Below are 72089 nucleotides of genomic sequence, written 5' to 3'. Positions count from 1 at the left end.
TTTCCTTTTCCTTTTCTTGTCTGTCTGCCCTGGTTATAATTTCCAGTACAATGTTGAATAGAAGTGGTGACCACAGATGTCCTTGTGTTGTTCCTGGTCTTAGAGGGGAAGCTTTCACTCTCTTATTGGTAAGTGTGACAGTAGCTGTGACTTTGTCATGGGTGCCCTCTCTTAGGTTGAAGGAATTCATTTCACTTGTCAGGTTGTTGAGAATTTTTATAATGAATGGGTGTTTGATTTTGTCAAATACCTCTTCTGTATCAACTGCGATCATCATGGACTTTTTTTGTCCTTATTCTGTAAATAAAATGTGTTACATTATTTGATTTTTATTGTGAAACCACCCTTGCATTCTTGGGATGAATCCACTTGGTCACGGCATATAATCCTGTTAATATGCTGCTGGATTAGTTGCTGAGGTCTGTTTATATTTGGATTTTTAAAATAGTTTTGCTCTTACATGCAGAGCTGTAATTTCCTTTATATTTATCTTCCTTTGGTTGGTTATATAATAAATATATATAAAATGGCTTGAAGTCTTTCATCACTTCTGGAAAATTCCTAGCTCTTGTCTCTTCTGTATTCCTTCTTCATCTTCCTGTCTTCCCCTTCCCTTTTGGTTTCTAATTGCACATATATTAAACCTATTTCCCATGCCTCATAGTTCTCTTACACTCTTGATGTAGTTTTCATCCTTTATAATCTCCACGTTTCATCCCAGATTGTTTTAGCTAACTTCTGGTTTCTTCCAGTTACCTTCTTCCTCTGTGTCTAAACTGTTGGTAAACTCATTTCCTGAGTTCTTAATTTCAGCAACTGTATTGTTCACTTTTACCATTTCCATTGTATTCTTTATAAAATATTTTGTTCTCCTGTGAAAGTTTCTATCTGTCATGGTGATCTTGAAAAATTGGCAACTTCGGGGTGCCTGGGTGGCTCGGTCGGTTGGGTGTCCAACTCTTGATTTCTACTCAGGTAATGATCTCACAGTTCCTGAGATCGAATGTCGCATTGGGCTCTGTGCTTACAGCATGGAGCCTGCTTGGGATTCTCTCTCTCTCTCTCTCTCTCTCTCTGTCCCTACCCCACTCGTGTTCTTTCTTGCTATCTCAAAAATACATAAACATTTTTTGAAAATCTGACAACTTCAGTGTTTACTTCATCTTTATTCTGTTACTTTTGCTCATTTTTTCCACTCATTTTTTTGGTCCTATCTCTTGTTAGCTCTCATAATTTCTTTTTCGAGCACTAGACATAGACATTGTGTCTGAAAAATTATAGGAGGTCTAGATGAGCCTTCAGCTTCTGGTAGCCAGTTAGAGTAGGACCGAACTGTTCCAAGCCTAGGATTCAGCCTGGGAAAGATCTGGTCTGTTTCCTCTTTGCACTATATAGAGAGTATAGTTTCCTCAGAGTCCTGACCGAGAGTCTGGTGGTAAGTTACCTGTGTTCAGCCTCTCTGTTGGAAACTGAACTCCAAATTTCATCTCCCCAGGACCACAAAATACCTGAAATCTCTGTGAGTCTCTTTAGCTGACTGCCTGCTATTTCTTGGCCTCTCTAGTTTAGGAATTGGTAAATGCCTCCTGGAGAGTCAGAGCTCAGACCTTTAGGCTTTTCCTCTCCGCCTCCTCTTGCAAGATTCTGGCCCCTCAAGTGCTGGCTACCTTAGAAGCCTAATCTTCACTTTCTCTCTCGCTCACACCATAAGACTGTCAAAAACCCTGTTCAGTTTTTTTGCTCCTTAGAATCTGTCACTACTTGGCTTCTCACTCTGTCTGTCCAGGATTGTTACAAATTGGTAAACGCCCCAAAGGAACATGGGGTATAGAGTGCTAGCTTCAGTGAGTTTTTCTTTTCTCAGATTTTGGCCCCTGTTGTTTTAGCTCCCTTGATAGCTCTTTAATGGTATTTAGGTTTTCTAGTCGTTCTTGGGGAGAGGTTTGGTTACTGTGGGTTACTCTGTCCTCACCACGAGCAGAGCCCCCTCGCCCCCCCAGGGCTACTCTGGATTATGTGCCATAAACGTGAGAGGACTAACCAGGTAAAATGAAAGATCCCTTCGCCATAGTGAGTGTTTAGGGAACGTTCCTTCATTTCTGCTTCAGAGGAGACCCCATCCTCAGGTCCTTATCATGGCCTACTATTTATTAGTCCCTCCACCCCAAGCCTGTTTTCTAAAAGAGAGTCTCAAGCTTTGGTCTAGAGTATCAGTGTGACGCTGGAAGTATGTAGTTATGTTTGGAAATATATATATAAATATATATATATATAAATATATAAATATATACATTTATATATTTATAATAGTATACTATTATATATATATTCATCCTGAAACATTTACAATTGTGACGAATACCTATTCATCACAAGGAAAACACTTCTTTTTTTTTAATTGTATCTATGTGGAAAGGATGGATATTGTGCTAATCATGGCACAATATGTAGAAGTGAATCATTGTGCTGCATGCCCTAAACTTCTGTCTGTCGATTATTTCTCAGCAAAACTGGGAAAAATGATGAGTCCCTAAAATTTGCTTTAAAATAACCCAGCAAAGAGTTCCAATGGGAAGAGGAGATTTGCCATGTGTGGATATTTGTTAAAGATGGATTATGGCTACATGGTGGTTCATTATACTATTCTATGTCAGAGTGTTTTGATATTTCAATAATAATAATAATAATAAAACTAGACATGGAAAGAGATTCACAACCATGGAAAAAATATGCCCAACCCCTACAGAATAAAAATCAGAATTTCTAGACTATTGCATTAAGGCCCATATACTGTTTGCACCTCCAGTCGTGCCGTGTTCTGAATTCCTTACAGACGCTAATGCATTTTCGTATTTTATTTCTTGCCTAATATTATTTTTAAATAATTTACAAATTAACTGTCTTTATTATATTGTTAAGGGAGTGAATTTCCAAAGAGTTTGAAGGAGAATTTACAAGCTGTTGGAGGCACCCAGAGCCCTCCCGCCAAGAAGCTTTACAAACTGCAGCAAACATAAAGTTACAAATAAGCATCCCTCCCGCTCTCCAAGCAGACTGCGTATTCTAAAACCATATTCTAAAACCTTGGCTCTCTGTATCCCTCTCTCTCTCTCTCTCTCTGCCCCTCTCCTCTGTTTGCACTCTCTCTCTCTCTCTCTCTCTCATAAATAAACAAACAAACAAACAAATAAAATGAAAATCAGCACTAATTTTTACTGCCTGCCGTACATAAAGCATCATCCTAGATGCCGTACCTGGGTTACTGCGGTTAATCCCCAGGAACTCTGAGATGATTGTTATGTATTATTCCTTGGTAGGGGTGTAGAAACTGAGGCTCAGAAAGTCTAAATAGCTAGCAGCAGGGTACCAGGTACTAAGTGGCAACCTCCGGTGGTGACCCAGGGCCCCTTCCCTAATTAATGGAACAGTGGTTCTCAAACTTGAGCCTGTATCAAAATCATCTGGAGCCATGTTAAAATGCATACTGCTGGGCCTCACCCCTCAAGTTCCTGACTCAGTAGGCCTGGGGTAGGGCCCCAGAATTTGCATTTTAATAAATTCCCAGGTGACACTGATGCTGTGTATTTGGGGATCACACTTGGAGGAATGTTGTTGTAGAGTGCGTTATTTTCGGGAAGCAATGATATGATTTGTTCCCCTTAGATATGCAGAATAATCTTAGTGGTTCCTTCTAGGTGTTGGGGAGACAGGGACTTTGCTGTCCAGAAAATAGAAAAAATGCCCTACGGCTTTGATTTCTTTTACTAGCGGAGCGGCTCTCCTCTGGGAATTTCCACGGCCAGGAGACTGGACCTGCATGCTGGGCCTGGAATGCACTCAGGGTCCTTCCTGTCACTTTGCTGCGGGTGGACAGCCTCACCTCGTAGCAGCACGGAGACGGTGTCTGTTTATGAGCCACTTCGAAATCCTTAGTACCTCTCAAGGCCCCAGTCCCCAGTGTTGGGTCCATTAGGCCTTTCCCTGGAAAGGCGCCAAGTATAGTCACAGTAAACTTGGGAATCTTTGCTCCTTTCTGGTCCCTCCTGCCACTCCAGCCTAGTTCTCCACTCGTATTTCCCTGCCACTCAACCTCTTCTTCCTACGGCATTGCCTGCAAGGCTCTTCCAATGCAGTTAGGGGATGCTTACATTCTGCAAAGCTGTCTTCTAGTCAAGAGGGCGAATCAGGATAATGGTGATAGAGAGGCTTAGTGGCCATGGGACCCTAGTGGTTAGCAGTTAAGAAACTGCCTGCCTTCTAATACAGTTATTGTGCTTTGCAGCTGGATGGTCTTGTAGAACTTAAGTACTCAGTGCTTCGGTTTCCTCATTTACAAAATAAGTATTCTGTATTTCAGAGTTGTTGAGGATTCTAAATGACCTGTTGCACACAAAGGTCTTAATAAGTTGTCTGGCACAGAATAGGAGCTAAATGGGCTACCGTGGAGAAGTGTACCTTCTCATATGCACAAAGGTCAAGAATACTGGGGAGAGACTGGAGGTATGGAATCTGGACTGGAATTTGCAATGACCAATGCTAGGATGAGTTGTTTGGACCGTTCCACTGAGAACAGCCTCAGTGTAAAGGATAGGATAAACAAAGGCACAAATATAGCCAAGGGGTACAGGGATGGGTCTCTGGCCAAGAGAAGATCCACTCCTTGCCTATTCTTTGAGCCTCTTCTCCCTTTCTGCCTACTACTCGTGATGGGCCAGAAATTCAGAGAACAGCTTACGTTCCTTAGAATCCTGGTCCTCTCCAGCCCATGAACACATCACACCTGGCCAGGCTTACCTGGACTTCCTCCTGCCATGCTTTGGGGTGCTTTCCTTCATTCTCTGGTAGAGTCACCGCTTCTTTTGTGTGCCATGCTACAGAACAACGTTCTTCTGTTTTAGACCTGATGTTCAATTATGTTTGTGTGTGTGTGTGTCTGTGTGTGTGTGTGGGGGGGGGTGGATTTCATCTCGGTCGAACTGATTTTCTCTGTTTGCCATGGAGACATGCCCATTTTTATATTCTCTGTGCTTCAGTGGGTGTTGGCTGAATGTACAGATGCACAATGAATGGATAAACAAGTGAAGGGATGAGTGAAGACAATATTTTCCGACTGAAGACCAGCCCAGGGCGTAATGAAAATATAATATAGAGCCTCAGTACTCAAAATAGGGCCCAGGGACCGGTAGTACCTGCCTCACCTGGAAGCTTGTTGGGAACGCAGAGTCTCAGGCCCCACCCCAACCCTGCTGAATCAGAGTCTTGGTTTTAACAAGAGCCCCGGGGTAACTCACGTGCACGTTACAGGGTAAGGAGACTGGTCTAGTGGTTAAGAGAGAAAGCTCTGGAGACTGGACTCAAATTCTAGATCTGCCTCTTACCCAACAGTGTGGGCTTGAGCAAATCCCTTTTCGCTGCTGGGCCTTAGTTTCCACATTTGTCACATGGGCACGATGGTAATCGTTACCTCGCGGTCTTGTTGTGAGGGTTAGCTGTGTTAACAGATGTGAAGTGCCCTGTGCAATCCTGGCCCGGCACGTGGTAAGTGCCCAACAACCACGAGCGTATTATCACCAGCCATGGCCCTCTGATTGCACATGAGGCCACAAGGGAAGACAGAGCTCACTAAAGATCTGAACGGACACGGTGCCCCATGTTTCCTCTCCACACCGGTACCCTGGGTGGTGGAGGCCGGCTGGCCAGGGGCTGTCCCTTCCTGTGTGGGGCTCCCTCGGAGGGGCGCTGCTGACGTGGGTAGCATGGCCTTCCTCTCAGCTGCCGCGCCACAAGCCCGAAGCTTCCTGGAGCTGGGGACGGCAGCCGGTCGTGGAGAACCACCCTTCCCCGGCGCTGAGTCATGCTGTCTCTATTCAGACAGGGATCAAGACAGGTGGGAAGCTCCACAGGCCTGGCGGAGGTGCCCCAGGCGCGGGTTTGGGTGACTCATACAGTCCCGTGAGTCATACTTATTACATAAGGGCGGATCAAGAGCATTCAGAGGCCACACAAGCCCAAATCTGCCCCCACGGCCTGGGGAGGGGGATGTCAGTGGGAGACCCGCCTAGAGATACGTCCTGGAATCTCCAGAAATTCGGCCCCACTGCTCAGAGGTCTCTTCTCACTGTCACCATCGTCACTGAGGTGGTTATGACTTGAAACCGAGGGGTAAGTTAACTTTTTGAAATAAGAGAAAAGCTGTAGGTAAAGAGAGATTAATTAGCACCCCCCAGACTGGGGCTATGAAAAAGCAATAGCTCCTTCTTAAGAGCTGTGTAAAAAATAAGTGCAGAGTCAAATTAAAAGGCAGCCCAATAAAGGAAACACATTTATCTAGCGAAGGAATAAAGCTTTTACCCCAGTGAAGTTAGCAAAGCTCTTTCTTAAAAATATGAGTATTCAGGGATGGTGAAGGAGGAGAAGGACTAACACCCGGGCTCCTGTCTCAAGGCAGAAAATCAAGAGATTTCTGATCCCAAGTAGACCTTAGGAAGACTTGTGACCTTTGACTCTCTAGGTTTGAGCTAAAGACACGGGATGAAACTACAAAAATATTTATGAGGAGAAAAATTATTATATATAATAAAGGAATGCTAAAAGCACCCTTTCAGTCCAAGTTTGTGGTTTGGTTTTGTTTATAAATATTAGACTTTCTGGTTACTGCAGGTGTCAGAAAGGCTTTTGGAAAGTCCTCAATACCATGGAACATGCTACTGTTAAAATATGAGGTAAAACAATAAAGCAGAAGACAAGATTTCTTTTTTAAACTTTCAGGTGGAAGGTACGTTAATAACAACAGAAGCTTGCCCCAGTCTTAAATTAAAAAAAAAACAAAATTGGAGGGGCACCTGGGTGGCTCGGTTAATAAGTGTCTGACTTTGGCTTGTGTCATGATCTCACGGTTTGTGAGTTCAGGCCCCACATCGAGCTCGTTGCTGTCCTCACAGAACCTGCTGTAGATCCTCTCTCTCTCTCTCTCTCTCTCTCTCTCTCTCTCTCTCTCTCTCTTCTCTCTTCTCTCTTCTCTCTTCCCCTCTCTCTCCCTACCCCTACCCCGCTCACACTCTCCCTCTCTCTCTCAAAAATAAATGAACATTAAAAAAATCGAAATTTGAAAGACTCAAACACGAAAAAATTGCTGGTAGTTATCAGGATTCAGGGAACATTTTTCCCTCTTAACATAAATTTTCAAAACTTTCTGTAATTGACTTTTTTTTTTTCTTGATAGAAAGGTGTGCATATATACAAATTAGTGAATATATGTTTGCGTAGACCATATATGAATATATCATGTAAAAGCAGTGTATAGTATATATATAACGAATATAATGTGTGATGTAATAGAATATAATACACAGTAAACTGTAAAATTAAACCCAAAGGACAAGTCTGTATCTGGAGCATTAGAGTTATTCAGGTCTTCTTCTTTATCATATTCTCCTTTATATTTATGTGCAAATGGTGCCCAACAAACGAAAATTAGCCAGTTTGCAACTTTAGTCCAGTGGGCTTTAGATCTGTTTTTTAACGTTGATTTATTTTGAGAGAGAGAACACGTACGCACACGCGCGCACACATGTGGGGAGGTGAGGGGGAAAGAGAAAGAGAATCCCAAGGAGACTCCACACTGTCAGCGTGGAGCCTGATGCGGGGGCTCAGTCTCAGGAACCATAAGATCGTGACCTGAGTTGAGATCAAGAGTCACATGCTGAACCGACTTACCCCCCAGGTGCCCCTGGTCCAGTGGACTTTAGAAGAAAGCTGTATGGGTGTGGATTACATGCTATATTAATCCTGATGGATGAGATATTTTTGTACGGAGAGCTCTGGTTGAATTCCCGACTGCTGGCCGAGCCAGGGACCGGCTTTTAGTTGTGGTGGTAACAGGTCTTTTAGCTTCATGGTAGATAGACCAGGTGGCAACTGGGTTCTTCCCTCTCATCCTTTCTTTCCCTCACCGCTTTAATAACTGTCGGTGGTTTTCCTGGGCCACAGAATGAGTCTGTCAGGGCCAGGGGGCAAGTTCGCAGGCATCTCCAACGCAAACGCAATTGTGGAACTCTAAATCTATCTGCGTGTCAGTAGGACTGTGGTCCTGTGCCTGAAACGGCAAAGAGAGAGTCTCTCATGCAATCTCCAGACCCTTTTTATGAAGAGAAGAAAATGAGCTAAACCAGTGATCCTGACCCATCACTCCAGGTCATCCTCTGATCGGGCCGGGCAGCAGGGACTTCGGAAACACACTCGGCGCTCCCCGAGAGGCGTGAAGTTCTTCCCAAGCCCTGACAAACCCCAGCCCGTGCACTCTCCAGCCAGCTGCCTGGTTTCTTTATGACCCTTGAGCTAAGGGTGACTTTTATTTATTTATTTTAACCCAATGGATTTAAATGCTTACATCAATATGCATCTATTACTCTCAAGCCTGTCCTTTGGCCTCGATTTCGCCTAAACGATTAACTCTGAGTCTTCAAGGAAGCCCTTCCTGAGTGTTTCCGTCCTCGTCCATCCAGCCCCAGCTCTTCTTTCCTGTTGGAAGTACTACCGTGTTTCCCACTGGCACCCCTGTTCCTCTCTGCCCTCCCCCCGCATTTCTTTCTGCTCACAGCGGCCAGGAGGCAAATCACAGCAGATTCTTCCTTGCTTATTGCCTTCCAACAGCTTGTCACTGCTCTTAAATAATATCCACACTCCCTACCCCGCTCCTGGAGCCTGCAGCCCCTGCCGGCCCGCGCTCTCCCGCTCCCCCCACACATTCACTGGGTTCCAGCCACCCAGCCTTTCTGGTCTTTCTCACACTGAGCTTGAACATCCCTATTATATACGCCTCACAGAGGCATGGACTTGGTCTTGGTGACGTCATGCTCCCCAGAATGATGTCTGGCACATAATAAGCGCTTGATAAATATGTATTGAACAAATGACCTTGAATCTTCAAAGCAACCCTGTGGGCAGGATTTTTTTTTTTTAATCATCATTTTACAGATGAATAAGAAGAAGTTCAGAAAGGAGGGGAAATCCAGTAAGCAGTAGAACCGGAATTAGAATTCAGGACTTTCTGACGTCCCACCACATCACATTCCCTTAGTTCAAACATTATGGCTTTCTTCCGCTAAACTACATAGGACACATTGCTGTATGTGTGGACACATGACCTTCTCCTGGAGGGAACACCTTTCTCCTGTGTGAGTTCTGTGCTCCATTTTGCTCAGAATGCCCTGATCCTGGCTGCTTTGTGTTACTGAGCGACTCAAATTAAAGTTTACCTGTAATCCTCTAAAACCAGTGTCTGGCTTTGGGCTGAAGAGCCTTGTTTTCATGCTGGAACATTCCTTCATAACTACTGCCTAGTGGAGGCCTTAAAACACTACCTGTCCATCCTCTTCCCTCCCAACTGGGAGCGATGAGGCCACCCCTTCAGAACAGGAGTCTGGCCTCCTCCTGCTTTTTTGCTGATACTCAGAACTCCTCGAGCTGCATGTTCTTGGATTGTGGTTGGAGTAGGGGTAGGAGTGAGGATTTCTTACATCATTGTGCCCTTGCCGCCCTTTATTGGGTCTCCATCATCAGCCATCGTCTTTCCCAAACTGTGGTCATGTTATTGCTATCTTCACGATGTTTGCTTTATGTACGTAATAGGCTCACTTTTTTCTTTTACTTGTTGCTTTGAAACAGGTACAAAAACTTACAGGATTTCTTATATACGCTTCATATAGATTCTCTGAATGTCAGAATTTTACTGCATTTGCTTTATTATTTGCTTGTATAGAATTTCTCAACTATTTATACTTGTGCGTGTGTGCGTGCATGTGTACATATGTGTAGGCATATACTTTCTGAGCTACTGAGAATACATTGTAGACGTGGGTATGTGTTTCTTAACATTAAGGGCATTCTCACATAACCACAATGCAAATATCAAAACTAGGAATTTAATATCATTGATGTTACCTTATACTTTTACCTTATTCAAATTTTGCTAATTTCACTGAAGATCTCCTTTACACAAAAAGATTATATGTATCCAAATATGTGTGTGTGTGTGTGTGCACGCACGCATATTTCCTGCTTTGCGATCGGTCCAGGATAAAATATTGCATTTTATTGTCATGTCTCTTTAAGCTTCAATCTGCAACAATTCCTTGGTCTGTGTCATTCATGCCCTTGAAATATTTAAGAGTCCAGGCCAGTGATTTTGCAGAATGCCCCTCAATTTGGGTTGATTCAGTCAATGCATTTTGGGCAGAACATGATATCGGGAGGCAGACAATGTCAGTTTGTCCCATTACCACCACTTAAGGTGGGGTCCACTGGGTTTCTCCACTGTAAAATCATCCTGTACTCTTTCATTAATAAATATCCTGTGGGAGGTACTTGGTGATTCCGTAAATATCCTGTTTCTTGCCAAACCTTGATCCACTTCTGTAAGCCTGATTGTTGCATCTTGCCTGAATCGATGATTACTGTGCTGATTGCCCAGTGGTGATTTTCTAATTCCTTTATTTTTTTCTCCGTTTGTTAGCTCACCTTCTATCACAAGGAATTGTAAGTCCTCCCTTTCCATCCACTCTATTATTCATTCCCATGTATTATTCATGTATTTATGTATTTACTTCTATCAGTATGTATTTGCGGGTTCCTGTATCATTCCCTGAGTTATGATCTGTGGCTAGCTCTATTTATTCTAATACTCAAGTCGTCCCCACTTTGGCCGGGGAGAGCCCCTTCAATCTGCACCCTCTGTCCTTTTGATATGTTTCTATATTTCTTCAGGCACGTCCTTACTTTGTGACTCGATGAGCTCTTCCAAGCTCATCTTAGGCTTTTCTAGTTCCATCTCTGGAATCAGCCATTTTTCCAAGGGTTTCTGGATTCTTTGGGAGGATAATGATCATCTGGATAACAAGTCTCTCCTTGTTATGGGGACGTCATTGCCTCTCAGTGAACAGAGCTACAAAACAGAAGTATGATACGTGTGTTTATGTATGCCCACAGAAACAGACCATAAACCTACACATCTATATCTCGTTTTCTACCTATATTTATATCTATTTATCCATCTATATTATAAATTATGATTCCACATCCATACCTCGAACTCCAGTCTAACACACAGGGTTCATGTTGATTTGGCCCCTTTCTACATTTCTTTCTCTCTTCTTTCACCATGAGAAACTGTGATCCCATTATCCACAATATATTTACTTATTTCATCAACCTTAGAATGCACAAAGAGTGGTTTCAGAATTGCTAATCCATATTACTGTGAAGAACAAACTGTGTTTAAGTAATACTGTATTTAAGTTATTTGGGCTTATTCTTTGTTCCTCTTTCGGTATGGGCATGTTATTCATTCAATATAGAGTTAGTTCATCTGCTACTGTTTGTATTCCATTTTAGGGTTTTTTTCATTATCCCTGTTGATTTTTTTTATGTGAAACGCTAACATGCTTACAAATGTCCCTATTCTACAAAAAGATGCCCTCAGAGATATACACCTCCCCCATTCCTGACCCCTCCCCTCCAACCTTTCTTCTCTTCCTGACCCTGTTCACGTACCCCTACACATAACCAAGGTCATTGGGTTATGATTTATCCTTCCGGTATTTAGGAGAATACGTGTATACTTTCTCATTTTCTTTTCCTTCTTACACAGAAGGTGGCATATTATAGATATTCTTTCTACTTTGAGTTTTTTTCACTTAAAAATAATTCCTGGAAATCACCCCCTCTCAGTTAGTGGAAATCATCCTCGTTATTTTTCACCGAGACATTGTACTCAGTTCTGTATGGATGTGCCAGACTTGATTGAACCATCTTGTATGTATGGACATTTAAAGTTATTTCCAATGTTTGCAGTCGCAGACCACTGCAGTGAATAAACTTGTGTGCTTATGTTCTCTTATTGTTGGAGTTCTAGCTTCAGGGTAGATTCCTAGGACTGAACTTGCTGGGTCAAAAGCTAAAGGCACATGTTCATGTTATTTTGCTAAATATTGTCAAATTACTCTCTACAAGAGCTGTACCAATTCATATTTCCACCCCCAATTCATGAGAGTGCCTAAGACAGTTCACTTTTTAAAAACTTACAAAGACTTCTTTTAAAATTAATATGTCTATAGCTAACATGGTTGAAAAAAAAGATATCACTGTCCAGTAAAAGAAGGTAATCTGGAAAATAAGTGCCATGTCAACAAAAGGTAAAGTTGTACTATAGCCAGTGATGATTGGCCGTGTAGGTCCTGCACCTGGTTGTGTTAAAAAGAGAAATTAGCAAATGCTCAAGAAATGTTGATGATCCGCCAGTATCGAAGTGACTTTCTTCGTAGCATAAGCAGAAGTTATGAAGTGGGGTTTGAAAGGGCAAGAACATTGTCTCTGTGGTCCAGGGTTCATTAGTGCTTCGTCAACATTCCAGGTCGAATTGGACTCATTCTGCCTGTTTCACATTTGGGATATGCCAGTCTGTGGACATCAGACCAAACTCCTTGGTGGGGCCTAGACGCTCCCTCCCTCTCTGCCTGACTTGCACCGTAGCCCCCTCTCTTGCACTCTACTCCCATATCTCATGAGAAGTTTCTGGTGACCGAAATCTCATCCCGGTGCCGACTGTGCACTGCCCGAGAGCTTACCTGTCCCTGGGCTTTCGTGCGCCTTATTTCTGTTAATCCTCCCCACCAGCCAACACCTTGCCAAGGCCTCACAAAGACGGAGCAGTTCAGAGCAGGTTGAAATCCTGGTGGTGTTCCTGTACTTACTTTTTCCAGGACCCTTGCCCATCTCCCCACCCCGAAACGACTTCACTCTCCAGGTCAAGATCTTTTAGCTGTAAGCCCAGGAACAAGCATGGGTTTGATGCTCTTGCTTTTTTTCCTAAAAGTACTCTCAGTGACTGGCTGGTGACTGGAGGGGACCATATCAAAGCTTGTCACCTGTGCCCTGGAGTCTGGCATCTCAAGCTTTATTGTGGCGGCCAGAGGAGGGGAAAAACATTTAAAAAGATTTTTTCATGAAGGGATGAAGAAGAGGAGACGTATGCCGGTCTCCTTCCGAATCAGCAACAAATAAAGGGTCCTGTTTATTTATTTTTTTAACCCGGTGCAAACTCTTATTTATCCAGACAACGCATTTGCTTTGCTACTTTTATTTCCCCCTTGAGGCTGCTCCCAAGGCCACAGAATGAAAAGGGCTGCGAGGAGTAAGCCATCAGTAAGCCAGCCTGCCATTCAGTACCTTTTCTTATACAACAGTTATTTGTAAACTAATCAATAAACTTTTCTTATTTTGTTTGCTCCTTTAGAACTCTTAGGCAGCCGCCTGCTGAACCATGAAGAAACTTAAAATAGCGATGATCTCCCTTCCGTGCTGCCTCTTTCCCCCCATAGAACCCGCAAGCCAATCTGTGGTGTTTATACTCGAGGCCATATGAAGCTAATCTGTATGGAAATAAAGGATAGAAATATTCAGATTGAGTTTTACTAAGTGAACCTGAGGTTTTTCTGTTCAGCAAAATAGGCCAGGTAAATGCGTTTCTGATACAGAATAAATCACTTGTTTGAAGACCTATATTTCCCTTTTGCCATTTTGCTTAGAAGTGAAGAATTCATAGTCCTCTGCATAGACTGTGAAAAGCGCCAAGTCTCTCCTCCCCACCCCTCCAGGTGGTTCCCTGAGCTGAACTCATCTTTCCATTAGGGTTTGAGAGCCCCACTCTCCCAGCCTAGGGCTGCAGGTGCCAAGGCTATTCTCAAAGAGCCAAGGAAGAGAGAGGAAGGGAACTGGGCCCGAGATACATTTACAGAGCGCCTTATTAGCCACATCCCAAGTCTTCACTCGGGGAATCTCTAACGTGAAAAAGGCGGTCTCTGGCCTTGTACAATAGAGTGTCGCCACACATTTAGTGTTGTGAGAGCAGAGATGAAGACACCTACAGAGGTGCCTCGGGAGGACATGGGGGGGGATCCTCACCAGCGAGACGTGTGTCCGGGCCAAGTTTTCTGAAGCTCTTGATGCTAGAGTAGGCCTTTGCACTTATTCATTTATTCAGTCATTAATTCAACCAGTATCTGTTGAATGTAGGTGCCATTTTAGGAGTATAAGCAATGGACAAGACAGACAGGATCCCTTCTCTCATAAAGCATGTAGTCTTAGTGTATGATAAAGCATGGTTTGAGGTGTGGGAAAGAGGGGAACAGAGGAGAAGAAAGGCATTCCAGGTAGAGGGAATCGCAGGAGCAAACACGTGGAGGCTGGAAATAGCCCATTGCCTTCTGCAGCCACCCTGAGTTCATTAATACTTCCTGGTAACCTGAGGCTGGGAGTGGGGAGAAGTAAGCAGAGGGCTATGCTGCTGACTTGTCCAGTAGGCAGGCCGACGACTTCGAATCCCCTCTCTTTTATAAAAAGAATCTCCCACGTGCTGCTTCTACATCCCAGGCAGGGAAGACGATAAATCTTAGGATTCTTGGGCTAAATTTTTCAGAGACAGCTCTTTGGTTCTATATAGCCAACCTGTTCTAGTGCCTCGGGGCAGAGCTAATGGAAGCAAAGCCAGGGGCAGGTACTGATGATTTGGTCTTGGGAGAAGACCATTGGCCAAGGCCAGCCACCTGTGGCCACGTGGCTTACATACTCAGTGACAGAGCTTGCCTAATGGTCGTCTAGTACATGTAGTCCATTTACAGAGTCTGGGAAACATCTGGACATTCTCTGGTTTGCGAATCCTGAGGAAGAACATATGACAGACACGAGTAGCCCTTACTGAATTATCGGAATTTTTTCAGAAGTGAAACCAGCTCCTCTTAACTGACAATTTTTTTCAGTTTATTTATTTATTTATTTTTGAGAGCATGGTGGGGGGGAGAGGGGCGGAGACAGAATCCCAAGCAGGCTCCACGCTGGCAGCGCAGAGTCTGACATGGGGCTCCGTCTCGTGAGCTGTGAGGTCGTGACCTGAACTGAAACCAAGAGTCGGACGCTTAACCAGCTGAGCCACCCAGGTGCCCCTTACCTGACACTTCTAAGTCAAACCATATGAAACTGCCAGAAGTTGACCATTTTTTCTTTGTAAAAATGGCATTTTCGTATGATTTAACTACTATGTTTTAGGGACAGTATGGAGCTCTCGATATTTTATTATCTCACGAAGTCTCCCCACCCCCAGCTGAGGTATATATTATTAAGTTCCTCGTTCCATAGCCGAAGAAATTAAGACTCAGTAAACTGCCCCAAGGCACACAGCTAGAGGAACTAGGATGCAGATTTGTGTGGTTTTGTCAAAATCTTGCTGTGATTGACCTGCAGGAGTTCTGTTCTCTCTGCATGGGAGCCTGTGGGGCCACTGAAGGCCCTGTGGCCTGGGTGGGTCCAGCCGGGCCTTTTTACTCTGTGAATCAACCTCTGTGCTCTGAAGCCAACCTGACTGCCGCTGTCTTGGTCCCCTGCTCGGCTGGAACCACAAGGGGCTGGAGGACAAGGTGCAGACATTCCGCTGGGGACTTGGCTTCCGATGAAGGTGGAGGCCAGACAAGATTCTGGAAGTGTTTTGGAGATGACTCAGTCTCTCCAGGGGTTTTTCAGAATGACTGTCTCAGCACCTGTTTGCTCCCCTGTACCACAGACCCTGTTTTGTCAAGAAGTCTCCCATGACTGAATTATTAACATCCAAGCCTGCAGGACTACCAACCCTTGCCCACATCCTGAGGCTTCAGAAGGGAATGGCAGTCAGGATGGGCCAGGTCATGCTGGGGAAGACAAACACTCCACGGATCCCCGTGGATTAACATCATCAGTTCCTCTCTGAGTCCGTCTGTCCATCTGCCCTGCCTGCACGTCGGTCTGTCTCTCCTTCTCCCTCAAGCCACATCTCTAGCAAAGTGATGTCAGGAGGGTCTGCTCATCAGAGGACCGCAAGGCCCCTGGCTGAAGGAGGTGCCCTCTTGGCACGTGCTTCTATGATCACCTCAGGGAGAAAACAGGTCAAATTGTGCCCTGGTTTTTAAAGCTTCCGCCAAGAAGTAGCACACATCACCTCTGTTTCTATTCCCTTGGGCAAGCCGAGTCACATGGCCATAGCTGTCTTAGAAGAGGGTGGCGAAATACAACATTATCACGTGCCAGGAAGACACAGCACAGAAGTGTTTGGTGACAGCACCCAGGACTTTCACAGCTGCTCCAGGCAGCATAGAGGAGTGCGTGCTCACCCCTGGACCCCTGGACCACTAGACGTGGCTCTGCCGAGCACGTAACCTCACGGAGGGCCGGTTCGATAGGACAAGAGGCTGATCCGAGCAAACTCTAACAACCAAAGAAGTCATTAGGATACACCTTAGTGCAGTTCTATCCCTGAGTGTTGCTATTGTGGCAAGAGGCTAGAATCCAGCGAGCCAGGGGACTTCTGTTTCCAGCATCTCTCAGTACTGCCAAAGCATCTCTTTTCCCTTGGTCTTCTGTCCCAAGTAGGCCTGGGCCCAGAGAGCAGTCCTACTTGAATAATTGATAGTAAACTTAGGTATTACATCTAAAGAATCCTTCTGTATGAAAGCCAATGGTAATTCTATGGGAGAACCTGTCAAAATACCACTCCACAATCCCCTTCTGAGTTATGAAAGCCAAATAAACATTTTGAAATCTTGCTTTGGATAGGTGTCAGTTGCTGGGATGAGTTGCATACTATAAACTGATGACATTTAATGTTCATGTCAAATCAATTAAATATGCTTATAGTTTACATGTCTTCATGTAATGGGTAATGTTGATGGGTTCTTACAAATTGTGATGTGTCTGATGCGAATAAAGAGAGTTTATAAGCAATATATTTTTTAAAAAAAGTTTTAATGTTTATTTATTACTGAGAGACAGAGGGGGACAGAGTGTGAGCAGGGGAGGGGCAAAGAGAGAGAGAGAAACACAGAATCTGAAGCAGGCTCCAGGCTCTGAGCTGTCCGCACAGACCCTGATGTGGGGCTCGAACTCACGAACAGCGAGATCATGACCTGAGCCGAAGTCGGACGCTTAACCAACTGAGCCAACCAGGTGCCCCAGTTTATAGGCAATATTAGGAGAAAAGAAGAAAAGAAAGCTATTTAGTATGTAACTATTTAGGCATTAAATAATTCCACCTCTCCATTTTCTTAAACTCCATCTGGATCTGGAGGAGATACAGGTAGTGGGTAAGGAATTTAAATGAAATTCATATGCCAACACAAGCTTATGTCTTCCTTGCTTCCTTTCTTATTTAAGCCAAATGATCATGTCTAATATGAATGCAGGAAGTGAAAGTTCTGAGAACATTTCACAATTATTATTTCTGCCAATAATATCAATCATTTATCCAACTAATGTTTATTTAGTGTCTACAATGTGCTGTGCACCGAACAGTGAATGAGATGGAGAAGGCCCTTGATCTGTTGGAAATTACGTTTTAGTGGAGGCACGGACCGTGAGTGAGGAATAAAATACATGTATAATGGAGTTTTGGGTAATAAGACTCTTCTAAAGAAAAAACAAAGAGTGAGGATGATGAATGACAGGTTGTTTGAGGGAAAGTAGTCAGAGATGCTTCTCTGAAGAGGTAATATTTGGGTTGAGAAATGAACAAAGTGAGTGGGTGAGTCATCGAAAGGTTTGTGGGGAGAGAGTTGCAGGCAGAGGGAACCATGAAAACAGGGATTCTGATGTGGGAATGAATCTGGTGTGTCTGTAAGAACTCAGGCCAACCAACACGGTGGAGCTGAGTGAGTGAGGCAGAGTATGGGAGGTGAGTGCAGAGGGGTAGGTAGCGGTAAGAGCATGACAGCCAAGGTGCAGAATGTGGATTATAGTCCATATGTGATATAAAATCACTGGAGTTTTATGAAAAGAGCAATGACATGGTCCAATTATGTGTGTCTGGAACAAGCTCGCTCTGGCTGCTATGTGGGGAGAACTAAGTAAGGATGCAAGACTGGAAACAGGGAGAGCAGGTAGAATATTTCACAAGTCCAACTTAGAAACCACGGTGGCTATCCAGCTGGTCAGGAGAGTCAAATTCTGATATATCCTGACGATAGAGCCAAGAGGACTTGCTGATGGATCGGATGGAAAGATGATGGAAAGAAAGCAAACAAGGACAGCCTCTTAGTTTCTGGATTGATTAACTGAGTACAAGGTGGTGCCTTTTCCTGAAAGGGGAAGGAAGGAACTCAAGGAGTGAAATCACAAACTTCTCTTCTGTATTTCTAATGTTTGACATGCTTAGTAGGCATCCAAGTGGACATAGCAAGTGTGCAGATGAATCTATGAGTCTGGCATTCCAGGGAGACATCAGAGCTAGATATATCAAGGTATAAATTTGGAAGTCATCAGCAAAGAGATCATATTTAAAGCCAAGAGTCCAAGTGAGGTCACCTTGAGAATGAGTTGTAGATATGGAAGAGAAGAGGGTGAAGTCCATAATCCTTGGGTGAACCAACACTGAAGACTGGGAAAAGACAAAAGTTGGATTAGCCAGTGATGGGGGGAGGAAAGCCAGGGAGGTGTGGTGACTGGGGAAAGCTAAGGCAATGGAGGGTTCCAAGAGGAGTGACCCGGGTCAACTATGGTGAATGACACTGAGACTCAAAGACATTGCCGTCTAAGACATGGGATTTGGACTGAAGGAGATGAAGACCGCCGAGGAATTTAACAAGAGACTTCTTAGTGGAATCATAGGGGAGGCAGCTTTGAAGTATTCTGAAAGGGTAGATAAGAAATATAACGAGATACCAGAAAGAGTTGCAAGGTCTTTATTTGTAGATGCTCCATGTTTGGGCATGTCCAAATGCCGATGGGAGTAATTGATTGGTTGCTGATGTGGGGGTTGGAGGAGCACCTTTAAGAGAAAATTCCCAAAGATGAGATGGAAGAGGGTGGGTTCAGAAAGCAGTAGAGACGTTTGATCATCCTGAACAGGAATAGAGAAGGCCGAGTCTACATGCAGAGATGCAGGTGGAAAAGAAAACACACTCTTCTGAATGCTCCTATTTCCTCAGTAAAATAAGAATCAGGCTCATCTATTGGCAGTGAGTGTTGGCTGCTGCCTGAAGAGTGAGAAGGTGTGAGTAGTCACCTGGATAAGTGGGAGGAGGTGCTGAAGGCCCACTTAAGATATGCGGCCAGAAATCTCACATGAGGCCAGTAAGCATGGTCGTGAGTTTCTCTCTTGCCACATTCTGCTCAGGTCCAGGCATGGAGCAAGAAGAGAGGTGAGTTTAAGCGGGGATGAGATTTACCACAGCATAGACAGGGGGGACCAGGAGCCGAGGTCAGGGGGTTGTTGTAGGGGTGGACCATGGAATCCAAACTGGAGAAAGGTAGGTGACAGCGTGGGAAGCCAAGCCTAGAGTCTCTGATGGGTGTGAACACTGTTGAAGTGTGTAGATTAGAAGTGATCTTGTTTGTGGCCAGAAAGTCTGATGTTTTAAACCTACCTATAGGAAGTGGTGCAGCTAATGATAACATACAGACTTAAAGTATATCTTTGAAAAGGTTGGTGGTATGTGCTGGAGAAAAATCACCATAAAGTCACGATCCAGAGGGAAGAAAATGTAACGAGAAAAAGACTAACGTTACTTTTAGACTGTGGCTACTGAAAACTGGGTGAGAATGAATTCCTAAATTGAATAAGTTACATGGACTAATGAATCATGCCCAAATCAATTTCGAGATCTACTAATACAATTTGTTATTAATATTGTAGTGTTAACATTTGATATAAATGGCATGTTTTATCAAGGAGAAGAGACTTAAGGTTAATCTTTGTAATAATCTCACGGTGTATGTGTCACGTTGACCATTTTTTCTTGAATGTAAGAGAAGCAACATTTAGAACAGAGTGGGAAATACTACGGATTCCATAGGCTCTCTTGGCAATAATGTAAACTACAGTGGGAGACCTTGGAAAGATGTGCCATTATTAATTGTGGTGATTCTGAGTCTTTGTGATATACTGTACTTCCCATGTGATTTGAGGGGGCTTTGTGAACAGCTGGACACCCACAGAGGTGCATGTTAGTCACGTGAATGGCATCCAGTGTGTTCTTATGGGAAAATAGGAGAGAGGATGTGCACTACAGCTCTTGGCAGACCGCGTGGCAGCTTTTTACAGAAAGGGTCCCAGTGAATGGCACTCCCTGCAAGGTGACTGCTCTCCTCCTTCTGTCGGAAGTGGAGTTTGTTTCCCCATGCTTTGATGTGAGATGACCTTGTGGCCTGTCTTGAGTACTGAAATGTGGTAGAAGGAATGTGGTGTGACTTCTGAGTCTAGGCCTCAAGAGGCCTTGTAGCTTCTTCTCACTTTTCTGGGACACATCTGCCTCCAGACAGAGGTCAAGGCTAGCCTTGTGGAGGTTGAGAGCGATAGCAGCAGGAGGCCCTACAGACAGACATGCGAATGAGGCCATCTTGGTTCATCCAGCTGCCATGTGAGTGGCCCTAATTAAGATCGGCAGAAGAACCACCCTGCTGAGCTCATCCCAAATTGCCAACCCATGGAATCGTGAGCTAATGAGGGATGTAGTTTTATACCACTAAGTTTTGGCGTTGTTACACAGCAGATGGCTGATGCAACCAGTAAGAGTTACTAATGATAAGGACAGGGAGGGCAAGAAGTAACATTTATTGAGTACCTACGTTGTGTTGAGCAACTCCTGAGAACATTGTCTCGATTTTGCCTTACGACACCTCTCCGAGAGTGCACCATTTTCCTCCCAGTGAGAAAACCGGAGGTCACCGAAGCTCAGTAGCTGGTCCAAAGTTGCATATCTAATGAGTGATAGAGCTCGGATTAAAACACACCCAAATCCCCCTCTTTAAATACATTAGTTTCACCACTTTAACTTACTTACAAGACATCTCCATAAACCTGACATATCTTTATGCCATCTGAAATATTGTTTATTTAGTATTTTCTTCAAATTGGATTCCTTGAATAAGTTACCAGACAAATAAAAATATTTAAAGCAGAAACATTTTGTTACTAGGACAAATAACCATGGCTGATATTTATTGAATGCTTTTCCCAGGTGGGCTGTCTTCCGATTGCTTTGCATGAATGAACTGATTTACTCCTCACAGCAATTCAGTCAGGTTAGGGCTACTGTCATCATCATACCCGTTGGAAAGAGGAGAAAGGTGAGGGAGGGGAGATTAAATAGTTGCTCGATATCATGGGAGAAGTAAGTGATAGAGGCATGGTTTGTGCTACCAGCATCCAGTGGGCAGAGACCAGGGATGTCACAAAACATCCTAGAGTTCACAGCCTCCCACCTCCAGCACATCTGTCTGTAGTGCCAAGGTGAAGAAACCCTGTTTCTGCCTTTCTAAATGGTAAACAGAAACAAGCATTACTTGCCATAAATAGAAACTCAGAACAAAAAGGAACAATAGTTGAAGAATCTCTAGAAGCTGTTCCTTGCCAATATTGAGTCTTGGGAGCTCTCTTTTTGTTGAAAAAGAGGTTAACAAAATGTTGGAGAGATAGTAAAGGCTAGCACCCTATAGAGACTCTCTGCTTGGTGTAATCATTGCAAGAGGCTTATAGTTGGCGTTAAATCTCCTTGTGTGATTCTAAGTCATTTATACCAGGTCTGTGTCCCTACCCAGTCATCCCACGGTCCACTGAAGGAGGGCTCATCCTTTGGGGAAATGTGGCTCTGTATACCAGCTGGGCAATCTGTATCCCACAGGCCAAGCCCTGCCCATCACCTTCTTTGTTAATCAATTTCGGGGGAACCCAGCTGTACCCATTTTTTAACAAATCGTATATGGCTGATTTTGCACTACAGAGACAGAGTTGCTATGTGGCAGCTGAGACGATTTGGCCTGTAAAACCTAAAATATTTACTGTCTGTCTCTTTACAGAAAAAAAGCTTTGCTGACCCCTGCCCAGATCTATGCTTGGTACCTAGTAGGCACTTGGCCTACTGTGTGCTGATATTTGCTGGATGAATAAAGCCCTGGGAGATCCTACTCCTCCCTACATGTTTGTTTGTTTGTTTGTTTGTTTGTTTGTTTGTTTTGCATTTCCATTTTGCTCAGTATGAAATGACAGCTCCATTCTTAAAACAAACACTTGTCCACCGAGTAGTTGATCACTGTAAGCTGCTCCATGTTAGAGCTCAGAGATATAAATGGGTCTCCCTGAGAGGGGATCGTGATGGATCACCATGTTCTCAGGAGTCTGAGCTATTCCCTTTCTCCTATAGCTGTTGGCATTCACTGCACTCTCTCAGCTCCAGAGCTAAGGGATATATAATAGACACGGGAAGACCTATAAAAGTAACATCTGAAACTGCTGCAGAGCTGAGTATTGATTTATTCATTACTATAAATTTTTTGTCATTACTATGCAATTGCTCTATCTCAGGAAGAATTGATAGATGTGGTTGGAAGCTGCAACCCACTGTGCAAAACTTTTTCCCCCTCCTATAATTTCCTGTAACTCTCCTAAAGAATCATTATTCCTTATTACATGGCGCTGGCATGCCACCTATTTAGATAAATGCGTGAACAAGTGTGCAGTAAATATTCATAGTGGCCCATGTGTCAACGGTATATGTCACTAATTAGATAATTTAGTAGTTCAAATAAATAAATAAGAAAATAGAAGCACACCCAGGAAAACAGTGAAATAAAACACAGGCTCCTTGTAGGAATCTGGGCAAATAGGACAGCTTTTCAGGTTAGAGGATCGTCTTGTATGTTGGAGGCCAATCCAAAGGTCACAATGGTGTTTAATGATATTGCTCACACGTGTGGAAGAACACAAGCGCCATGAGTACATATGTCTACTTGGGTCTTCTTAGCAAACTGCGTACTTGTTACATAAGCAAGACCACTCTGGATGGGTCTCAGGCGATTCGGTGGCCTTTTGCCTCTTCTATTTGTTTTCTTGGGTCTGCTATCTATAACCTGCTGATACCAAGGAAACTGGGCTCAGAGCCTGACGGTGACGGGTTCAAGTTCTGAGTCTGATATGAAGTGGGTAAGTTACTCATTCCACTTGGGCCTCGGTGTTCTTATCTGCAGAATGGAAGTGGTTATAGTTTGGGGGATAATGACAACGATGGTGACGTTGACATGCAAATGAGGCAAGAGACAGGGAAGCCCTTCGCAGAGTCAAGTGTTCCTAACAGGTATTAAAAGAGTTAAAAAAAAATTTTTTTTTTTTCATGAGTGGTCTCAAGAAAAGTGAAATAGTCAGAGCAGCTATTTAGAAAATCAACGTACTGGGAGCTCCAATTTTGGGTGCCTCCTTTGTGTCAGGCATCGAGAGTGTGGATATTTCTATAGGGTACTGACTAGAGTCCAGCTGGGTCAAGTAAAGGATGGTTTTCCTGTATTTTACAGACGGGGAAACTGAAGATTAGAGACGCTCAATGTAACCTGCCCAAGACCACAGATGTGGTAAGTGATGCCAGATGGAAATCTACCTTTCTCTGGCTTTATCTCCCATATCCACTGTGTGGCTGCTGACATGCTGTTGCCTCCAGGTTTAATTGAAAGGGCTTGCTTACTTTGTTTTTTAGAAATAAGAGACAAGATTTCACTCTGAGTTGTCCAGACAGCTTGTCTCTATTGACCAAACTCATGGTGATCTTCCTCAACTGAGCAAGTCAGAGTTCTGTCTACATAAATGTAGCTATCCCATACAGTCAGTTTGATGAAGGGTCTCTATGGTGGCCTCGTAAAGTGGTGTTAAGCAAAAATAATTGGATCTACTGAATCCTGGGATCTGGCTGATTAGCTCCTAATGCGTGAATCTGGCCTTCGCCCTTTCCAGTGGTGTGTTAGAATATTGAGGGAGTTGGATTCACTTTGTCAAACAGCTAAAACCAAGTCCCTTTAGACATGCCTAAACTAGTCATGGCCTCGTCCGGGCATATCCATTTCTCAAATGCAGGTAGGATGAATCCCGCACATGGTCATTAAGCAGTCGTATAAAAAGTAAACGTATTCATACCACCCTGAGAGCCAGCCACATTATCTGATCAGGGCACCACCTTTTTGGTTTGGGTTTATCTAGTCATAACTGAGAGCACTCATTAATTTATTCAGCAAAGATTTAATTTGCACTTCTGTACAAGGATGAATTGCATTCATGTGATTGTACCAATTCAGGGAGCCCTGATTAAGAGCCAGTGCTACACTTGTTGAACAATACAAATGCAGATGGATAGATGTATAAATATATGGATGTGTAGATATGTGAATAAATGAGTGAATTGATGGATGGGTGCATAGATACATGGAAGTGTCTTAATCATCTTGGCACCTTTTTAAGCTTCCTTCTGACCCTCAGGAAGGCTCAGAATTATTTCTCAATATCTCTGTGAGTAATGGTGGTACCCAAATGAATCTCTGCAGATTCCATATTCATATGCACCATTGCAAATTTTCTTCCTTTTTAACTACGGTTCTGGTATTTTGTCTCTTGACTAGTTTTTGTCTCTTAGCCAGTCCTTCCCACCTACCATTTTGGTTGCACTCTCTGCATGGACCTGAATCTGGGTTCATCTCTACTTCTCTCTTTGAACCTCATGGGGAGCCTCCCAGTAACGATGTCAGTGCCCACAGGGGTGGAATTCTACAGGGTGGATAAATGGATAGATGCTGATCGATGGGAGATTGTAGGTGGATGGGGGAATGGGTAACCGTACTGTTCACATTTATTCCTCCCACATCAGCACCGGTGCCTGGCTCATGATAGGTGATTACAGACTTAGGGAATAGGTAGTTAGGTGGTTGAATAAGTGGGTGATTGGGTGACTGAGTGAAGAAACGGTGAGCGATTGAGTGGGTGATAAAAGGATGGATGCATCTATGCACAAATGAGTGGATAAATTACTGTATTGGTTATTGGGTAAGTGGGTGGATACATTGAGGAATCGATAAGTAGTCAAAAGATTAAAAGGGACTATATGGGTGGATACTTGCATCAATAAATGAATGGATGGGTGGGTGGAAGGATGAATAGATGAATGGATGAATAGATATATGAATATATAATTGCCTGGGCAAAACTTGAAGGATCTAGGAGTGCATGGACGATTGCGTGCATAAAAGAATGGATGGTGGGATGAATGTTTGGATTATAGCCCTAAAGCCCCGTTGGGCACTAAGAGAGGACAGGCTGATACCTAAACTCTGCCCTGATTATGGCCAAAGTAAACAATCCTCTTGGTTTAGAGGAATGATGCTGCTGGCTTTGAGAAGATTAAGGGCATGGCACACAAGGGCATGGAAAGTCTGACTGGCTGGTCAGGAGAGTGATAATGACTCGTGGTTTCCAAGCACTGTTTATAAAATAACCAAAGAAGCAATGAGTGTGTTTCTTGGGTTCCTTGAGGCCACAGTGAGGAGGGATGTAACCTCAGCAGGGACAGCTTCATGTGAAAGGCTAGCCAGCACAGAACGCATGATTGCCTGGAGGTTACAGACCCACTGTTGACCAGATGGCCTTGCTATTTTCTGCTTTTCATCTTCCTCCTTTCCTTTCCTTTCCTTTCCTTTCCTTTCCTTTCCTTTCCTTTCCTTTCCTTTCCTTTCCTTTCCTTTCCTTTCCTTTCCTTTCCTTTCCCTCTTTCCTTCCTTCCCCCCTTCCTCCCTCCATTCTTTCCTTCCTTCCTTCCTTCCTTCCTTCCTTCCTTCCTTCCTTCCTTTCTCTTTATTTGTTACTCACTACCCTGGCCCAGGCAGGGGTGATTTGGGGCCAGAAAACAGAATCTTCTGGGAACTCACCCATGCTTTGCCTTCGAATTTGGAGCTACACCTAGGAAACCAGTTTAGACTTCTAGGTGAGCTGGCTAGATGATTTCCCTGCTCAGGATCATTTACCTCATATGTGTTCTGTTTGACTAAGGGGATCTGTGGTAGAGAATGGCACAAACATGAGTCCAAACAGATTTATTTTGTGGTGACCTTGGAAAGTTTCCTATGCTTTGAAACTCAATTTTATCTGCTAAAGATAATTGGGGAGAGGGTATAAAATTAAAAAGACTTGTTTCATATGGTTACGGTAAGAATTAAAAGAAATAATGTGAGGAAGTCACTACCGGATTGGCCCCTCTAGGTGTCTTATACAAGTTGGTGGTTCTTCTTTGTTTTGTTAATTCCTTAATCTCTCCTCTGTAGTCAGAGTACATCAGCCAATATGAGACCTGGGTATGGTTTAGATGTCAAGTGGGTCCATTCTTTTGGTCTCTTGAAGACTTGAGGAAAACACTGGCATTTCCTCCAAAACATATATATATATGGAACTGCCACATGATCCATCAGTTCAACTCCCACGTGCATATCCAAAAGAACGGAAAACAGGGACCCAAACAGATACCGTCACACCAATGTTTTATAGCAATACTATCCCAGATACCAAAAAGGTGGAAACGACTCAAATGTCCATCAACATATAAATGGATAAACAAAATGTGGTGTATCCATACAATGGGATATTATTCAACCTTAAAAAGAAATTAAATTAAATTAAATATACCTGTTACAGTATAGATAAACCTTGAAAATATTATCCTAAGTGAAATGAGCCAGACACTGAAGAACGATTAATGTGTGACCCATTCATGTGAGACAAATTCACAGAGCCAGAAAGTAGATCAGAGGGGGTGAGGGGGATAGGAAACTCCGGGCTGATGAGTAAGTTTTGGAAACTGATAGTAGTGACTGATAGTTGTACAACGCAGTGGATGTACTCAATGCCACTGAATTGTATATTTAATTATGAGACATGATTAAAATGGCACATTTTGTTGTGTATATTTTGAATTAAAAAAAAATGGTGCCCCCCCAAAAACGTCCTCAAAAAAAGGAGAAAAAAAATAGATTTGTGTCTGTGCTCTACAAAGGTGTGCCTCCCTTTGTGCGGTCAGACAGCCAGGATCAGCTAATTAGTCTCAGAAGATGGTTAAGCTCTCCTACCGCAGGTTGGTTTTCCAGGATGGGAGGCAGGGATGACCAAAACTAGTTCCACTCTTTCTCATGTTACTGCAGGCATCTCATCATTCATTCCGTTGGCTTCGATGAGATAGCTATTGTTAGCTGCCATTGTTTTTTGACTGGGTGACGGTACTCAAGGTCTAAATTTCTGGAGGTGAAGGTGTGATTGGCCTAAGCACCTAGAAGAAGAAGGGGTTGGACTCTGGACAGGCAAGAGTGACAGCGGTCAGGAGGAGGGTGATGTTCTCACCCCTCCTGTTCTCACCCCTTCCTCCATCAGTGCCCAGAACGTTGAAAACCATTTTACCCCATAACCCCTACGGTTCCCAGATATTTAGATCAGGGAGGCCACGGAACGAAGTAAGACTTTTCTGGCCCCGACAGAGAATGGCATACGTGGAAAACCCAAGTTCTGCTGGAATCCTGTTACAATATATGAAGAGCCAGAGACTCAATTATGGGTACTCTGAGGACAAAATTTCAGACTTTGCTCTGGCTTTTGTCAGCTTAAGACTCTTAAGGTAGTTTACACAAAGATTTGTATGTCTGAATTTTTCCCTGGCAGGTTCTCATTATAACCTAGATAACACAAATCCCGAATATTTGTGGTTAGCAACAATCAGGAATTTTCGAGTTGTCTGACATTTTCTAGCCATGTAGATCACCACCTAGGATCAATATTCGGCTCTGAGACAAAAGGAGACATAGAAATGGTGGGAAAGGTTTTCATGGTTTGTGCGGTGTCTGAGTTTAAGCTCCTTCTCTAACACCTTAACCTCCCCCTCGCCTTTCTTCCTCTCTCTCTCTTTCATCTCCACATGCTCGCACACACCCCATACCTTTTGCCCTACAAAGGGTTCTTTGAGAGCTATGCAAAGGAAAATGCAGATGTCTAACCACCTAACAGAGGTATCACCAGCCAGCGCTGCAGAAGGGGAAGGGGGAAGAGACGTTTAAAAGTGAGGTTTTTGCGTTCTCTTTCCTGGCCAGAGGTTATACCCTTTGCACTCTCCTGGCCAGAGGTTATACCCTTTGCTTCTAGGGCAAACTGGTTTCAGATCTCCCAGAGTTGAGCAGAACGACTGTTACCACGTCTGTAAACAGAAGACTGTTTACATAAAAAATATAGATTTCCTTTAAGCACTTTGCTTAAGCCTTTAGTACGTTGCATTTACATTATTATTGTTTATGTTCCCAGAAGTCGGCAGGAGGATGGCCTTGTTGCAGTTTATGTGGTTTTGTGATTCACACTTGCTGAGGCAGCTATCACACAGGGCGGGGATGGGGAGGCGGGGAGAGTCAGGGAAGCGCAGAGAAGATTAGAGCAAGCTCACTTGTGGGATCTATAGCCTTCACGTAATGGTAGGGCCAAGGGCCCGGGGATTTCTGAGTCAGTCTCTCAAATTCCCAGACATGTTTATCAGTCTTGAATTTCAAAATTGGCCCACCCAGAATAAAGCCGTGTTGCACCTGATGTTTCACTGTGGCCGTGTTTCTCGGGGGATTCTCCTGAGATCCAAGCTCTTTCCCCAGTTTCAGCTTGACAGTGTACTCAGCACCCCCGTCCCCTGGGTCCTGAGAGTGCCACAGGGTGATCCGCCCTGCCCGCCTGTGCCTGCGATTGGCTGGGGGCTGAGCTCCTTCTCTGTGCCCGCGATGCCCATTCAGATGTGCTTCCAGGCTGCTGGGCCCTGGTGGAGAAGGGGAGTCTGACCCCCCTGCTGGAGGTGTCAGGGTTTAAACCTTGGTAGGTCATCACCACATGCCGTCTCCTATGGTGTGTCTGGCCCAGAGCCACGTTAACTGGTTCCGAGCCAGGGCGGGGCAAAATCAGGAGAACGTGTTCTCTTTTATGAGGCATTGAAGCAGAATGCATAAAAATCTGTGTTTTGGACACATTCAGATCTGTGTGTGCGTGTGTGCGTGTGTGTGTGGTTTGATTCCTTGTTGTTTGTTTTGTTTTTGAGACCTAGCTCTGCTTCTTGTTAGCCCCATGGCTTTGGGCAAATTTCTTAACCTCTTTGTGCCTTAGTTTACTCAACCTGTAATTGGGAGATGCTCTCCTCATAGGCTTCTGGGAGGATTAGGTGAGATAATGCATGGAAAGCACTTGGCATAGTACCTGATAAATAAGTTCTTAATGTCTGGTAGTAAGACATAAACACTATTTTTAATATATAAAGGCAGTAAGCAGGAAAACAGGCTTCTAATATGGAAGGAAGGTAAACCAGGAGGAGTTTTGTGGGCTGTGTTTTAGAAGCTCGGGAGGCATCTTTGAGTGCATACTGTTTATGGTTTGGTGTGGGTTGCTGGGGATATTAAAGGAGCCTCAGGTTGCTGACTCTCCTTGGAGTAGCTGAGAACCAGAAGGATCCCAGGATCTTACTCTTATCCCATAGGGTCTCTGCCCACTTAGGGACTCTTCATCCTCTGGAAGGTCAGAGAACCATCTTTTAAACAATTCTTCTGGGGCTCCACATGTCCTGGACCGTTGGTATTTTAACTTCTAAACTTTCTTTGATAAAAAGTCTAGCTAGATATGGCCACCAGACATGAATTAGTATTTGGGGACAATATCTGTTATCAAGTGTGCTAACTTTGACAACTGGATGCCCTTTTTTTTTTTTTTTTCCTGAAGCCAACACATTCATTCCATTGTTGTTTTATTATTTTATTCAACAAATATTTATTGATTACCTACTAGGTGCCAGGCTCTATGCTAAATGTTGGGGGTGTTATGGTGAGCAAAACACATAGAGAATTATCATTGAGCATAGAAGGGGACAATGATAAGTAACCATAAAAATAAATACAAACTATAAATTATTATTAGTGCTATGAAGGTAAAATACAAATTCTGAGAATATACAGGAAGGTGCCTGAGCATCTGGGGTGAGGGTTGTGGGAAGGTTCCTCTATGGGAATAATGTTTGAGTTGAAAGATAAGAAGGAATTAACAAGGCGAAATGGACTGGAGGTGGACAGAGCAGAGTCACAGGGTGTTGTGATTATCTCCTGCTGTGCAACAGATCACCCCCAAACGTGGTGAAATTTAATAACACTTCATGATCACCTCTCCTAGTTCTGTGGTTGACTGGGCTCAACTGGGTGACTTCTGCTGATAGGCGCAATCAGCTGTTGGCTGAGACTCTGCAAGACTGGACATCCAAGATGGCTCCCTCATGTAAGTGACAGTTGATGTTGGCAGTGGGCTAGGAGCTCAGCTGGGTCAGTTGAACGGTGCATCTGCCTGTGGCCTCTCTGTGGAGCACGACAGTGAGATCTGAGCGGGTGCCCCCCATGAATGTGCTCCAGCAGGCCCAAGTGGAACCTGCAGGGTTTCTAATGACCTGGCCTCAACAATCCCAGCATGTCACTTCTGTCCCACTCGAACTGCCAAGGGAATTGCCAAAGCCAGCTCGGATTCAAGAACAAGGGAGAAATGATTCCACTTCTCGGCGGTGAGAAGGTGCAGACGTGTGGGGAGTGAAGAACTCACTAGCAGTCATCTTAGGAGCAAGTTACTCCATGTGGCTTTTGTTCTTGCTACTCAGTCTGGAATGATCCTCGTTGAAATAGTCACACAGTCTGCACCATTTATAGCTCAGTGCAAAATATCTCCTTAATTCCAAATATCTTCCTCAAAGAGGGTTTCATTGACCTTTGTGTTCAGTTACTTTCTCTCCCATGACTGTGTTTGATTATTTTCATAGTACTCGTCACTCCCAGATTATCTCTGGATTGGATTATTTGCTTCAGCCTTCCCACAATTACCCCTACCTTCACATACCCATAAAACAAAAGCCTCGTGAGGTCACAGTCTTGGTCACCATTGTACCCCCTAGACAAGTGCCTGACATGTAGTGAGTGCTGAAAAAAAATACTTATTGAGTGAAAGAAGAGGATGCTAAGTGAAAGAAATGGCACATGCAAAGATCCTGAGGCCGGCGATGAGCACGATGGTCTGAGGAAATGAACAAAGCCAGACATGCACCTGCATGTGGTGTCTCTGTGGAGCCACATGTGTTGGAACATGGGAGTATAAGGGTAGCTGCATGCCTGGGGGCCTAGGAGGAGCATCTTGCCTGGCCTCAACCGGACTGATTCAGACCTGACCATGGCCACCATTTCTGAAGGGCAAAAAGTATGCTTGCTTTCTGTTCTCCAAACACTCTAGTTTGAAAGTATCTAATGTGTGCCCAGAATGACTGATTCCATGGATAAATGAAACACACTGAATTTGGACTCCTTACTATTATGTCTCACTCTTTCTAAAAATAACTAAAATGACAACAACAACAAAAAGACTCACAAACAACGAAGTAATGACAACAGGAAATTTGCCCAGGGCTCTCCAGTCTAATACTGGTAGATGCTGGGTTCAAATATAGGTCTGCTTAACCTCAGAGCCTGCAGAGTTTTGGGTAATGGTCTAAGTTGGAAGGAGAAAGAAATCAGGGAATGCAAATGTCTAAACCAAACCCCAGAATGATATATTTTCCCTGTGGCATTGAATCAACTTGCTGAGCCCCATGATAACTGGCTGGCTCTGATTATAAGGCAAGGATCTGATTCCTGCCTCAATTATGACTGAATAACCACTAGTTAGGAATCATGAAAGGGCCCAAATGAGTGCAGTGGAGATGAGGAAAGGTCCGTGGGTTGCCAGAGATGGATACAAAGGCATTCAGAGGTGGGGACACTTCAGTCAAGCCCAAACCAAAGCCACCAGAACATCATGTTCTTGACCAGGGCAAGGGGAGGGGGCTGCGGTTGGGGAGATTGTTGACATCCATTGGCCGACAGCCATCATTATTAACTGGGTGCTCACTCTTGGTGACGGGAAGTGTGTGCAGAAATCAGATCCAGGGACTGCCAGCCGGTTCTCACCTTATACCCGTCGGCACCAGGGGGTCTCTGCCCTAAACCCGTGTGAACTGGGATCGTTTCAATACTTTCCTGTGTTTGAATGGCCTTCTCAGTTAATATCTCAGTTTATGTTTTGAGCCATTTTCCCTCTTTATTTTTTCTCTGTATGGGGAAACCTCAACTACATTTTTTTTTTTAAGAGAAGGCTATAAAAACTTTCCTTAAGTCACACCATCTATAGTGGTAGGCACTTAGATTTTTGTCTGGGAAGTAGAATTTCTTTTCCTTGTTTGCTCATGTTCTTTGGGAAATCCAGTGAGAAAGAAAGAAAGAAAAGAAAAAAGAAAAGAAAGAAAAGGAAAGGAAGAAAGAGGAAGGAAGGAAGAATAGAGAAAGAAAGGGGCAGAGGAAGGAAGAGAGAGAGATAAAGAGAGGGAGGGAGGGGGAGACACAGAGAGAGAGGGAGAGAGAGAGAAAAAGGAAAGAAGAAAGGAAAAAATAAAAGAACATTCCGAAGAAAAAAAACTTTCAAAGGAGACCTGGAAATAGAGAAATTAAGATGCCCAGCAGATATTTCAGCAAAGCTTGAACGATATATCATTTCTCAGAAGGGATACTCAATAAAGGGCTCTACTGAAAAGTTTGCCTTGGACTTGGAGATCCAGTGATTTGTGCTACTCATTTTTTACGTAGTGTGTATGTGCTAAAGCCGAGATTAGCTTCCCATGAGAAATTCTCAGTAGGTTTGGAAGTGGAAAAATGTGATGGCTGGAAGAGGAGAATCAGTCAGCCGGTACAGGCCATCATTGAAAGTGATGTTCTAGGCCTCCATTGTTTACCTCGATGCCTGCCGGGAAAACTGTGACCTCGGCGGACCCCGTCCCCCCCCCCCCCCACCTGCTAAACGATTCCCAGAGCCTTCAGTGCCTATCCTTGCTCTCCTTAGATCACTCCCTGGCTCATTCCTGCTTCTCTCTTTGGCCCAAAACCTCACTATATGGATGGTGAGTGGATCAACTGGAAATGGACTGAGGAGGTAGGAGGAATGTCCCCGCCCATGGGACCAATGTGCCAACAGCTGATGAAGCTCCAGGGGCTACTCTAGTCTCAATGGAGATATTATCGACCCAAGCGTGGGATTGAAATTGAGGGATCTCATTTCCCCTCACTTGTTCAAAGTCAACAATGGGCAAGGTGCTGTGATATTATGCCCTTTTATTCTAAGAGAAAATTGGGACCCAGAGCTGTTAAGTTGTTTGATGTTACATGTGTCTTAGGTTGGAAATGTGGTTTGAATGGAGGCCTCTCTGATTTCAGGCAGTTATGTAAAATTGACCACGGAGAAGGTCCAGTTAGAGGGAAGGGATACCTTTATTCATTCCTTCCTCCATTCACTCTGTACTTATCTATGGACTGCCTGTGGAGCTCACCAGCAGACTGTCAGGCCCCAGAGCTGCAGAAATCACGGCCACGATCTCTACCCCCACGGAGCCCACGATCCACCCGAGTCTTGCTACTCACAGTGTGGTCCATGGAGCAGTGTCCCTGGGTGCTTGTTAGAAATCTGAAGTGTCAGGCTCCACCTCAGAATTCCTCAGTTCATCTCAAGCTGGTCTCTAGGCCATTTGTATGCACATTAAAATTTGAGAAGATGCATAAAGCATGAGAGCAAGGCAAATAGAAAAGAAAGTGGAAATCGGGAGCTGGCAATCCAGGCAGTGGGTAAGCTGTGTGCAAAAATGAGCAGATAAGCTGAGCACATTGAAGACAAGTGAATGATAAATCAGCAGGAGAGGAAGAAAGGGTAGAGAAATACTTGAAGCTGGGCCCGGCTGCTTGCGCGTGTGTGTACCCCTGCCTCCTGCTGGCTGTGAGATCTCACCCAGCCCCAGTATCTTCTTCCGTAAAAGGGGAATCGTACTGGAATCTGTTTCACAAGGTTATAGCAAAGATGAAGAGTCAACGTACGTAAAGTGTGCGGTCGAGCACGTGGCACAGACCAAGTCCTAAACACACTGGCTATTGTCTTTGTCATTATTATTCCCATGATGTAGCTTCTCCGAGGACTTCCGGGCACACTGGGTAGGGTACATTTTCTCCCAGAGGAATGCACAGTTGGGGTAAAAGACAGAATAAATGTGTGTGCCTAGGCAATTGAGACTGAAAGCAAACACCCAACACTTTCTAAAACACTTTCTAAATTGTCTTTAAAAAGGATCTTAAGTATCACCTCCTCCTAAAATCACCCACTTACATTTTTATTAGCTAGAACAGCATTGCATCTAATTATGTAATTAATCATAGAAAATATCAGTAATGACAATATCCAATGCTTATTGAACATCTATTACATGAAGGTACTGTATGAAACCTACAAGCATCATCTTAATTTAATTATCTCAAATACTCAGAGGTTTTGAGTAATTTTAACCACCCCCCTTTCCACAAATGGGGAAAATGAGTCTCAGCAGAAAGACAAGGAATCCATCTGTTGATGTGAAAGCATATGTTGGAAGCATAGGCTGGAGGCAACAAGGGCATACAAAGGAAAGGCCCATCTAAGGAACAGCCCCTCCCGAACTCCTCTCTACCCACAGCTCAAATGCCCATCTGCCAGTGCCCAATTTTATCTTTGTAGTAAGCACAACTCTAAAGATGTCCCCCACCAAGATTCCTATCCCCTGATTATTCAGTCAAATGAGGATCTAGGTTCTGTGAAGGAGTTTTGCAGATGTAAGTAAAGTCCCAAGTCCCCAAAACATACAGAAATTATCCAGTTGGACTTGACCCCATCAGATGAACCCTTAAAAGTCAGAGAGTTTCCCTTGACTGGTGGCAGAAAGAAGTCAGAGAGATTGAAAGCACCAGGAGGACTTGATGTGCCATTGCTGGCTTTGAAGATGGAAGAGGCCATGTGATGAGGACCCCAGAGGAGCCTTGGGAAGCAGAGAGGGGCCCCACCGGCAACCAGGGAGGAAGCTAAGCCCTCAGTCCTACAACAGCAAGAAACTGGATTTTGCCCACAACCTAAGTTTGGAAGCAGATTCCTTCCTAGAAGCTCATGGTAGAATCTTGCCTGGCTCACACCTTGACTCTGGCCTTGTGAGACCCTAGGCAGAGCGCCCTGCCAGTCCCATCTGGACTTCTGACCCGTGGAGACTTTCAGGTAATAGTGGGTGTCATTTTAAGCCGTGGAGTTTGTGATAATTCGTCACAGTGCAATAAAAGACTAATACGACCTCTACCCCTGAAGACATTACAGTATATCACACTGTTGGGGTTTCGCTCCGCCACTTTTCTCGCTGTGAAAACAAAGGGCATTGTTTTACTTTTCCATCAAACAAGTAAACATGAAAGTGACCAAAATATGTTTCCTGAGGGAAAGACTGGATGGGGCATAGGTATTTCTCCTTTTGACTACTGGCCCCTGGCATCAGCCTTCCCAGATTCAACATCCTTCTTCCTCCCTTGGTAGTTGTTTGGCCTTGAGTTGGCCCAGTCAACCTCTCTAGGCTGCACTGTGTTTATCCATAAAATTGGGATAATAATACGGTTCTTGGGAGGATTAAGTGATATAACACCTCTAAAGTGTTGAATTCATGTCCACTGCACAGTGATCGCTCTTTATCCCAGTGGGTTCCTGAGTGAATGAACTCCAGCAAGAAGGAGCTAAGACATCACCATGAACCCAGCTCTCACATTTTGCCGCTCAGACCACATCACTAGGTCAGGTCAACCCATGCTCCTGGCTCTGGGAACCCGATGGGTGACGCCCACCATAGATCCTGCAATGCAGAGCCAGGTCCTGAAGGAAATGGTTGGACATCCCACCTGGAGATGCTATTTGGAAACCGGGAGGGCCACACGGCCCGGCGGCGATGCGTCCGCAGGTGTCAGACCGCAGCCAGTTCAGTCATCCCTGTCGCTGACTCGCAGCGGACTGCTCGCCATGGTGCACCCGGGAACAAGACGATCTGTTCCATCAAAACCGTTGAGTCAGCAGCTCCAGGTAGACAAAGCGAGACTTAACAACAGCCTTGTTCCCTGCATCTGTTCTTTTCAAGCCTTGCCAAGGAGCCAAAGGTAGAAATCTCTGAACGTGCTTCTGGTTTCATTGAGTGTGCATTGCTCCTTTCGTTTTAAACTTCCCAAAGGACGTGTAACTTTGGCCAGCATGTCTATGGCCTGTTCTTTATTTTATTTTATTTTTTTTATTTTTACTTTCCTGCGCTTTTTCAGAGAACTGTGTAAGAGAAAACAGTTTGTCGCCGAAAACGGAAGATCAATATTCAAGGCAAAACAGCACCCTGGCACACAGAGGCAACGGGATGCTTTCATTAGAGCGATGTGTGAGCTGACATCATAAAGTGAGCCACGTAGGGAGGGAGAGACGGTTCCGTCTGCACGCAGTGAACTAGAGTCTCTCTTGCCTTCTCCCCCCACCCCCCACCAACTGTTGTTTGCACAGCTCTCAGGCAAGCTCCTCTTCCTACCTTTCTTCCCCTAGATTCCTCTTCTCTAAGTTTAGCTAGTTGGACAACCCTATGGCATGCTGTGGAGGAGGAAGCTGGAATATGGGTAAATAACTGGTGGGAGCAGGGATCCGTTTCAGCAGAGGGGAAAAGGAGAATGCAGATCACCACGTGGTCCCTGCATGGGTGTGCGTTCAGGGTCCGGCACAGAGCAGGGGACAAAAGCAGAGAGGGCTGGCCAGAACAATGGGCCGTCACAAATGCCATGTTATGTAACCGGGTTATTTGAATTCACAATTGTGAAGGCCACAATTGTAGGAGAAGGCCTGTTCTCCTGCTCCCTGGTGGGCGGGCCGTAGGCTCCTCTGCTCCCACCCAGGTGCCCTGGGAGCAGGCCCTGGGCCTCCTGATAAGGCCGACAGCTGCCACTCAGGAGAGAGGGGCTGGGTTCCTCCTGACCCCACGGGTGCTCAGCAAGTCTGCGTGGCTCTGTGCTTTTGGATGTTTATAATAATAATAAAAAAGGAGCAACGAGTTATCTTCCCCCACCATAATTGGCCTTTTGGAAATGGCCTGATTCTTTCCATTCGGTGCATCATTCTTGAGCTCGAGCCGTGTTCTCTGGATAGGGCCTTGGGACTATGAGCCACAGGTTCCACAGCTGCGTCAAGACACGTGGCCATGGCGGAAGGGTCACCATAGCAGGGAGTCAGGGAACGCTTCTCGGAAGAGGTGAGCTTTGAAGATAGTGTGGCTGTGGCCATGATAAAGACACCGAGGATGATTTTGAAGGCCGCTTTCCATTTCGGTGACCTGTATGTAGCACCCGATTACCCAGTACGAGCAGTGGAAGAACTCTCTCCCGCCTGCCTCCCTGTTCTGTGCCGAGCTGTCCCTATCTAATAACCCTGAGCTGCAGCCACACCCCTAAGAGTGCCAGGGACACCCCCCCCACCTCAATCACGGCAGGACCATCCACATCGTCAACCCCAGCCAGCATCTCCCTGATCTGTAAAGCCCCCCTCAGGGACACCCCATGCACCTGCTCCTCCCCCAGTGAGGAGGCATATGTGCCCCCTCGCTAGGGTTCTCGTGACTCTGTGTGTTTCCCTTCTGCAAGCACTGACCCTTCCCCACTTGCCTGGTGTGTGTGCAGACTTGCCCCTCACTAGGGTGCCCCACGGGAGGGCGGGGACCAGATCTTCTCACATCTTCATCGGTCATGTTCTGCCCCTTAGATGGCTTTGTAATGTCTGAGTAGTAAGAGCCGTTCTCCTGGACCCTGGGTGCCTTTACAGGAGCTTCCGCATCAGAAAGCTTACTTGCAGATACAGGCTGAGTCCTTTCTCCTTGTGGCGTGGTTATGGCGTCCTTTTAATGCATTTAAGCCAGACACCAGCGAGCAGAAACTTTGTTCTGATTCTTCAGCCGTGTCACCTGTCTGGGCAGTTTGTCAGTCCGCTGGAGGTGAGAGGCAGTTCCAATCGGAGAGCTCTCCAGGAAGGAGCAGATAGCTCAGAGGCTTGTTCACTCACTGGTGTCCTTCGGGGGAAATACAGGCATGATGGTGGCGCTGGTGATGATGATGATGGCGATGATGACGATGATATCGGCAATCTGAGTGTCTGTGGTTTGCCATGCACTTCCGTTTCTTTTCTTGGTTATACCACAGAAGAAAAGCAGAGGACAGGTATAATGATTATGCTCGTTTTTTCTTCTTTTCAAAGAAAAACACTCTGTTGAGGTATGATCGACACATCAATCACTGTCCCTATTTTTTTTAATAGTGTCCATATTTAATGTCTGCAACTCAATGAGTTTAGGATCAGTGTTCACCTGCGAACCTGTTACTACCATCAAGGCTAAAGAGACACCCACCTTCTCCCAACACTTCCTCCAGCTCTTACTATTGTTGTTGTTGTTGTCGTTTTATGACCTGAGAACTTCGCCTAACATCTACTGTCTTAGAAAATGTTACATCTACAGCGCAGTATTGCTAGCCATAGCCCTCTGCTGTATAGCAGATCTCCAGAAATGCTTTACACGATGCAAAACTTACAGAGTACCCCTCCCCCAGCCCCTGGCAACTGCCGTCCGCTCTCGGCTTCTGTGAGTTGGACAGTTTTAGATCCCACATGTAAAGGAAACTGCGCAGAATTTGTCTTCCGTGTTTGGCTAGTTCCTCTTGGTGTGATACGGGCCTGGCGTGGCCTGGAATTTGCTCGCCCAAGATCGCACGTCTCAGGGAAGCTGGGTCGAGAGCCCTAGCAGGTCCCCTCCAGGTGTCCCCACACCCCCAACACGGCTTCCTACTCCTGTAAGTGTGTCAGCACACGCACGCTTACATATATGCACGTGTGCGCGTGAACGCACGGAGGTGGCTGTGTTATAGGAGATCGTGTGCCTGCAGGCAGGCAAGAGCCCGGTGTGTCTGATTTCGCCCGATCCCATCGGAATGTCTGTGTGTATGTGCACCGTGTAGGTAGGTATCTCTCTCACCCCAGAAAAAGCGTCGAGTGGGGTCAGTCGACACACGGTGTGAGGTTCCCTGAGGTCGGGCGTGCCCCGCCCCAGCTCCTTCCTTCCCTGTCCACTCTGAAATACGAGGGCATTAAGTAGAGGCTGCGTTGAGTCGGGTGGGGGTTCTGGCCTCACCCCAAGCAGTGCTGCAGGGAGCTGCAGATTATTGGGAGGTAAACTTCCACCAGTGAAGACTTGCTTTTCCCTGGTAAATTTACATTTCAATGCAGCCTGTCATTTTTAATCTCAGGCGCTTGGCACCAGGGCCTCTCAGGGAGCAGACTGTCTCAGTGAGGCCCGCTTCCAGCCCTGTAACACCCGGCTGCAGGAACCCACTGCAGACTCCGGGGCCCAGAGGCACTTCTGGGCGTGGACGGAGCAGCCTGGTGATGTATGCAAATTTTACCGACAGGGGTAACTCGCAGGCAGTCCAGAGAGAGTGCCATGGGGCATTTTGTGTCACCAGGCCTTGGGCGGCGTCCCCTGAGACAGGAACTCTCCAGGTAGGAGGTAGGACGGCTGAGTGGCTTGTTCAGTCCTATTAAAGGTGGGACTGCCTGGAAGGAGGCTTACAATAAAGACGGAGCCTTGACAGTTCAAAGAGAAGCAGGCTTCCTCCAAGTTCCCGTCACTGCTCCGAGCCCCTGGTTCAGGGCACAGAGACCTGGCTGGGCTCATTTGTCCCTTACTGTCAGAAAGCGAGCTCCTGACACCCGGGTCTGTTTCGTTTGTCTCCTATCATTTGATTGCATTCAGATTTTCAGGGTAGCGATAATTAGTAACGCCCTCGATGATACCACTAAATACACGTGCCATAGCCTTGTTTCTGTCCCTTGTCACTGTCTGGCTCAAATCTGTATAAAAGCTTCCTATTTCTCAAAAGTCCCTATCTGAATGAAACGTGTGCAAGCCCTCTTAGAGCATCAAGCCAACCCGAAGTAGCTCTGGGATGTTTGCAGTGGGTCTGGAGCGTGAAAAGCCTTTTGTTTTACCCAGAAAGACACTGGACTCAGGCTCCAGCGACATGTCGGAGGCCACTCCGTGAGTCACTCGAGGAGTGCCCGGAGCCCAAACGTGACAGGCAAAACTATCCAGTCACAGTGTCCTCTTGTGGGCCTTGGGCGGACCACCGGGTGGCAGGGAGTGGCTCTCCATAACGGAGGACGAGTCAAGGGAGTAGACGGCCAGAAACCCGATTCCGTCTCCGTAAGTCTGTCGGCTGAAGGTCCGGTATGGAAAATAGTTCGGTGAACGCAGACGACAGGTGCAGAGTTTTTAATTTTTTTTTTCAACGTTTTTATTTATTTTGGGGACAGAGAGAGACAGAGCATGAACGGGGGAGGGGCAGAGAGAGAGGGAGACACAGAATCGGAAACAGGCTCCAGGCTCTGAGCCATCAGCCCAGAGCCTGACGCGGGGCTCGAACTCGCGGACCGCGAGATCATGACCTGGCTGAAGTCGGACGCTTAACCGACTGCGCCACCCAGGCGCCCCAAGAGTTTTTAAACCCTGAAACAGTGCTTTCTGTTATAGAAAAGCCAGAATGTATACAAAAGGGATTTAAAAAAATATTTTTATTTAGTTAACACCAATGTACCTCATTATTTCCTTTCAGTCTGTCCACCTGCATCTAACTATACGAGCCTACAGATGCAGCAGGGCCGAGGCCCTTGGCTGGCCGTGTGGATGTGGAATATGGGGAATTCGTCGTACGTAGGCCCTTCCCCAGCACCACGGGGACTGTCGTGATTTGACAGTCACAGTCAGTGGCACCACGGGGACTGTCGTGATTTGACAGTCACAGTCAGTGTAATATGCCTTAAACCGGCAGATGCCGATCTTATGAAAAGTTGGTGTTATGGGTTGAATCGTGCCCCGCGGTGCACGCACAAGACGTTAGTCCTCACCCCCAGGACCTCAGAAGGCGACCTTACTTGGAAACAGGGTCTTTTGTAGATTGAACCAAGTTAAGGTGAGGTCCTTAAGGTGGGCCCTGGTCCAGTATGAGTGGTGTCCTTAGGAAAAGGGGCAGTCTGGACACACACTCACAGAGGGAAGGCCACGTGAGGACAGCCGTGTAACGACGGGAGCACGGATGGGAGAGATGTGGTGCAGGCCAGGGATTGAGGGCCACCACCAGGAGCTGGAGGAATCCACAGAGCTGTTGGAGCTTAAGGGCAAAGTACAAGCTAGTCCCTCCCCCCCCCCACCCCAGGGGGGGGGGTGTCTGTGATATTCCTTGCACATTCCTGGCTCCCCCAAAACAGAAAAGGGCAAAAAACCAAGTTATTAAACTGGTGAGAGTCTGCACCAGTTGACAAGAAAAAGGGTAACCCATCAATAGCCTAAAGCCCAGGAACTCCCTAGGCTCTTAATGTTAATGCTTTGCTAGAGGGAAAAACAACCTTAGCTTGACAATAGCTAGGCCTCCAGTAATCGGTGAGTCTTCAGCATATGAAAGTCTCTCTGGAAACTTCCCTTTTGGCCTCACCTCCCCCAGCCTGGTAGTATATACCCAAGCCACTCTGCATAACCCCAGTGCAGCTCTTCCTGCCCGCTGGTCCTGTCCACGTGCTTCAATGAAATCACCTGTTTGAACCAAAGACGTCTTCGAGCATTCTTTCTTGGCCGTCAGCCCCAAACCCCACGAACCTCCACCATCACCCCGAAACTTCACCAACGGCAGGATCCCACCCAGCGGCTCAGGGGACCCGGCCGTTCTGCCTTCAGAACCCAAGCGAACACGTTTCTACTGTAAGCCCTCCAGCGTGTGATCCTCCGTGGTAGCAGTCCCAGGACACTGACCTGGTGGCATTCTTGTTTCTGCCCATGTGCGGACACTGGCCCCGTTTCTGTTGGTTGGTTTGGTTTGGGTTTGGATAAAGAGACCAGAGGACGTAAGAGATAAAAGTTTGACACTCGTGCAACGCGACGGTGCCTAGGAGTCCGCCCAGCTGCTGTGACAGACACAAAATCCTGTGTGTGTGTGTGTTCTTCCTGTTCTCCCCTGGGACCCTGAGAGCGAGGCCGTCAGGTGCAGCCTCCCACATCTCTATCACGATCTCTCTTTCTGCAACGGTGACCGTGGAGGCCACATGTTCTACATGGCACGGGTACAAGACAGAGGGGAGCCCCCCAGTCCCCATCAGACCTTACTGGTGCTGAGACACTAGGCTTCATTTGCGATTTCAGAAAATTCTGCCCTCTCCCAGTAACCCCATGGTTGTTCGCAAAAGGGATAAAGGGGATGCTGAAGGATCTGTGAGTACAGCGTCATTGACCCAGGCAGGCAGGTTTTCTTTTTTTTAATGTGTATTTATTTTGGAGAGAGAGAGAGTGCGCAAGCCGGGGTGGGGTGGGGGTGGGGGTGGGGGTGGGGGACAGAGAATCTGAAGCAGGTTCTGTGCTGACCACAGAAAGCCCGATGCAGGGCTCGAACTCACGAACCATGAGATCATCACCTGAGCTGAAGTCGGATGCTTAACGGACTGAGCCACCAGCCGCCCCAGGCAGATTTTTCTAATTGAAGCCCACTGTCTGAGACCATCTTGTCCTCCCACCATATCCTTGCAGTTCGGAGTAAATGCAATTAAATCAAGTACGCTAGCTATGGGATTGGGCTCAGCAGTAGGAAACCCTGGATTTTAATGCCCACCAGCTCTATGGCCCTGGGCAGGTTCCCCATATGCTCACCCCCTCAGTTTGCTCAGGTGTAAATGGGATAATAGCATCCATGTCATGGAACCGTGGAGAGGTCGAACCGAATGAGGTGTGTAATGTGGGTCGGAGCGTCCGTCCCCCAGTAAAACGATAAACGCAGAGCCTGGCACAGTGTCCATTTGGCTACTGCCCTCCTCTTACTTTATCAAGAAGGCCTGTCCTCCGATGGTTGGGATGAGCTTCTCTCCCTGGTAATTCAGAATCTTCCTAGTATGAACACCAATGGCCATATCCAAACCCGTGCGCTTCCTTCGCGGTTGGATATCTGTCCCTTAAACCTCCCTGCAGATTCGGCTTCCAGTTGTGTTCTCTGCACAGCGCAGGTTGGTTTTGCTGTATGCCGAGGGACTTGGGGCCATGCTTTGTATTTTAAGATAATGCCAGTGCTCATTATATTCAAAGACGGAAGATAGAGCAATGCATTTAAATGAAACCCACCTTAATAAAATAGTAGGGGTGGGTGGAGGTTTCTTGAGGACAAAGTGAGATTTCAGTTGAAATTATCAACACCTATGCTTACAGTGCTCTTCTTAGAGCCATGGTTTCCCCCCTTGACTGTGTCCAGTTCACTGTGCCCAGAAATCAGAAACCCCACTTTCTGGAGTGGGGCACATGTGTTTTTTGATGGCTCTGAAACAGTTCCGATAGGCAGCCACGTTGAGAAACCTTCCTCTGGAAAAAAAACTTGATCATAGACGCATAGTCATAATTCTTACCATCTTAAGGGTACAGTTGGCAGAAAGGCTTCTAGAATTCTCCAAGGCTTATCGCAGCCTTACAAAGTGAGGACGAGACCATTAGCATTCTCTCCATTTCTCAGGCATGGAAACAGAGTCCCAGAGAAATGAAAAATCTTTCCTGAGTTCACACAGGAAGTAGTGAAGTTAAAGCTTGAGCCTCCCTGTGTCTGCCTCCCAAGTCTTGTGAGGAGAGGCTGGCTGTCCTTGTTCTGCCACTTTCTCTTGACGATGGCTTAGGTGCAATCCTGGCCCTGAGTGTCTGAGTTCCTCGGCTGCCTCTGACGGTAAACCAGCTCATGGATTTCTTGGAGGCAACATCGTGTTACAAATTTCTTTTTGTTTATTTATTTATTTTGAGAGACTGAGAGTGGGATAGGGAAAAAGAGAGAGAGGGAGAGAGAGAGAGGATCAGAAGCAGGCTCCACACTGTCAGCGTGGAGCCCAGTGTGGGGCTCTATCTCATGAACCACAAGGTCACGATCTGAGCCGAAATCAGTAGTTGAACGCTCAACCCACTGAGCCACCCAGGAACCCCCGTGTTACACATTTTTTAACCCAGAAGCCGGCGACATTGGTCATAGAACAGCTGAGACCCTTCACATGCTGCCCTGAAAATTCCGATGCAGAGGCCAGCCTGTTAATTGCACAGAACCACAGGATAGAGGTGGAGACAATCGATATGAATGAGGGAGAAGGTCAGCCCTCTTGGTTGAGAGATTTGAGAGGACCGACTGACTGGGTCACACTTTTTGCACACCAGCCAGGGCCCTGTCCGTTCAGAGCGACCCTCTCCCGACTCTAAATAGGCTTTGATTCCCCAGCCTTTGAGAACACCATCTCTCCACTGATCTTTGCTCCTTAGCAGCTCTTATTTCTTTGTGGGAGTCTAAGTTTTAACTTCAGCAGGCAGATGGCAATTCCTGTTTTTGCCTTGTTTTGCTGTGTTTTGTTTTGTTTTGTTTTACGGCCAATAGTCTTCTCTGGAATGGCTCTTTTCACTCTATAACTCAAAGTCAATTGACCTGGCATTGCCCCGCAACAGGGTCAAAAAAATGTGTAAATGATAAATTGGTGGGAAGTTTGGTTCTTCTGAGCTAGGCCTCGGGATCTCATGAACCAAGGGATACCTGCTGGTTCTCCAACTGTATTAAAAATAAAAACGCCTTGGGGCACCTGAGTGGCCTAGTTGGTCAAGCAGCAGGCTCTTGATTTCAGCTCAGGTCATGATCTCGCAGTTCGTGAGATCAAGCCCCACCTTAGGCTCCACGCTCACAGTGCAGAGCCTGCTTCTGACTCTCTCTCTCTCTCTCTCTCACTCTCTCTCACTCTCTCTCTCTCTGCCCCTTCCCTGCTCATGCTTGCTGTCTCTCAAAATAAATAAGCTTTAAAAAATTTAAAAGATAAACAAACAAATAAATAAATAAATAAAAATGAAAACCCCAGTGTCCTCTGTGGAGTCCTTTGCTGTCAGCCCATGGTTTGTTTTACCATGGGAAAGTCATTTCAGCTTGGAGCCCGAGCCCTGGCTGTTGGGAGCATGTCACCCACTGCCCCGTTAAGAGGATTCCCCCGTCCCCCCCGCCAACCCCAGTAATTACAGGGTAAATGACTTGTTAAATCAGGAGACCTCACAATACATGTAGTTCATATTCCTTGGGCGGTTTATCGCACTTTCGCATAGTACATATTTTATAGAGAAGGGAGAGCTCTCCAATTAATAGTCATTGTGATCGAAGTGGTGTAATGATCGTCTCCAGCCTCATTCCGCAGAAGGAGACTGGAAGGCCCATCTTAATTGCCACAAAGAGCTCTGTCTATCTGCAGCAGTATATAAATAATAAACTAGGGGGAGGGAAGGGCACTGCAATTCTTACGGTCTTAGAGGAGGTACGGATATTTATGTAGTGCTGATTGCTAAAAATCCTCTCCAAGTAATTATTAGTAAAAGTAGAATGTCTACATTGGTGGGGGAATTTTAATTAAAGGGAAGGTGACTCTCATTATGGGGAGGCAGTAGCGTTGGGGGATTAAAATGCAGGTCCAGGACCAGAGCGTCCAGGTCCGATTGGCTCTCCCTGCTGCCGCTTGGACCACGGCAGGAAGCTCAGTCCCTCTGGGTTTCATTTCCCCGGGGTTTTAAACTCGGGGAAATAAAGCAGTCAGAAGTGCTTGAAGTTCCATTGGATGAGCAAGACCTACGGTTGGAGGCTTCTTATCAGATTTGGCTCAGGCTTGTCTGACAGGGACGGGATCCAACTCTTCTGAGCCTCAATTTCTTCATCTGTAACATGTGAACATCGCCATTTTTATGGCTTTATGTGGAGTGAATGAGACCAACGATGCAGGAGGACCTGGAACCATTTCTGGTATATTGCTGACTTTCATAATATTGGGGGACCAGCTCCTGTCTGTTTGTTCCCTTTCCTTTGATGTAACTCATTGGGCTCTTGTGATTCAGAAGTAAGGAGGGCCTTCCTTGTTCTTGGCCCCCAAGCTGCTCACCATCTGCAAATGAATGAGATACCCTCAATTCATGATCTGCCTTCATTTCCACAGTGAGTGTAGTGATTCTTCACCTTTTTTGGGAATGGGGGTGGGCAGACATAGATTCCTTTAGGGAACTGATGCAGGCCGTGCAACGTCTTCCAGAAAATTACACGTTTTGTACGAAAGTTTGGATATTTAGGAACCCTATGGTGACCATCAGTGTACCTTCACTTAAGGACTCATCACTCAGAGGGCTGGACTGAGGAGATTTCCAGAGTGGGGTGCAGGAAATGGAGAAATAAATGATCCCAGGTGACTTAGAAGCCCTAAGAGTGATGAGCAGGCTCCCCCTTCCCCTGTAGGAAGAGAAGTTAATTTCACACTCAGCCCATCCCTTTCTCTATATGCCAGAGAGGAAGCTCGTATATTCCGGACATGCCTCCATCAACAGATGGTCAGGGAGGCTCATTCGGCCTGTGGGAAACACTGTTTGGTCCTGACTCCCAGCCATCCCAACTACCCACGGCCGTAGACAATCAAGAAATAACAACATTGAAGGGGAACTGGCCTTTGGAAAGGAGAAATAAAATTCAAATAGAAAAGGTAATATACAAGGAAGTAGACTTAACAGAGGAAACAGATAAGTTGAAACTTATCTAATATCCCTTGGCTGATTCAGTGGGACATCATAACATTAATACAAGGACAACTTAGTTGTTACCAATTTGGGTTCTTGGAAATAAAAATTGCAGTTCATTAAGGGGATGATGGCAGAAATAACACAATTAAAGGTCAAACTGGCAAACCGGAGCAGGGATTGGCACACTTTTCTTAAAGGGCCGGGTAGTAAATGTTTTCCATTTTGCGGGTCGCAAAGCCTCTGTCACAGCTGTTCAGCTCTGCCCTCGTATCCTGCAAACAGCCGTAGACAATCCATATTGGCGAGTGTGCCGTGCTCCAATAAAATTGTACTGGTGAGCCCTGAAGTTTGAATTTCAGGTATTTTCACATGACAAAATAATCTTTTTCTTTTGATTTTTCTCTAACCATTAAAAAACCACAAAGCCGTTATGAGCTCATGAGTTGTACAAAAAGTGTGGGTGGTGGGTTCTTTTGGGCCTCCGGGCCATAGCTTGCTGTCCCCAGCATCGAAGATGAACAAAGATGTGGAAATTCTGAGGGAGGTAATGAAAACGGAAGCTAGATTTAGCTGAATTTGTTTTCTCACTGGAATTAAAAATGAATGCCACTCCATTTTGTGGCTCGTCCATTCACCGATCTGCTCCTTCAGGAGCGAGACCCTGATTAACTGGTATGTGGAGAGAGGGAATTAACATTTGGTCAGTCGCTGTTAATAGGTTAGGGGACTGGTTATTTTTATATCTCACCTTCCTACAAGGTAAGCATGAGTTCACTTTCAAAGACGAGACACCTGATAACAGAATGGGCAGAGTAACTCAACAATGAGCCTCAAGTGTTACAAGTAATGCTGGGGCTGAGTGCAGTCTTGTAGGCTCCCAGAGCATCTTCTTATTCTGTTTCGACACGTGAGAGTTTTAACTGTTCTAGACCTGGTCCTGGACTCGGTACTTTCTGTATTGTATTTCATCGTCCCAATGTAGTTGAGAGAGTCAGAAATTAAGAGCGAATGTCAATCCTGTACAGTTGGTGAATGTCAGAGCCAGGAGTCAGAATTAGCAACCTAAATTGGCAAAGGCAAAAACGAACCCACTAATCTTAGAAAGTAATTGAAAAAAAATTTTTAATGTTTATTTATTTTTGAGAGAGAGAGACAGACAGACAGAATGCGAGCAGGGGCAGGGCAGAGAGAGAGGGGAGACACAGAGCCCGAAGCAGGCTCCGGGCTCTGAGCTGTCAGCACAGAGCTGGATGTGGTGCTCGGGCTCACAGACAGCGAGATCCTGACCTGAGCTGAAGTCGGATGCTTAACCGACTGAGCCACCCAGGCGCCCACCCAGAAAGTAATTTAATGACACGGATGTTTTTTAAATTCTATAGAATTTTGACCCATAAGGCCTTACATTGGTTAGGAACACCTTGACTAAATGCGGCAGTGGTGAATATGTTTGGACACCTCCTCTTTGCGAGGCGCTGTGTTAAGAGTGTTCCTGTACCGTTTGCACAGTGGCTGCATGGAAACAAGGAGTACTTCGATTCCAGTTTTGCAGAGAGGAAACCAAGAAGAAGTTAAGTTTATTTAGTGCTCTTTAATTAACTTGTGTTTGTTCCTTTTCTTGTTTACCATCCTCCCTCTCCTTTAGAATGCGTGCTTTTCAGGGAAAGGATTTTCCTGAGTGGCTGCTACCCCAGAATTTAGGATGGCACCTGGTTCATACAGAGATGCTTCAAATAACTGTAAAATCACCGAGCGAGTTAAGGAATGAGTAAATGGATGAGTGAGAGAATTTTCCCACTGCTATGCAGCGAACAGATACTGGTACCTGGATGGCTAAGTGTCCACATCTCGTTCACAACCCTCACCTCCTGCTAAGAAACATAGAAGGAAGTGTGAAGAATTACCAGCAGTCAGGAATCAATGAGAAATGAAGAGGAAGGTAGGCCTCTCTGGGTTTATAGGGAGGCTCTGTGAAAAGAGTACACAGTTGATGAAAACCCAGTGTCTGCTCTCCTGGACGTATCTGATTGCAAAGAGGAGTACTTAGGCCCATGATCAAGACACGGCAATGGTATTTTCTAGACCACATCATGTTTTCTTAATGTATTTTAAGCAAAGCGACTCCTATAGGAAGCACTTCATAAATATTTGCTGTAAGGATTAGTGCAAGGGCCCAGTGGTGGTTTGTTGGCATGGCGGAGGAAGAAGGCCGAGTCAGACTATCTCAGTAAAGCATTCAGAGGAGACAGACGGGAGGAAAAGAGGGAGGGAAGGAAGGGAAAGGGGGAGGGAGAGAGAGGAAGGAAGAACTGTTGATTTGAGTGGGCGGATACATATACCAGTAAGGATACGGAAGCAGCCAGAGAAATGTCTGGTTTCTGAGACTTTTTTCATCATCCTATTCTTGTCACAAAGGGAGTATACTTAGGAAACTTGCGTACAACTTATATAGTTCTGAGCTAGAAGGAGCTAGAAGGTTCTGGAAAACCCGTAGAGGAGGCTGACGGAATGTTCTGGGGAGATGAAGTGGCAGTCACATACGGAAGAGAATTTACTCGGTCACATCAGGGAGCGGAGCTCTTTGCAGTCACTGAAGCTACCGTGGCTCCCTGGGATCCTGCGGAGGGGTTTCTGCCATCACTGGGATCGCAGGGCTGTCACGGTGGGGGGACCGACGACCTGTGACAGCGCTGATGCTGACCTCTCAGCCAGCGTGGGCACGCACACGTCCACGCACGATCACGTGCCCAGCACGCATTCCGACACACGTACTCACACACGTACATGCTCACCCCACGTACTCATGCGGACTGACCCACTCGCACACGCGTGCTCACACCCAGACACATTCCACACGCTTGAACACACGTGTGCATCCGGACGTGCTGTTCATTCTCCAGTCGTCTTGCTCTCCCGTAGGGAATTGGTAAGACTCGCTCCCTGAACATGCAGCACGTACCGCTCGCAGAAGGATTCCTGTTGGCGTCCGCTAGGCATTCTGGCTGTCGGCCCACCTGCCTCCTTCAGGTTGTCTCCTTACTCCTAGAAAACTCTTGAAGAACCAGGTCAGGCAAATTCACTGAAAAGCTGGCGAGAGCCGGGGGAAGGGCCCTCTCTCCGCTTAATAACGTAGCTATTCTGCTATTATTCCCCCCGCCTTTGTATTATTCAGAAATCCATACATTGTGTTTGCCTTTTGTGTCCAGCTTCCAACAAGCCTCCCTTTGTCCCCAGTCACAAAGGCCAATAAACTCTGTGTGGCAAATAAGTTTCCGGGGCTTCTGGATATGGTGACTAATTGTAATGCAGTCTATGTCCTCGAGACTATAAACTGATATGAGAAGACAATGGCAGAGAGGGAGCCCATTGAGAGGAGAGAGTCCCCTGGTAACCCCACGGGGGCCGCCACGGGCAACAAGGAGGCTATTGATGGCGACAGCCCCAACGCAGAGCCTGGCGGAGGGGGAGCGGGGTGGCAGGACCGCATCGCTGGGCTCCAATGCTGCTTTTGTTTGCCCGGGCAGTGAAAACTGGCACGTTAGAATTAGTTCTGTTTAGATTGCCCAGAAACTTGTGGAAGGAGAGGAAAGAGAGAGAGAGGCTCTCCCGGCCCCCTTCCCAGCCCTGTGTGTTAAATGAGTCTGGTTGTGCCATAGCTCCTCGGATGTGCCCTCACACGACCGTGCTAAACCATATGGATAGTAATGAGACGGGGGTGTGCAAGCCAATCGAGGCCCATCTCCCTTCTGCACGTTAAAAAATATCGCTTCCCCTTCTCTCCGCTATGCGAGTGGGGGTGAGGGTGGGGGCTTAGGCTCAGGCACCTGTCTAGTATGATGAGATGGGTCTTTGGGTCTGTCCAAGTCACTAGTGCTGAATTTCTGAGGGATAGCTGATCTTCCTGGGGCAGACAGACCTTGGTTATTCATTTGACAGATATGTATTGGGTGTCTTCTGGATGATTCCAGAGTGGGGATAGGCACTGGCCCTGCCTGTTCTCTCTCTCTCTCTCTCTCTCTCTCTCTCTCTCTGTTATTTGTAAAATAACAGTGTTGATTTGATTTATCATTTTCTTTTTTTTTAAATGTTAATTAATTTATTTTTGAGAGAGAGAGAGAGAGGGAGATAGAGGATCCCAACCAGCTCTGCAATCAGTGAAGAGGCCGGCGCAGGGCTCAAACCCACCAGCCATGAGATCGTGACCTGAGCTGAAATTAAGAGTCAGACGCTTACCTGAGTGAGCCACCCAGGCACCCCATTGATTTATCACTTTCTGATTTAAAAACTATTTCCCTTTTCAAAAGAATCAAGTAGACATTAAAATAATTTTTTCCCTCACCAAGTGTCACAGAACAACTAACTTTGGCATATAGTGTTTGGTTGGGCAGTATTAGGAAAACCTGAATTCTGAATGCAAATAAAAATGTGGGATTAGATTCATTTCGATGCTTTTTCTGATTAACGTGAGCTTCTAACAGAATGATTGCTATCATACCTTCATTTCTGGATAAAATTTGCTGTTTTTATCTTTCTGTCCATCAGTACTCATTAGAATCTTCTCTTTCCTTTTATTCATGCTCTTGTTCCGGATATGGAGAATAGACTAGACCTCACTTTCTTAGCCTATCCTATTTTTGTACCGAAGGTCAAGAAAGTTGAAAGGCAGTGGACTCTGGAATGTAAGAAAGAAAATGTCAGAAGCTGCTACATTTATATCTCGCTTGCAGGAAGCAAGTTTCCAAAACACCACAACATTCCCCAAATCCTAAAAGTATATCCATTTTAAACAAACAACTTCACTAGCCTTACTGGTTGTAAAACTGTAATTGGGCATCTTTAGGATCAGCTTATAATTTACCCTCTTTAAAGATGTAGTTGCCCTGCCCTCTTGAAGTGGACATTGTCCTGGGAGAGAGATCATCCACTTGAGGACAGATAATGGTAGGTGTGGAGAAAGCGAGCCTGGGATGGGATGAGTAGACGGTGGGAATGGCCTCGCTCATTTGGAGCCCCAGGAGGCCTCCTCGGAGAGGTGACTTTGAACTCAGACTCCGGGGATGGGAAGCAGCCTGAGAGGCCTCCTGAGCCAGCAAGTGCTGGGGACAGCCTAAGGAGGAGGGAAGGCTCTATGAGCCTGGCTATTCAAGGGATGGAGAGAATGTGGCTGAGGCTAGAGAGTGTTGGTGAACAGCGAGCGGAGGGAGGGGAGTGTGAGGCCAAGTCAGCTGAGAGGTGAACTGCCCCTCTGGACTCTGGTTGACAGGTGTATCTAGGTCTGAATTCCAGTTCTGCCATCGACTACTTCATATCTTTTGCCCACGAATGAGTTGCTTCAAGTTTCCAGGCTTTACTTTGCTCATCTCTAAAATGGGAAAACCATTGTACCCTTCTAATAGAGTTGATGGCAGAAGTCCTCAAAGACCCTAGTACGGTTCCTGGCATATACTCACCATGACGTCATCTCATACTGTCATTTAATCAGTAGAGCTCTCACTAATAGTGAAGATGGTGTCACATACTGTGTCGCCTGGCTTACATATGCTTCTGGAGCCAGGCAAAATGTTACATACAACAGAAATCCACTGGGTTAGAGTGGCCTTCCTAAGCACCCAGTGTTTGCCAAACCCAATCCCCAGTGCTGAGCATAAAGAGATGCCGAACTATTGAGAGGGGCCACCGACTAATAGGAAAAGTAGTCAAAGGATTTAATCAAACATGATAGGGGATGTGCCAGATACTGGGGAACACCACGGGAGACCCTGATCTAGTCAGAAAGGAGCAAGAACACTCCTTGGAGCAGGTGATAGCTGCCTGGAGCAGGAAAGTTCTAATGGGAGTGAACCGGGCAAAGAGGGCAGACACTGCAGACTCCAGGTCCAACATGTCCAACGGCAGGAAGACGTGGGTGCCCTTGGCTCTGCTGTGAACTCCCTGGCAACATGGACAGCTGGACTGTAGCGCACAGAGATAGAGGCAGTGACAGGAAGTGAGTCAGGAGGTGTCCTATCTAGGAAGCCCATCTTCAAAGCCAGAATGCAGAAGAGAGAGAGAGAGAACTCTGCAGACACTTTTGTTCACCCTTGCCTGCCTCAGTTTGGTTATAAGAAATAATAAACTTGCTTGGGGCGCCTGGATGGCTCAGTCGGTTAGGCGTCTGACTCTTGACCTCAGCTTAGGTCTTGATCTCAGGGTCACGAGTTCAAGCCGCACCCAGCATGGAGCCCACTTGAATAATAATAATAATAATAATAATAATAATAATAATAATAATAAACACCTTCCCTCTTTGCTGAAGCTAGTTCAAATTTGGGTTTTTCTTATTTGCTACCTAAAGCATCATTATAAGGCACCAGGCTAAGGAGAAGTCTTTGCAGGGCAGAACAACATGCTCCCTAAGCTCAAGGGGTGACCCACTCAGGGCTGCAGAGCTCTTGGCTGGCACTCTAAGGAACCATCAACCAGCTAATCCAATTTTCAAAAATTAATTACACAGAATAATCTGTCAAATGGATGGGTACAGTGTATGATTCTCTCTTTTTGGCATTTCACAATCATATTAAGCATCTCTCTCTCAGATTATTGTAATTTGTAACTGGTCTCCAGAGCATCAAATCTTGCCCACCTGCCCGTCCCCCACCTTCTGCCGTCCATACGTTAGCCAAAAGAACATTATAATATGCAAATCAAACCATGCAATGCTTCCTTTCTCCCAAATGGTCCCACGAGGAAGGGCAGAGTTTTTCTTGTGGTTTATAAGGTGCTTCAGAGTCTGTGCTCTTGATTTCCCACCCTCCTTGCCCCTCACCCCCAGTCACGCTGAAATTATTTCCAATCTCTGGAACATGCCATGCTGTCGTATTCAAATCCTCAAATGTTATGTCAACAACATTGGAGCTTCTACTTGGAAATGCCATCCTCCCTTCATCCCTTCCTTCACGTACCCGTTACCTGCTTTGAAGGTCTCTCTTTAGATGCCACTTCCACTGGAGGTCAGGAGCAGGAACTCTCTCTTTGGATGCTCGAAAAACTGTATCCTTTGCATTCTGTGTGGCAGAGATGCTGATGGCCACCCAGCTGTGTCCTCTTTTCCTGGGATCATAGCTAGCCTACATTTTCCAGCCTCCCTAGGAATCTGGCAGGCCATGCGTTGGAGTTGCGGCTGATGGACAAAGTGGTAAGCGTCAGGAATACAACTGGAAACAAGGTAGACCCCATCATCATCCTCTTTGACTCTCGTAAGGGAAGATAGTCAGTAAGGAATTAAGTACGTTAAATTCTTTGTTTAATGTTTACTTATTTGTGTGTGTGTGTGTGTGAGAGAGAGAGAGAGAGACAGAGAGAGACAGAGTGCGAGTAGGGGAGGGGCAGAGAGAGAGGGAGACACAGAGTCTGAAGCAGGCTCCAGGCACCAAGCTGTCAGCACAGAGCCCGACGTGGGGCTCGAACCCACAAACCGTGAGATCATGACCTGAGCTGAAGTCGGACACTTCACCGACTAAGCCACCCAAGCGCCCCAGGAATCAAGTAAGTTAATCTCAGATAATTACATGTGCTGTGAGGAAACACAGAGTGATGAGTCATAAGTCAAGGAGGTGGCAGACAACAGGGGAGCCCTCAGCTGAGGTGGCCAGAGAAATCATCTCCGGAGAGAGGACTGGGTTCAAGTCTTGGGTGATGAGAAAACATCGTTGTGTAGACGTAGGGCAAAGAGTTCTCTTGCTGCATAGTGATCCTTGTATGTGAGGAGCAGGAAGACACGGGTCCCCCAGGCACTCCCACAGAGGTCCTGACTTAACTGGTCCAGGTGGAATCCCAGGCATTTTATATTTGATTCTTCATTTAATTCTAATGCAGTTACAATTTATAATGCCCCCAGGACTGAGAAGCCACATGGCAAGGAGAGCAGGAAGAATGATGGGAGATCAGTGTCAGAGGTCAGAGGTCAGAGATGAGCAAAAGCAAGTTCACAGGAGGTCAAGTTAAGGAATCTGAGTTTTATTTTGATGACTGACTTTTATTTGGAAAGTCATCGGAGTAGTGTCTTGGGTAATGAGATTTGATTTACAATTTTATTTTTGTTTGTTTATTTGTTTGTTTATTTATTTATTTATTTATTTTTAATGTTTATTCACTTTTGAGAGATGGAGAGAGACAGAGCATGAATGGGGGAGGGGCAGAGAGAGAGGGAGACACAGAATCCGAAGCAGGCTCCAGGCTCCGAGCTGTCAGCACAGAGCCCGACGTGGGGCTCGAACCCACAAACCGTAAGATCATGACCTGAGCCGAAGTCAGACGCCTCATTGACTGAGCCACCCAGGCACCCCTAATTTAGACTTTTCAAATATCCTGTCTTTGGGGCACCTGGGTGGCTCAGTCGGTTAGGTGTCTGACTTTGGCTCAGGTCATGATCTCGCAGTTGGTGAGTTCGGGCCCCATGTCAGGCTCTCTGCTGTCAGTGTGGAGTCCACTTCAGATCCTCATCTCCATCTCTCTCTCTCTCTGCTCCTCCCCTGCTCGTGTAATGTCTCTCTCTCTGTCAAAAATAAATAAACATTAAAAAAAATTTAAGTTATATTTAAAATATCCTGCCTGTGGAAATGAGAGGGAAGACGCTATTGCAGGAGGGAATCCAGGAGCACCGGAGGCAGTGACCCAGAGTTGGGGAAGGAAGATGTATTCAGGACATAGAAACATCATAATGGGGCAGTGAAAGGCAACATGGAAATTAAGGGTGACTCTTGGGATTTGGGGTCCAGCAACAGGATGGACAGACCTGCCATGGACTCAGAAGCAGTTGTCAGAGGAAGAGTTTGGAGGAGGGGGAATTAAAGGTCCTGTTTTAGACACATCATGTTAGGGATTTCTAGTATATGTCCACGGTAAGAAGTTAGGGGAGAGTTAGGTTGGTACCCATGGAGTTCAAAGGAGAAGACAGGGTTGGAGGTGTAAGTAAGAGAAGCATCTGAACGCAGGCGGCATGTGCAAGCTGGGATGACTTCAGAAGTGAACGGTCTACTGTGCCAAATGATACTAAGCCATTGACCAAAAGGAATTCAGATCATTGAACATTGAGCTTGGCAAGATGGTGACCATATCAGCTCTTGAGGTGATATGGCAAGAATGGTAGTTGAAGAAGTGGAGAGCAGGGACCTAGGTAATTCTGGAGGAATTTTACTGCTCAGAGGGGCAGAGAGCTTGGGCTGTGGCTTAAGGGCATTGTGGAAGGTCTTTTATCAATCAGTTCAAGAAGGGCCATAAATGAATATATGAATATATGAATGAATGAATGAATGAATGAATGAATGCATGCATGGGCCAACTGTTGAAGCCTTTAGGTGAAGCCCAAAGCTCACTGCTTGAAGCGTGTAAACCACACAAACAATCCTCTAGCGTTGTGGGCTCCACACAATGAATTGTTTGGCATTGGCTTATCAAAGACACAGTTCATTTCTCAAATGCCCTCATGGAAAAACAGCCATAAATTTTCCTTTCAGTGTTGGGGATATGTCCAGGTGTTTCCTGGATGATCCAGGTGGATCTATGAAAGTACTTCCCAGGGAGGCCTGGTACTTTCCTTGCCTAGCAGGCCAGGTCCCGAGAAATCCTGTTGTAGTCATCAGACCTGAGGTTCTAGTTTTGAGTCTACAAATACACACAGTGGCTCATGTAAATGGCTTTTAGGAGTAAAATCAGACTTGGTGTCTGTGTTCTTTCCAACAGCTTGCCTTAATTTTTTCCCCTATATTTTTTTTTCCTTCTTACTTGAGAAATAAAAGAAAAAGAAACTCAAAGAAAAAACTTTTCAAAAAAGCACCCAACTTTCTACTTCTTTTTTTAAACTTAGCCCAAAGCAAACAACATCAAATCAGGTGCCCTATCCTGCAATCTATTATTTTGGTGTGGTTCTAAGCATTTCACTCCCCTGTGCCTGAATAATGTTCTTTGAAGGGCCGCCTCATCAATAAACCACTCTGGTGAAGTTTCACAGACCTAGAATAATGAATAACAATTAGAGGCATTTAAAAAGTAATATTTTTTTCCTGCAATTTGGAAATTGATTTATGAATTTGGGGATGCTCCAATTTCATCAAATAAGTGGTTTCCTCAACTGAGTTCTTTTGCCAGTAGGAGAAAAGCCCCCTGAAGGCTGGCAGGCTTGTAGAAGTTTCTTGCCAGTTTATTGATTTTGAGAGAAAAGAAACTTTTGACACTTAACAAAATTTGGCTACGTGCGTGAAGAAAATCTAGAGTCATTTTCACCTAGATAATTACTCCATGGAAAGTATTTGTCAAACACTTTGGATTTCTCATCACCTGATCCTAGTTCCCTCAAGAGAATTTTTCTAAGCAATTGGGTGAGAATGTTTTAGAAGTGTATCTTGAAAATCTATGAGAGAATATAGAATGTATTCTCTCCTTGTTAGAAAGCAGTAGATGATTGATAAATAGGGGATAGATTGATAGAGGATAGAGAGATAGGTAGGTACGGGCGTTGAGAGAAAATATCATGTTTTGGGATCTCTGATGCTTGGTATAAGAAGTAAGATTAACTCTGTCTCAAAGTTATTTTCCTTGCCTTCCCCACATTTTCCACCATCAACAAGTAACTTCCTCTTACGGCCCCTCTGTCTTATATGTTATCATATCTCATGGCTGCAAATGAATTAGCAAGCAACGTGTGCCCTCCTGCAAGGTTAAATACATTAAGAAGAATGGAAATGTGGTCGGATTTGGGTCCTCATATCTTTTCCAAAACTGGGCCAAAGCATCACTTCTGGAAGATTTCCTTGATTGATTTTGATCAATTTGAGCCATTTCATCAGCACTCCCGTCCTATGATCCTTTGGCTTAGAAAGATAAGTCAGCCAACAAACACTTACTAAGTGTATGCGATGTTCCAAGAACTGAAACAGGCCTTAAGGCTACAAAAATGGACAAGATACTGTACCACTCAATATAATTGGCCACCTAGACTCTAATACAGTAGAGAGTAATTAAAATAAGAGAAAGGTAAATGTCTAACTCCTCCTACTTTCCACTTGCTACTTTCATGATGTAGACATAAATTAGTTGCAGTAGTCTCACTTACAATAAAAACAGAAGACTTTGGATTCTTTTAATTTGGTCTAGAGGTTTCCTCCCTGATGTTATATCCACACCATGCTTCTTAACTGGCTTGACTCTTTTGAGTCATTGGTGACAAACCACAAGGTCTACATGACGTCTCAAGCGTGTTTTGGAGACCAGCAACTGCCAAGCAGCAAGTCTGAAATCTGAGCTAATTTCTTATTCTTCAGTGGATTGAGCTTTGAGGTAGAGTCTCTGACCCTATTGGGCTGCACGTGCCAAAGAAGGCCACAGGATCGATCTTTGTGCCTTGCGCAAGATCCGAACTAAAATATTATGTATATGGGACTGTCTCATCCCAAAGAAGCAAAATATTTCAACATCTACAAGGCGATCGTGTTCCTTGGAATTCTTCACTTCTACCTTAATTGGCTTGGTTAATTCTCATAGAATCAGGATTTCAATTTCCATGCTTCTGTTGACCATTTTAAGTCTACTTGGAAATATTTCTAGTCCCACCTTCAACCTGTGATAGCGATCGGGATGTCAGGATATATGCCCTCAACAACTCCTCAGCTTGGATATTCTTCAAGCATTTAAAATGTAAAAATCAGAAGTAGCTTTTCTGGCATCTGGAGGCAGGTGGATCTGGGTTCCAACTCTAGCCTGGATGTTTACAACTGTGGTTGAACAAGAGAGTCCTGATTTAATTAGTTTAGAGACAGGCTGGATATCTGTTTCTTTACATGGATCTCAGCTTTGCCTGTTTTAAATATCTCAGCGTGCACCCTGCATCCCACATCAGAACCTTTAGAAGTGAGACTTAAACACCAGTATTTTTTAAAGCTCTCAAGAGATTCAACTACAAGTCACAATGGAGAACCAGTGCCCTAGCCCTGCTACATACTAGTTGTGTCATCTTGGTGAGTGGTTTGACTTGACTAAGCCTCAGTCTACTAATCTTTAAATTGGCTATGATCATCATGCCTGTTTCAGAGAGTGTTATAAGGATTATGTGAGATGATTTATGTAAAGTACTTCACAGTGTTAGGCACATAATAAATGCTCCACAAATACAACCGTCATCATCTTAGCTCGGACTGTCATAACAAAATACCACAGACCGGTGGCTTAAACAACAGAAATTTATTTTCTCACAGTTCTGGAGGCTGGACGTCCAAGGTCACACTTGGGTTCTGGTGAGAGCTCCCTTCCTGGATTACAGACCGGCCCCTTCTTGCTATGTCCTTACATGGTGGAGATTACTTTCCCTTTCTCTTCTTAAAAGGCCACAGTCCTATAGAATTACAGCCCAACCCTACTGACCTCATTTAACCTTAATTACTTCCTAAAGGCCCTGTCTCCAGACAGTCGCATGGAGGGGGTGGGTGGGTAGGGATTTAACATATGAATTCTGGGGGGACCGAGTTCAGCTCAGAGCAACCAGCATCATCAATATCCATTTCCAAAACTTTACTGCTGGGGTGACTAACGGAACTGTCTGAGGTTGCCCGGGGTGCTCCCGGTCTTAACACTTGAAGTCCTGAATCCCTGGAGACCTCTGTGGCAGCCTCTACCAACCATCCAACATAATACCCACACTAGAATCCTTAGCTTAGAGGCTTCTTTCACATCTGCTTTCTGCACTGATCAACCACCGAATCCAACAATACTAAATTTTAAAGACAATCTTAGATTTGCCTGCACACCTCCATTTTTACTGCTACCTCCATGGGTTATGTCCTCACTGTCTCCCCTCTGGAGTGTTTCAGGGCCCTCTATTTTAGTTTCCCCTCACGGTAAACTAAAACCTGAGCATGCATCAGAGTTCCCCGGGAACTTGTTAAAACACGGATGGCTGCGTCTCTGTCCCTTCCCACTTTCTGAGTGTGTGGGTTGGCAGTGGGGCCTGAGAATTTGCATTTCTAACAGGTGATGTTGCTGCTTATGGGTCCACAGCTTTTGGGTTCAGAACTGAATAGCTGGGTGGTTTCCACTCTGCATGTCCAGAGCCATTGGAGAGATGGAACCTGCTGGAGATTCCAGAAGCCTGTGGGTCATGCAGCAGCAACACATTCCCATCCAGGGGCCCTTTGAAACTGCAGAATTCCACATCAGCAGGAAAGACCTGGCCCCAGACTAGCTTATTGTCAAGTGACCTGCCCAGCTGGGAACTCTCTTTATCCCATCCTCATTCCTGTTCACAACAGTTACTCCTCATTTAAAATGCTGAGTCAGTCACTCTTAATAGATGATTTGGGTTAGAACATCCCTGAATTGTGATTGGATTGTATTATCATTCATCATTTTCAAGACCTCAGTGTGCTCCACAGTCCTTACCAGCCCAAGGGAGAATGGATGTCTCCAAACAGCTGGGAGATTGCTTCCCCTGAAAATCTTCATCTTGTCTAAATATGCTTTTTAAAAAATGTATTTGAGAGAGAGACAGAGAGAGAACACAAGTGGGGGAGAGGGGCAGAGGGAGACAGAGAGAGAGAGAGAGAGAGAGAGAGAGAAAATCTTAAGCACGCTCCGTGCTCACCATCAGAGCCCGATGTGGGGCTCGATCCCACGACCCTGGGATCATGACCTGAGCCAAAATCAAGAGTCAGACACTCAAAGAACTGAGCCACCCAGACACCCCTGAATATGCTTATTAATATATACAATCAACTTGGATCAATTCTGGATTCTATTTATTCAATCATTAATTAATTAATTCATTTAATAAGTATGTATTGTGCCTGCTGTGTGCCAGCATTAAAAATACAGTGATGAAGACGTTCAGAACCTGTTCCAAATCCCATGAGGCTTAGAGTCTAGGGAAGTGCCTTGATGTCTGAAACGTGACCAGAAACTCAGCTGCCCTGTTTCTGCTATTCTCTCCTGTACAAAAAGCAAAGCATTTTCCCCTCTGCTCTTGAGCCTCAGCAGAAACAATCTGACCAACTCCCAAAGTTTCTACCTACTGCTGTGTTCTTAAGATACAGACACACACGCTCTCACATGCATACATCTTTCATGTCACATATTCATCATCACTTCCTCGGCGAAACTTCCATCAGCTGGTTGTATTAGTAATTATTACTGCTTAACCAATTGTCCCCAAACCTCTTCAAACAGTGTATATTATTTCAGAGTAACCTCGGAGTAGGAATCTGGATGTAGCTTACTTAGCTGGGTCCTCTAAGTCCTGGTATCTCACCTGGCTGCAGTCAAGGTGTCAGCCAAGGGTCCGTAGGCTCTTCTGAAGTCTCAGGCAAGTACCTGATTGAAAGCTTCTTTGAAAGCTTCTTTGTTGGTTGTTGGCGACATTCGATTCACCAGGGGATATTGGGCTGAGGACCTCAGTTCTCCTCTGACTGTTGACTGTAGGTCACGTTGTATTCCCTGTCCTGTGGGCCTCTCTCACCTGGCAGCTTGCTTCATCAAGAAGGTGACAGAGAGTCTTCCAGCAAGATGGAAGTCATAGTCTTTTGTAAGGTAATCACAGGAGTGACATCTCACCACGTTTGCCGTATTTGGTTGGTGCAGTCCATATGCAAGAGGAGAAAGGTGTGTGAATATCAGGAGGCAGGGATCCTTGAAGGCCATACTGGAAGCCTGCCTTCCATGCCCACAGCGTAGATTAGGCCCCTTTCTTCTATGCTCTTAGGACGCCCCATACTTAATGGTGATAAGCCCCGTGATGATTAATTTTATGCATCAAATTGACTAGGCCACGGTACTCAGATATTTGGGCAAACGCCAGTCTAAATGTCACTGTGAAGGTTTATTTAGACGAGATTAATATTTAAATCAGTAGACTTCGAATAAAGCATATAACCTTCCGTCATGTAGGTGGGCTGTTTGCAATCATTTGAAGACCTTAGGAGAAAAAGACTGAGGAAATTCAGCGTCCACACAGGCTTTGCACACAGGCTGCAACATCAGCTCTTGGCTGCGTCTCCAGCCTGTTTGTTGATGGCCTTGCCTGCAGGTGTTGGATTTGCCAGCCCCACAATCCCGAGAGCCGATTCCTTAAAGCAAGTGACTCTCTCTCTCTCTCTCTCTCTCTCTCTCTCTCTCTGTCACACACACACACACACACACACACACACACACACACACACACAGACACTATTGATTCTATTTCTCTAGAGAACTGTGACTAATACCGGCCCCTATTTTTATTGAATCAGTTAGTTATTTATATGACATTTGTTTTCCCCACCAGCCTGTATTTTCTGTGGTCCCAGTACTGTGTCTTTCTCCCTGCTGTCTTCCCTCTGGTCAGTGGTGGATTGGACCCTCAAAATATACTCAGCAAACATGTAGAATTCAACACATGGGTATAATCTACAACATTCACTAAATATTTAAAATCCTACAAGTGGCACCTATTTTGTACCAGTTAAGTCTGCCCTAAGTTCGTGCTTTATATTTTAGCCATATATGTAGGTATGTATAGAGTCTTTTAGAATTCTCGAAGGAAAGAGGTGAATAAGCCTCGCCCTAGAAAAATCACTTATCACCCATGGGAATTGTGGCACACATGTGAAAGAGAAGTATTCCATCCATATATGGGACATTAGCCCATGTCATTACTTCTTTGAAAACCTAAGGCTTGAGAGTAGATTCTCCTTCTAATAAATGGACTTCTAATTTATTTTCTAAGAGAGGAGCATGAAAATCAGCTGTAATTAACTTGGGGGATGTAATTCGAGGAGAGCTGGCTCATTGCTATGGTAGCTCCTGAGCTGTCCTGATGAATCAGCAAACTGCTGGGTGATTCAGCACGTCCCTCATGATGGGCATAGAGATCACTTTCCAAGTGAAACCCTTGTCTCAGTTACTACTTTTACAAAGCTTTCTCCATGACAAAGACTCATAATGTATAATAGGGCCAGAAAAGGAGAATCCAAACACCAGACATATTTATCTCCCACTATACTTTAACACTGGCATGTGTGAAATTTGCAGTGCTCAGGCCTAATGTGGGTTTTAGGGTATGGGATTGAGTCTCTGGGCCGCAGACTTACACATAAGGCAGGGTTATTAGTGGCTTACTTCGTGTGATAACATCAAGTACAGAATACTTCCTAGGATCCATTCCCACTGATAAGAACTTATCAGTGCACACATTGATTGGAGAGTTATCTGTACCATCTGTGGCTCTGGAAACTAATGATTTGGGCCGGTGTTTCCTCCAAAGGTGAAATACTGAGAAGTACCATTTGGGTACGTGGGAAGCTCACGCTGATAACTTCCTGTATCCAGGCCAGTATTGCACAATATTTTGTAGGGTAATTTCTGGACCGCTGGCCTGGACTGAGAGTGTGCAGGGACAGCACATCCCAGAATCAGTAGAGGTGATTTCTTAGCTCAGAGATTCACATGGTCTCTATAGTTAGGGGAATTCAGGGAAGGTGGAGCTCACAGATCTAGCCCACAAAGAGCCAAAATGTGAACACAGTAGCCACATGTATCTGGCCAAAGTTCTGTTTATGGCTTGAGAATTTCTGTGGGCAGCCATCTGGACAGGAAGGCTCTAGAACCTTCTGCAAGGATATGCAATGCTCCATGCAGACATTCCATGAACTGAATAGACAAGGGCCCTTTAGATGGCTGAGTGGGGTGCTGCAAAGATGAGGTTGAAGGGAATGGAGATTAACCAGTGATTATGATACCTGACAAAGGCCTTAGCTTGTCAAAAGACTGTCAATGGACCAAATGGGGGAAATGTGAGCCCAGCGTTGATGGGATGTACTTTTAGACATTCTAGGCTACCACTTGGAATTTCTCATACAGGATCAAAGTAGTGAGATGTAGGACAAAGTAAATACTAATATTAACACTAACACTAAAAATGCTTTTAATTTATTAAGAACCTATTGTAGGGTCAGGGCTTGTACAAGTTACTTTATGTATGTATCACATATCCAAACTGACACCATGCCAATCAAGTATTAATTAGCCGTTCCAAGTTACATATAAACAAACTGGGGCACTTGTGTGGCTCAGTCAATTGAGTGTCCAACCCTTGGTTTCGGTTCAGGTCATGATCTCGCAGTTTGTGAGTTTGAGCCCCACATCAGGCTCTCGCTGACAATGCAGGGATGCTTGGGATTCTCTCTCTCCCCCTCTCTCTCTCTCTGCCCCTCCTGCTTACTCTCTCTCTCTCTCTCTCTCTCTCAAAATAAATAAACTTTAAAAAAAGTGATTCACATATTTAAAAAATAAAGATAAGCAAACAAGTGTCCAGAGAAGTTAAGAAGCTTTCTCAGAATTAAGTATCTAGTAAGTGGCGAAGCTTGGATTGAACTCTGTTATATGTGATGTCAAAGTTCAAACTCTGTCACACCATTGAGCCATAGAATGTTCTGAAAACAATGGCATTATTTCATTCATTGAACTTTGATATGGATTCCTAAACATCGTTTTTGTCAGAGACTTAACTGCCTTTCTGTTTGAATATTCTAGGTACAGGAACCTTACTACTTATCAAGGTAGCCTAATTTAATATCCTGAAGGACAGATGGAACTTTTCAAAATTCTTCCTCATTTTGATCCATGAATTTATATATACAGTATATATGTAAATGTGTGTGTGTGCGCGCGCACGTGTGTGTGTGTGTGTGTGTGTGTATGTCTTTCTAACTTCTTTCTATCCTGCAGTGACCATCAGAGATATGCTATGGAAATTTTCAAAAAATACAAATATACATACCTTAGGAGTCCAGATATCTGTTCTGTGAAAAATGATCCTGATGAGATTCTCAAGCATATCCCTACTTAAGAACTTTTTTATACTAGCAGGTTGGCAAACCATGGCCAGTAGGCCAAATCTGGTTTCTTTCTTTTTTTTTTTTTATCAACTCTGTTATTTGTAAATAAAGTTTTATTGGCCCATAGCCATGCCTGCTTATTTATGTATTATCTTTGGATGCTTTCAAGATACTATGGGCAGAATTGAGCAGTCCTAACAGACACCGTCTGGCCCACAAAACCAAAAATATTTACTATTTGGCCCTTTACAGAACAAGCTTGCTGCTTTTTGTTCTGAAACATTTTAGTGCTCAGGAAAAAATCACCTGGAGAAATTATTAAAATGTCAAAGTGCCGGGGGGGCCAGCTCTCCATGCATTTGGAAGAGGCTATAAGAGATTCTTAGGCAGTAAAGAACTTGGCTTAGTCATGGGGCAAAGAGGGGTTCAGTGGCACTTGATCAAAGAGGACAAAGGACGGGAGGTGCCCACTACACATCACACGGGATCTGATGAGCTGTGGAAGATGTCTGGTCTGCATTCCACTTATGAAAACAAATGAAGGATTTAAAGTCAGGGAAGCAATACGAACACATTCATGTTTTAAGAGGATCACACGATGTGCACGCAGCAGGGAGAATGGGGAGGGGCAGGAAAGGACACAAGATGACTGGTGGAAACTCCTCTGTAGCCTAGTTGAATAATAATGGTGACTGACACAAGGTTGTCCCAAGCCATACACCCTGACACGAAGTCCAACTGGGAATCAATGGAAATAATAGAGAAATGAAGTCTGGACGGCAAGGAAATCATCATGAAAGATGATGGAATTGAGAAGGGGCTTAAAAGATGGCTGGAATGTGGATACCCAAGAAAAATCAAGTGGTTTCTTTCTCTCTTACCACATTCTAATTTAGGAAGTGGTCTAAAAAAACATAGTAAGTAGGCAATAATTCTTCGTAAAAATTCTTGAATTGGTATTTCCTTTTCTTTGCAAAATTGCCAACACCATATTAGACTTACACTCTTACAAAGTTTTACATTCTTTCTCCAGCTCGCTGGATCTTGCTCTAGGAGTCTGCCATTTTGAGGGTTTCATATTAATCTATCTTTAATAACAATTACAAGTGGAATGTTTACTTTGCTTGATAACATTTATAGTTCTTCTGGTTGGCTAGATTTGTTATTCTTCATTAAAAACCTCTTATTACTTGCACTGTTGAACTTTTGAGCATTTTTATTGCTTCTTGTTTTATGTTACATTTCATACTATGGACCAGGGGTATGTGCATATGAGCTATGTGAACACACACACACACACACACACACACGGTAGGAAAACAGACTTTTTTCCTGATAAAATCAATAGGGATACCAGTCTCTATTCAACACCATCAATTTGGTTCAAATATAGTATAGATACAATTACTGACCCTTCTGGGACTTAACTCTTTGTTGGAATATGACACATTTATGACCAAAGAATCAGTTACACTTGGTGCAACTGAGTGGCTCAGTCATTTAAGTGCCCAACTCTTGATTTTGGCTCAAGTCATGATCTCACAGTTCATGGGATCAAGCCTCATCTGCTTGGGATTCTCTCTCCCTCTCCCTCTCTGTCTCTTTCTCTCTCTCTCTCTCTCTGCCCTTCTCTGTGTGTGCTCTCTCTCTCTCACACACACACAATAAATAAATAAACTTTAAAAAATCAGTTACACTTATTTTGCTGCTTTCTCTTCTTCTCCACTGACTAGGATAAGTAACACCATCTTTAATGGTTGGATCACATATTTTCAATGGACTGCCGAGTAGGACACATTAATGCTCTCTGGAAAGGAAATGTGGTCTATGACATCACAGAGTCCCATAAGTGAAGTATTTCAAGGTGGGTGAGAGATATCCTCCAGGATGTTTTCTTGATGTTTCACATCAAGAAACTTTGGAAGAAATTCAGTATTCACAGTGTAGCACCCAAGGGGTAATCCATGGAGGGAGGAAGAGAAATGAAAGAGTGGGGACGGTAGGTGAAGCTATTTCATGGGTGCTACTGACCTGGCTGGGCTCTGGGAAGCTCACTGTTGAACTTGTCCCTGCTTCCGAATGGGTGGAGGCTGCTCAGAGCCCCTCTTGGCAGCCAGGGTGAGAAAGGAAAGGAAGGTTGAGGAAGGCCACACTGAAGGTACTCATTCTGTGTGAGAAAATGGTGACTGGAAATAGCTTTCGTCCTGGCCAAAGGACGCACCAGAAGACATTGGGCGAGTGTCACAGTTATGGCCAGGAAACATCTGGCTTAGGCAGGAAACGGATGGAATTTGAACATAGGCACATCTGTGGTGATGGTAGGATGGGATCCAAAAATATGAAGAAATTTTAACTTTGGGGAGAGGAGGTATAAGTGAAAAAAATAAGAAAAGAAAAATATCCAATTACCTGTGTTCTCTTTTTTTTCCTTCTGATTTGTAGCAAACATCCTAATTTTTGAAATTTTACTTGGAAAAGGTTTGCGTCAGGTATATTATGAATGCTGAGATAGAATGCTCAAGAGAATACATTTCCGGGTAAAGGCCAAAGAAAGAAGACAACCAAAGTCTTCTGGAAGAGATATCTCAAATTTAGTTTCTGCAACACTATTATCAGGGCCCCCTTGGGAAGTGGCAGATTAGATGTCTAATTAACATATGGCCCGTGGTTATACTTGATGGCTACTTTCCAGTAGGAAGGAAAACATTTTCCTTAAAATATTTTAAAGATTGCTGAGTCAGATAATAGACTTTAAAAAAGGATTAAATGATTCAAAGTCAGAGAAGCAAAATGGAGATTAGCGATGGGGTGATTTGGATGCTTGCAAGTATCGGGGAAGCAGGGAGATATCAGGGAGGCATCGCAGGCAATTTAATAAGTGAGGAGCCAGAAGCCCCCATCTGGGGAGGTTTGCATCTCCTCCCAATTGGATTCATCCCTGACTGTACTTCTCTCTGCTCTCCCTCCCCTGCCTTCCCCCCTCAAACTGTATTAGGCCTCACACATTCATTTGGGAGTGGCTAAGGGGTGGGGTGGGGAAGAAATAAAATGAAGAAGGCGTCCAACAAGACAATAAAGAGAAGGGCCTGAAACATGCAGAAATAGGAATATCTTGGCAGCTTGTACCTTTTGGAAGTTTCATTTGTGAATTTTCCCCAAGGTCCAGAAAGCTCAAAATGTCCACCATTAGGTAAAAACAAACCACCCGCTAGCAATGGTTGGGAAATGCACATGAAATTGACCCAAATAAGACTTTACAGCCAGAACAGAAAAGGAGAGAGAGCACTGAGACAGGAGTATTTTCAACTGTGAACTCTAAGAAGGGATCCAGGGAGGGCAGTTTTCAGGACATTCTTAGCAACGAGCATGTCTCTAGATCAGCGTCTCTGAGAGTTTGACCTGGTTTTCCTTGGAGGCGATGGAGGCTGTCATAGGTGACAGTAACACATTCAGCCAGGACTTGAGAGCACCCTTTTAAATCATGAACTCCTTGAGGACAGCATTTCTCTGTTTCTAATCTAAATCCTCATATCTCGAGGACTTAACTCACTGCCTGAAGGTCAAAAAGTGCTCATAAATATGTGTCAGACTGAGTACTCCTCTTAGAGATGTGTTCATGGTTCCATAAATACTTGGATGTGGGTGTCTGTAGAATGAGCACCAAAGGGAATAGCCTTAACCTGTTGTCACCTTCTCTTAGCCTTAGATTCCTCTTCCAAAAAATGGAGATATCAGACCTACCTGGTAAGCCTCTTGGGAGAAATAAAGCTGGGGTGAGACCTAACGGGGGTAAAGCAGCAACAATTCTTAGCCTCTTTTTCGATCTCTCTTAGTTTGGCATCTTCTAGAAATGCTGAAGGGTCTTCTGATGCAGAATCAGCTTGATTTGTGTGGGAAAAGCCAAATGTGAGGCATTGGGGGAGGGCCAGATCGTCCACAGTCCAATCCATCTGTCCCTCTTCACTGAGGCTGCATCCTGTGAGTAAGGTGGCCTGGGGCCTGGGGAGGATGCTTGGAGGGGACAGGTGCCAAAGAGGCCAATAATTCTGTCAGGGGGTTGAGGAGATACAATGGGGCCTGAGGGCGAGGAGCCAACAGCAGGCCTCCCTCAGAACAAGGGCAGCCACACTATGTCGCCTGCCTTGCTTGTTCTGCTGCTTTTCCTCACCAAGCCCTGGAATCTTCCCTTTTTTTTTTTTCCTTCATTTTGGTTGGTTGGTCGGTTGGTTAGTTGATCGGTTGTTTTATTAAATTAGACACAGGAAACCTGGTTAAGGCAGCCCTGCATGAAAGGCTTGCCTTGACCCGGCCTGCCTGTCTGGGCACTAAAATCCTGTCTGGGCTCTTTGGGAGTCTCTGTAGTAGCATGGTTAACCACTTGGGAATCAGGCTGACCCGGTCAAAGTTTCCGCTTCTCCGCTACCGGGTGGAATGTCTGGGCATGGCCAGTCACAACCAGTTTCACGGAGCCAGTGATGGGATGCATTTCTCTGATCAAGTATGCTGGTTTCCCCATCTCTGTCCTTCCTCTGAAGGAGGCTTTTCAAGGCTTTAAAGTTTCACACTGGATTCGAATCCTGACTCCTACACTTAGTTGCTGCGTGACCTTGGGAAAAAAATATCCCTTAATCTCTGTAGGTCTCAGTTTTCTCAAAGAGAACTAATATTACCTGTTGGAGGATTAAAGAAGATATAATTTGTAAAACACCTCACAGGGTTTTTGTCACAAGGCGAGCTTTCAGTAAGTGCTAGCTATTAGCATTGCTCTCTTGGCTGGGAACATCTTCTCCCATGTATGCACGTGGCTAGGTCACTTCCTTTCGGGCTTTGCTCAAAAGCTCCTTTTTTTGAAGGAGGTCTTCATGCTTACTTATAAACACTGAAGTTCACCCTTGCCCCAGCCTTTCTCCACTCTTTCCTCTGCTTTATTTTTCTCTATGGTGTTTTTGGCAATCTCAGATTAATTCCATCTGTTGATCTGTCTGTCCATCCATCCATCTATCCATCCAACCATCTGCCTTACTATCCAGCTCTTCATCCATCCATCCACCCATCCACCCATCTGGCTAGCTAGCTATATTCATCTTGTATCTTCCGTCTACGATATAAGTTTAAATAGGGTAGGCCTGTCCATCTCTTGTTATTCTTCTACTGCTCTATCCATAGCACCTAGAACAATAGAGAGTATAAATAAATATTTATGGAGACTCAGTAAATATTGAATGGCTTAATGAATATTATTATTGTTGTTATCCTTTGAATTGGGGCTTTCTGATAGCAATATAATACTTGGTTCAGAGTAATGAAACTCAGGCATTAACCTGAGAGCTAGCTATAATAACTTCCGCTTATTACCTTCCATATTCTTAGCGCAATTATATATATTTCACACACTGGGATTCGTGATGTAGCTAACGCAGTGGTGTGCCATTAGACCCACCTTCAGGACTAAAGTGTGCAGATGCTCATTTGTCCACTTGCCAAGAGCATTGCCTCTTTGGGAATTGCCCTTGGCTGACAAGAGTTGCCTTGTCCGAGGCCCCAACTCCTGCCGAAAGGTAGTTCGCATCCACTGACTTGAAGATACATTGGTATAAAGGGCTGACCAACTTGTCCCAATTCAAGATAACTCTAAAGAGTAATCCCAGATCCCTGAGAGGTTGGTTGAAGCCTCCATTCATTAGTACTGCATCCCAGCCCCACTACTCCCTTGCCTGGTCCTGTTTCCTTCATTTCCAATGCATGTGTTGATCGTGAGAGCTTTCCCGAATAAGGTTTCTGCATATAAATTTCCAACTCAGTTTCTGCTTCCCACTGACTTACAATAGGGGTGGAAATTTCTACTCTTTGCAGGTGCAAATGCCCAGACTTTGCAGCCCATACGGGCCCCATCATATGATTTCTCTTCTTTCCAATGTGATGCAGGTAATGTTTTACCTGTGTTTAGCTTGCTTTTCTCATCCAGCAAACAAATGCCGAGTGTCTGCTATGTGCTCACCACTGTGCTAGACTTGCTAAATGGGAAGCTAGATCTATCCCTAGGTTCTCCACCATCATCTGCATTTTGCTATGACTGGAAGGGTTATCCTCCATTCCCTTCCCTAGGTTGAGTTACTTGTTGGCTGTGACCCAAGTTAAAAATGCATGTTTCCATTAAACATAATTGTCTATTCCATACTGCTTTCTGTATGAACTTCCTCAGATCAGCTCAAGAGTGTGATTCTGTCTAGATATACATGTATATCATCAAACTTGAAAATAAGTTGGGTTATTCTATGTATCTCTTCCCTCATGTGTCTTGGACATTTGTCCATGTTCATTCATGCAGCTCTCCCTTATTCTTTTGTAAGACACAATAGTAAGGCTGCATAGTTTTCATTCAGCCATTGACTCATGGAATCATCCAACAAATATTTATCAAATGCTTCCAAAATCATCATACCTCATCAGCTCTGAGCAAGACCAGTGATTTCTGTACCTTCAAGGAGATAAGATTCTGGTGGGCAAATCAGAAAACAAAGAAGAATGCAAATAGAAGTATGAGAGCTTTTCAGGAAGGAGGAAATGGGAAGAAACGGGATAAGATGATGGACAGTGAGGAGAAGAGGCTGAAAGGCCCTTCCCAAACTGGCCGTCACAGAAGGTCTCTCAGGAAGGGACACTCAAGTTGAGTCCAGAGAGCTGAAATAAGACAGACACAGAAAAATCATGGCAGTAGTCTCTGCATGCAGAAAGTAGAGTATGTGCTGGTAATATGAGACAGGAGTAACTGGGGCTTCTTCCAGGACCCAATAAAAGCCAGCGTGCTTGGGCTCAGAGAATGTAACCATGAATGTGAATTGAGGGTGCTGGGTCTAAAATATAGCCTAACCTCTGATACAACATCTCATGAGATTTCCTATCTCTGAGACATATATTTTTAAATTTACTATTCATTCAAAAGTGTTTATTAAGCATTTACTACGTTTGAAAGATAAAAGAGGAAGCAGCAAAGTGGACATAACATCTGCCCTCATTGAGTTTATGGCCAATGGAGGAGACAGAAACCTTAATAAAAATCATTTCACTGGCAAAATAGATATTTGGCAACCTAATGCTGTTTGAGTATGACATTTGTAGGTGATAAAGTCCAACCCCTTGACATAACTCTTTCCCACTAAAGCCAGTGAATGGTCATACTTCATAAAAATTAATAATGTCATCTGCAGGAGTTCATCAGTCTTGGAATTTATTTTAACCACATGCCTAATTCTCATTAATCACTGCTATACATCATTTGTTAGATGTTGTCTCTGGAAGTTCCCATTCAGACCGTGGTACAGTCCTAAATACAGTGTTTTCCTTCCCCACTTCCTTAAGTTCTAAAAAAATGGCTTCTCTGCCAATGCAATGGTCACTTGGTATGCAGAAATTCTCGTTTAACTTAGGTTCCTCAGCCATCTGTCCAATGCATAAGGTCTGATTTCAATTCCCATTTTAACATTTGATCTTTGTTATATTATAACCATTGAAAAGGGTTTAGCAATCGATCTGCCTTCTATTTTCCCTCAATTCCATTACCAGCATTGTCCTTTAGGGACATCGTTGCTGGCAATGCTCTCATGTTGCCTGGTGCTCCCACCTGCCCAAGTGGTAGTAGATAAGTGTATTTGGCAGAGACAACAGAGGGTAGAAAGAGTGGGGCTTCAGAGTCAGGGCTTTCTGAATTTGAAATCTCCTCTTGTGTAGAATAGACACACGGCCTTGGGCGAAGGCCAGCTACTACAAGAGCCTTGCTTTCCTGATTTGCAGAATAGATATCAGGGCCAGGATTATGGTAAGTTCAGTGAGACATTTACTTCAGGTGTACAAT

The sequence above is a fragment of the Lynx rufus genome, unplaced genomic scaffold (assembly GCF_022079265.1).
Source record: "Lynx rufus isolate CCGP_SWC_20201006 ecotype Redwood Valley unplaced genomic scaffold, mLynRuf1.p SCAF_16, whole genome shotgun sequence".
Taxonomy (NCBI): Eukaryota; Metazoa; Chordata; class Mammalia; order Carnivora; family Felidae; genus Lynx; species Lynx rufus.
This window is presented reverse-complemented; position numbering follows the sequence as displayed.